The sequence below is a fragment of the Coffea eugenioides genome, chromosome 11, assembly GCF_003713205.1.
Source record: "Coffea eugenioides isolate CCC68of chromosome 11, Ceug_1.0, whole genome shotgun sequence".
Taxonomy (NCBI): domain Eukaryota; kingdom Viridiplantae; phylum Streptophyta; class Magnoliopsida; order Gentianales; family Rubiaceae; genus Coffea; species Coffea eugenioides.
Window position 1 is genome coordinate 36549157 of NC_040045.1, and position 70199 is coordinate 36619355.

At 34.0% G+C, this 70199-nt stretch overlaps 10 protein-coding genes and 1 pseudogene across 10 annotated transcripts; 6 read left to right on the forward strand and 5 right to left on the reverse strand.

Moving 5' to 3' along the window:
• Positions 1-2709: 2709 nt before the first annotated feature.
• On the reverse strand, positions 2710-4194 carry LOC113752454 (lignin-forming anionic peroxidase-like). The gene is made up of 4 exons (XM_027296564.1): positions 3979-4194; positions 3557-3748; positions 3243-3408; positions 2710-3104 (listed from the first exon to the last, which is right to left on the reverse strand). Exons 1-4 carry the CDS (start codon positions 4192-4194, stop codon positions 2710-2712), a joined length of 969 nt encoding a protein of 322 aa, XP_027152365.1.
• Positions 4195-7487: 3293 nt separating this feature from the next.
• LOC113751164 lies at positions 7488-8365 on the forward strand (annotated as a pseudogene).
• A 5182-nt stretch (positions 8366-13547) lies between these two features.
• Positions 13548-15158, forward strand: LOC113754248 (lignin-forming anionic peroxidase-like). The gene is made up of 4 exons (XM_027298618.1): positions 13548-13763; positions 13989-14180; positions 14329-14494; positions 14642-15158. The coding sequence occupies exons 1-4, from the start codon at positions 13548-13550 to the stop codon at positions 15034-15036; spliced, it is 969 nt and encodes a 322-aa protein (XP_027154419.1). The 3' UTR covers positions 15037-15158.
• A 3198-nt stretch (positions 15159-18356) lies between these two features.
• Positions 18357-19957, forward strand: LOC113754239 (lignin-forming anionic peroxidase-like). Its single transcript, XM_027298612.1, has 4 exons — positions 18357-18572; positions 18803-18994; positions 19143-19308; positions 19456-19957. Exons 1-4 carry the CDS (start codon positions 18357-18359, stop codon positions 19848-19850), a joined length of 969 nt encoding a protein of 322 aa, XP_027154413.1. The 3' UTR covers positions 19851-19957.
• A 723-nt stretch (positions 19958-20680) lies between these two features.
• On the reverse strand, positions 20681-24258 carry LOC113754065 (pentatricopeptide repeat-containing protein At4g14850). The gene is made up of 2 exons (XM_027298387.1): positions 22637-24258; positions 20681-22215 (listed from the first exon to the last, which is right to left on the reverse strand). The coding sequence occupies exons 1-2, from the start codon at positions 24256-24258 to the stop codon at positions 21750-21752; spliced, it is 2088 nt and encodes a 695-aa protein (XP_027154188.1). The 3' UTR covers positions 20681-21749.
• A 1000-nt stretch (positions 24259-25258) lies between these two features.
• On the forward strand, positions 25259-26522 carry LOC113754381 (protein WHAT'S THIS FACTOR 9, mitochondrial). Its single transcript, XM_027298783.1, has one exon. It carries the CDS (start codon positions 25275-25277, stop codon positions 26445-26447), a length of 1173 nt encoding a protein of 390 aa, XP_027154584.1. The 5' UTR covers positions 25259-25274; the 3' UTR covers positions 26448-26522.
• Positions 26523-27343: 821 nt separating this feature from the next.
• Positions 27344-29956, reverse strand: LOC113753813 (protein OSB1, mitochondrial). Its single transcript, XM_027298061.1, has 4 exons — positions 29387-29956; positions 29095-29233; positions 28274-28355; positions 27344-27960 (listed from the first exon to the last, which is right to left on the reverse strand). The coding sequence occupies exons 1-4, from the start codon at positions 29818-29820 to the stop codon at positions 27674-27676; spliced, it is 942 nt and encodes a 313-aa protein (XP_027153862.1). The 5' UTR covers positions 29821-29956; the 3' UTR covers positions 27344-27673.
• Positions 29957-34135: 4179 nt separating this feature from the next.
• LOC113753533 lies at positions 34136-34934 on the reverse strand. Its single transcript, XM_027297713.1, has one exon. The coding sequence runs from the start codon at positions 34675-34677 to the stop codon at positions 34387-34389; it is 291 nt and encodes a 96-aa protein (XP_027153514.1). The 5' UTR covers positions 34678-34934; the 3' UTR covers positions 34136-34386.
• Positions 34935-43615: 8681 nt separating this feature from the next.
• LOC113752455 (methylesterase 10-like) lies at positions 43616-45481 on the reverse strand. Its single transcript, XM_027296566.1, has 4 exons — positions 45422-45481; positions 45131-45304; positions 44897-45031; positions 43616-43789 (listed from the first exon to the last, which is right to left on the reverse strand). Exons 1-4 carry the CDS (start codon positions 45479-45481, stop codon positions 43616-43618), a joined length of 543 nt encoding a protein of 180 aa, XP_027152367.1.
• Positions 45482-55387: 9906 nt separating this feature from the next.
• LOC113754207 (nudix hydrolase 17, mitochondrial-like) lies at positions 55388-57117 on the forward strand. Its single transcript, XM_027298563.1, has 5 exons — positions 55388-55584; positions 55859-55964; positions 56116-56199; positions 56356-56484; positions 56832-57117. Exons 1-5 carry the CDS (start codon positions 55511-55513, stop codon positions 56964-56966), a joined length of 528 nt encoding a protein of 175 aa, XP_027154364.1. The 5' UTR covers positions 55388-55510; the 3' UTR covers positions 56967-57117.
• Positions 57118-63197: 6080 nt separating this feature from the next.
• On the forward strand, positions 63198-65048 carry LOC113753815 (nudix hydrolase 17, mitochondrial-like). Its single transcript, XM_027298064.1, has 5 exons — positions 63198-63403; positions 63642-63747; positions 63834-63917; positions 64090-64218; positions 64671-65048. Exons 1-5 carry the CDS (start codon positions 63330-63332, stop codon positions 64890-64892), a joined length of 615 nt encoding a protein of 204 aa, XP_027153865.1. The 5' UTR covers positions 63198-63329; the 3' UTR covers positions 64893-65048.
• The last annotated feature ends 5151 nt before the right edge of the window (positions 65049-70199 follow it).

Below are 70199 nucleotides of genomic sequence, written 5' to 3' on the forward strand. Positions count from 1 at the left end.
TTTATTGAATTGTATTTGTCCTCTAAAAGAAGAATATGCTGCTTTTAAAATTTTAACAAAATAGTCACTTTAAGATTTGCATATTGTATTATTTTTCTTGATTAGATGATAATCTCCTTGACGTAGCTACCTGCACCATAAGTTATAACTTTTAAGAAATCTAACTAGCAATTTTTGGTGATCTACAGGATGCTTGGTTGCTTGATATTTGGAAAGTTTTCATTAGGATATGGAGCTGGGATTCTGCCATCAACGGTAATTAACTACCTGGATATTTTATATTTGATTTTGCTCTTGGACTTTTAGAGGATGTTTTATTTTCTTAACCTGACTAAGGTGTATATATATAGCAGAAATAACAGCTGAAAACCTTTGAAGAGCATTTACAGCAGTCAATCAGGTAAAGCAATTTGGTTGCAAAATAAAAATTACGGTTCGAGTTGATGGTTGTTTGTGCTACTGCTTTTAGATTATAAAAAGCAGTGAAAGTTGTTGAGGCTACAATTAAGCAATACTTTCATTTTTTTCATCTCTCGTTCTTTGCATTGGTTTTATCTGTTCAGTGTATTTTTGGTTGATAAAGTTTAATTATTAGATTATTATGATTGAAAATACTATTATGAATTGAAATTTATTTTCATAAAAATTCATTAATAGTAGGTGATAGGGTATTAATTGTTAATAATTTTATCGTTAATTTTCCTCTTTATCCTTGCCAAATATTGTTTTAATTGTCAATATATATTTATATTTGGTATTTGGATATAATTTCAGAAAGTGAAGCAGAAAAGTGCTAAAAGGGGACCTTCTTGAGAAGATTTCTCCACACGTGAAAGCTTCTAAAAGCTTTCCACCATCAGCCCAAATTGTGCAAACCAACGGAATTGCTGATGAACGGAATTGCTGATGAAGAATTGAATTGATATGATGAAATCCACTAGCAATAAGAAATCAAAGCGGGGACCACGTAGAAAGTTTGTTCTTATTGTGGGAGATATACTCATTAGTCAAGGTGTTGGCTTTGATGATTGAGCTTTTCCACTTAGCTTCCTACGGAATTGCTGATGAAGAATTGAATTGATATGATGAAATCCACTAGCAATAAGAAATCAAAGCGGGGACCACGTAGAAAGTTTGTTCTTATTGTGGGAGATATACTCATTAGTCAAGGTGTTGGCTTTGATGATTGAGCTTTTCCACTTAGCTTCCTACGTCACTAGTTCTCTTAGGAAACTAGTGCTAAAATAAAATAAGGGAAAGGCACTAGACGAGTGCTATATAAGACATTAGATTAGTTTCTCTCGACGGAGAGGAAGATAGGTAGTTTTAGTCATAAAATAGGATTTTGTTCTTTCATGTTTTGTGTGGTGTGAAGATCTCTTCAGTTGGTTTGTTTTGTATTTTTCTTCCGTCTCTTCCTTTAGACTAGTTTCTTTCATGAAACTAGTTCTATTTCATTAGATTACGGAGAATCAAATTTTCATTTTCAGTTACTAGCAAGAGTTATTTATGTCTTCGAATTCAATTAAATTGCGTGGGAATTTTCTTATGAGGCGTGGCTAATCTTCTCCTCTAGTCAAGGATCAACGCGAAGACGCAGTCCCAAATATCTGTGAGATCTAATTAATTTTACGTGTTCCTTAATTTGTTAATATTTGCATGTTTTCTATTTTAATTTCCATGGGATTATTTTGTTAATTGGATATCAAGGGCCCGATGTGCAATTTGACTTATTAATCTCCTGTCAAATTAATCAATTAAATCCGTAATTGTTTAGTTGGTTAATATTAGTGACAACTAGTATTTTCACATACTAGGGGGACATGCAATCTGATTTAAATAACCCTCGTAGCGTGTTATTAATTTGGGTTAGGCTTTTCTAGTTTTTAATGCAATTAGGAAATTAATTCCTACGGTCGTACCTAGGAGTATTTCCTGGTTAGGGGTAATCAACGGTCGTACCTTGGTTATCAATAAATTAAGGAAAAGCTGGTCGTTAGAGTTTATCGGCGACTATAACTAACCTGTTAATAAAATTAAGTGAACCTTCTTTGCATTAATGATCGGATGAATGGACTGTGTTTGCGTAGTTATATCCTTGGCTAGAATTTATTTATCATTTATTTAATTGCTATTTACAATTGTATTAATTAATTATTTATTTTTAGTTAAATTGTTTAATTTTTTTTAGTTTATTTCTGATAAAAATCCCCCGTGTCCCGAACTTGAAAAGAATCGAATTTTTTCCAGTCCCTGTGGATTCGACCCTACTCACTACTATACACAGAAAATTCATTTTTCTCGAGTAGGTATTTATTATTGCACAGGCTCGGCACCTGTCAGTAGGATGCTTATTATTTATCAGAAACTAATTATCGAGCATAGCCTGATCACGAAACAAAGCATATGGTGTGGACTGGCTTGGATGTGAGATTCTCAAATCTAACCCGCTAATGAGTTTCTTGAGATAGTTTCTCATCTGTAAAGAAAAAGCTAATTCATTTGTAATGAAATATTATTACAATCTGAAAGTCACAAGAATGATTAAATGAATTATAAGTACAAGGCACAGGAAGGGAAGTAGATATACACTTGCTAAATCATTGAATCGATGAATCAAAGAATGAACTCAGGACAAACAATATGGACTCTCTTGCACTGGCAGTTTTCAATGTTTGAGTATGCGATGCATCTGCATTTGTCATACTTTCAGTTCACAGCACTGCAAACCTTCCTTATTATTCCACTTGTACCTGTGAGGGGTTCAATGTCTCCCATTTTAACCATTGCAGAAGCAAAATCCGCCAGGAAGGTTCCAGGATTTCTGCTGTATTCAGCGACAATACTGTCGGTTGATCCTCCACTGAAGAGAACCTGGTCTGATATAAGAAGGCCTTTCTTTCGCATCAGATTCTTGAAGTAATTGTTATCAAATGAGTTGGGAGTGACCAAATCAAGTGGTGCTAGGTTACTATCACCATTTCCGATGGCACTTGGGCACTGGCGCCGACGGGTGCTTGCAAAGCCGGCATCAATATCTGTCCCATTACTGTAGACCCTATTGCGGAAAACAAAGCACTGAGCTTGTCCTATTGTGTGCGATCCTGTACATTTAAATTTGAAGTGAAAAAAACGTTGGTGGGTTCTATGTTTTAATGGTAGAAACTGGTAGGAGAAAATAATATTAATCAAGTGCAAGTTAAAAAAAGAAGAAAAATCAGGATGTTGATTCATATCCTCACCTGACAATGCAACCATATCCCTTGGACTAAGACCCTTGTTTTGGAACTTGGTAATAAGATCCCCTAGATTAGCAAAAGGACTCGGCAGATTGCTATCTGCGGCAGAACGGCTTGCAGTGGTTGAATCTCTTCTTCCAAGCTTTACTTGCCATGTTGGACCGCCAACCTGATTACATTCATAAAAATGATATTAATCAGCTGCTAATTATAAATTAGATCATGGAAGCATAAGCTTGGAGGTCCATGTTTTGCGCTCAATAGTTACTTCTAAGATGTGTAAAGAAACAATGCATAATCCATGTCTTAGTACTTACAGCAACTGATGCATCTCTTGCTGCAACTGAAAGTATGTCTGCACAAGAAACAACTCCAGGACATATCTTCTCAACTTCAAGTTTCGCAGCTTCTATAACTTCAAATCCTCTTGCTGAATTATTGTTTGCCAATGCAGTCTTTTCACTTTGAATAGTAGAGGTTTGGTCAAGCAATACTGATCCATCACAACCCTGAAAAGTGCGTAGAAAAACAAAATATCCTCGTAAATATAGTCCATTAGTCCTTTAGGATACATACAAGACATAAATCAACATATTATTTATGTTTTTCATGAAACAACGGTGATGCAGTACACTCTGAACTCTTCGAACTCAAGCACCAAATATATGTAGAACCTAGTATACTTGGTAGAGATTATTTCAGTGTTTAGTTGTGAATTATAGTATCAGCAGTTGCTAACCTGAACAAAGCAATCATGAAAATGGAGGCGAATGAGAGAGGCAGCCATACGACGCTCACGAGACACTGCTCGTCGAATGGAAGTACGAATTGTATCGAGTGCTCTTGGACATGTAGCATCATAAAATGTTGGAGAGAGTTGCGCTTCAGTTTGAATACTGTTAGCAAGAAATAACACCAGAATTGAAACAACAGCAATTGTTGGAAAAGAATCCATTGGAATTCACGTGGGATTTACGCAAGTATATATGCAAGGATTTTTGAGATGTATATAGATAATATGATGCCAAGAAATGAAGAGATCTCTTTCAATCAAAATGATTGAAGATGATTGTGTTTATGAGTTTAGTGGGCAAAGGAGGACAGTATTTATAGGGCTCAAAGGTTAGAAGAATGAAAACTTCTTGAAATTTGTTTACGCGTTAGCGCTACTACTTTTCAATTTCATGCAGCCAGCTAATAATGCAGTGTGTTATTCATGAAAAGCTTGGTGACTGGTTATCTGATTTGTATATTTGGTCAAAGTTGACTTTGACAATTATTTTTTGGTTTTTCTATTTTTGGGATTAAGTGATCGATTTTGACCATTTCACTGTACATTCACCAACTTCATACTATTTTTTTATGTCATTGCGTGGGTAAAATCCTACTTCCTGCATGCTTCGAAGATGCTCGTCCTCGTCCAAACCCTCTTCTTCTTTTTTTTTTCTTCCTTATTATGGTCTTTATAAAAAAAAATTGTAAACAGATGTATATTTTTTCACAAGTCTATGCTGGCATTGTGGAATTCACGAAGCTTCGTATGTTCCTATTCTTCGAGGAACAGGTAATAGGATTGTATGTCAAAAATCTATTGTGTTAGGATAGGAGATTTTTTGAAATATTTTTTGAAATAATTACTGTAATACTTTTTATAATGTGATGTATATAAGGTAAAAAAGTGATTAAAAAAACAAAAAATGTGTGTTGAAAAATATGTTTGTAATGTAAACAAATAATTTTGTGATAAATAATTCCCATACAAACATTTCACGAATAAGAATTGATAAACCTTGTGTCTTTTCTCTTGATGATTTAGTGAATAACTAGCTTAACATTTTAGACTAAGGAAAAATAAAGAGTAGTTATCAGCTAACAAGATAGTTTATTAGACTGAGGACAAAAGATTAATTATCATTATGCTTGTTCTCATCATCTTCTCATAGTTAGTTCATATTAGTATTTCTTAAATTAAAAAAAAAAAAGTTTCCACCACTATCAAGTCAACGGTACGAAATCTAGATTGGGGATTAGGAGGGATTAATCCCTTTTTTTCCCATTAAGCTTCTACTTTTTGTACGTTTTTAAGTGCATTCTAACCAATTTTTAGATATTTATTTCAAAAAATCAGGACTAGAATTCTGTTTATCCAACTATTGATTTCTCACACCAAAATAACAAAAATTCCAGTTAAATCATATAAGTAACTATGGCTACTTGCTTTCCATCTCTTTGGTTAAAAAGAAAAAAGTTTTCTGAAGCTTTAAACATTGTCTTAACAAATTATAAGGGCACGGGCGGAGCCAAGACCCCACATTAAGTGGGGTCAAATTTTAATGCAGTAAAACTTATTTAAAAAAAAAAAAAACTACTAACATTACATACCGAATAAAATTGTACCAATTTTGTTAACTACAAACTTTTCAATGTAACTAAATGAACCTCTTGATTTTTTTAAAATAATTTGTGAATTACCATCAACGTGATCTTCTACAAGTTTATTTTAAGAAATTTATATTCACTATATTATAAATAAAAATCATAATAACTCAATTTCATATTATAAATAAAAAATTTACCATCCACTTGAAAAATTCTTGTTTTTGGAAACTTTGAAGTTTGAAGAATTGTTTTCTTACTCCACTCAAGAAAGTTTACCCCTTGTTTTTTGAAATTTTGGATGAAATTATTCTTAAACTTCTATAAATAACTTGAAATAAATTCAAACTAATTGTGATGGTAAAAATTATGAAATTTCAAATGTTTAGAGTCAATGTATATAGAAAAGAGAATTTGGTAAAATTTAATGGGGGTCAAATAAGATGTAATTTTAAAATTTTTTAAAATTTTCTAAGCCTAAAAACTAATTTTTCAAAGTTAAGTGGGGTCAATTGACCCCACTTGCTTGCATGTGGCTCCGCCACTGTATAAGGGTACATGGTCAAAATAGCAGATTTGAACTCCTTATACAGAAACGTTGAAAACAAGGTTGAGCCCCAAAAAAGTATTCCAGAAATTTACACACCAATTTCTTGGAACATTCTTATTGCATCAATTGCCTTACAGTCTACGTATGACATGGTGCGCACCAACAAAGCGCACTAGACTAGGTATTAAAGACATAAACAACAGTCTATGTCACATGGTGGATTTGGCATTATAAGACATGAATACAGATAGTTTTGCCATGTAGCTGATGGGCAAGAATTCTGTTCATTACATTTTTTTTCCATAGCGTAATAGAATTTTGTTAATTACATTAGCTGTGGTTTTGCCAATTGTCCTTTTTTTTAGTCCAAATCCTTTTTGAACTCATTAGAGAACGAACTATCGACTCATCCTCCATCATACATGAATTGAATATTGAAGTTAGACACCATTTTGCACACGGATGCTGCTAGTTCCATGTTTAAATTACCAAAGGTTATTGGGTCAAGTGGTAAAAAAATTGATATTTCTTGGGTAAGGCCTCGGATTTGAATCCTGTAGATGGAATAAAATAATTTTGGAAGAGCCAACCTCCAAAAGGATCCCACAATGCTCGACTTCAAATTAGTTAAACTATATGTGATCATTAGATATCAGGACGTTTATACCATGAAAAAAAAGTAACGAATTTCTATTTTACACAAAAATACTTGTTAGCTCCATGGTTAAATCACACTGACAAAATAGGGTATAAACCTTCCCTAACCTTTTCTAACCTCAAATTTAGAAGAAAAAAAAATGTGTAACATATGTAGCAATTTCTTTTCAATTTTAACTAAGTAATAAGTCAATTTCATGTCTTTTCAATTTTCTCTCAAATTTTCAGCTCTTTGAGAGGCTAATTCTATCAAACATTCATTCTAAGATGGTTAAATTACTACCCATCTAGAATCGGCACTTTAATCACATATACATATATGTATATATGTGAAGAAAAACAGTTTGGCACTTTAATCATCTAGAATCGGTTAGCAAGGAGATGTTGTCAACTCAAAAAATGTCGAGGTTCATCTTTTGTCGTGTATAGTTGGATTCTAATCAGCTTTCTTTGAAAGCAAAATTAATTTTTCAAAAGATTCTTTACAGACTTATGACTATATTGAAGTGAACTTTCCTGTGACATGTACATTATTTCACCATAATACTATGTAGTTAGCTGTGCGTAGCACATCATTCCTTCTAATGAGCAACCTTTATATAAACCCCACTCATCTTTTTCTACAGTTCGTATCCAAGCTATTGCATAACTTTCTCCTTCAGAAAATGTCGGGAGTGTGGGTTTTCAAAAACGGTGTTGTCCGTCTTGAAGAGAATCCTGCTGGAGAGAGCGTGAAGGCTCGAATGGCCGTCGCAGAGTACTTGTCCATGTCGAACGTAATTGAAGTCAGTGGCGGATTTACACTGGGGTGCCCCCTTAAATTTTCATGATACCTACAAAAATTTGATTTAATTTCAAGTGTCCCTTGGAGTTTTGTGTAACTATTGGTTTATATGTTTTTAAAGTTGTATTTGATTTTACATGTTGCTACAGCTACCGTAGAAAAGGTTTTTTCAATGATGAATATAGTAAAGAATCGGTTACAAAATAGAATGGAAGACACTTGGATGAATAATTATTTAGTTACTTAATTATATTGAGAAAAATATATTTCGTGAAATTCAAAATGAAAAGGTTGTAAACCGTTATCAAAATATGAAAACTCGACATGAGCAATTGTAAATGGTTTAGTTTGCTTTTGAAATAAAATTATTATTACATTAATAATTTTGAGTTTGTCTTTTGATATTTTTCATGAAATATATGCATCATTTGTACTTGTTGGCGAATATCTTTTTCCTTAAAAAAACTAAAAAAAAGTAGGTAAAAAATTTTACAGTTGGTTTTGCCTCCACTGAAAATTTTTTCTAACTCCGCCATTGAATTGAATGAAGTCATGGCATCCTATTGTGTTCTCGAGAGTAAGCTATTATCTCTGGGATGGGAGAGATTCTATGATGATCCTGACCTCCTTCGGTTCCATAGGAGATCATCATCTGTTGACCTCATCTGTCTTCCCAAGGACTTCAAACAATTCAGGAGCATGCATATGTATGATATTGTCATCAAGAATCCTAACCAATTTGAAGTTCGGGAGATATAACTAGGTTGAAGTTGAATTTCAGGTCCATGTCATTTCCCTTGATTGCTTCTGGTTGATGTTCTGCCAAAATCTGAATTCTTTAAATCACTGAATTTCTAAGTACTAAATTTGATACAACAGTAGACTAGTTTGTTTTTAGGGCTTTTCTCAGATTAGTTAAAAATCCAAATTTTAACACATTCTTTGTCTTCCAAGTAAAAATATCATTGGATAATTTCAGAAATCTCCCCTGAGGTTTCTGACCATTTCACTGAGCTCCCTTCAAGTTTGAAAAATTACACCTACCTCCCTTAATTTGATAGTTTTAGTAACAAAACCTTAAAATAATATTGACTTGGTCAAATTTTTAAATAAATACCCAAAAATGCCCTTGTGTAATGAGTTCTAATTTATTTTTCTATACAATTATAAGATTATATAATAGAATTATAAGGAAAAAGTGTCAAATTTTTCATGTCCATACATACTATTTGATAAACAACTATATTAATAATTTTATCACTATGATAAAATACTTTTGATGGTATTTTATTATGAATTAGATTTATAAGATAGAAAAGAAAATGTTGAAATAATTCATTTAGAATTTATGAATTTTTTGAGTTGTGGAATTATCATAATTTAGTAGTAGCTTAGGGCCATTTCTTTTTTATTTATTGTTAATTTTAATACCAAAAAAATAGAAAATAAAGATCAGCAAAAGCATTTGATTACATATTGATAGGGTGTAAAATTGTCATTCAATTTATGATTATTTTCCCCTTGATTGTAGCCAAATATTATTTTAATTGATGGATTCTACTTATATTTGGTTAATGGTACTAATTGTACGAAAATGAGCAAAAAATGATTAAAAGTGCCAATGAGATTCAATGGAGTCTTGGGGAATCTCTTCTAGGATGCGTAGTTAAATCTCCATTTTCTAGTCGAAAGTCAACTTGAACACTCGATTCCAAACATCTGTGAGATCGAATTATTTTTTGTTTATTTCTTTTATTCATTGGTATTCGTACGTTTTTTGGTTTAACTTCTTATGGCTGTTTTGTTGTTTGAATGTCAAGGGTTCAATATTCGAATTAACCTAATAATCTACCGCCAAATTAACCAGTTAAATCCGTAATTGTTTGATTGGTTAATATTAGTGGCGATTAGCGTGATTGGTCCCATGTTTGGGAAACGTATGATCTAATTTAAACAAACCCTCGTAGGGTGTTTGTTGGTTAGGATTGGCCTTTTCTAATTCTTAATGCAATAGATGAATTAAATCCTATGATCGTACCTAGGGTTATTTCTTGGTTAGGGAAATAGTTAATGGTCGTACCTTGACTATCGAAAAAGTAAGGAAAGATTGGTTATTTATCGCGTATATGACGACTGTAACCAATCTATTGATAAATAATTGAATTATATCTTTGCATCGATGATCAGTTGAATGGACCGTATCTGAAAAATTGCACCTTTGGCTAGAGTCGTATCTATTGTTGATTAATTCCTGTTTATTTTCTTGAGTTGCTTTTATTTAGTTAATTGGTTATTTTTATATTTTTATAAAAACCCCTCATATTCTGAACTCTAGAAGAAACGAATTATCCTCAATCCCTGTGGATTCGACCCTACTCACTGCTATATAAAAATTTTGTATTTTTTCTGAAGTAGTTATATATTATTGTACAGGCTCGACACCTGTCACATATAAGTTAACTCATAAAAAAATCACTATTTCGACATTTGATTACCATAGAAACTAAAAGTAATAGTGCTAGTTCTACAATTTTATTGGCAAAATTTTTTTTTAAAAAAAAGGAATAAGAAGGAAAAATATTAAAAGATAATTTTAAAAGTCATTTTAAGTATAAGCATACCAAACAAGGGATTTTCATTAAAATATTTAAGCGTAGTATTGTCATTTTAAATCATTAGGGAGGTATGTATAATTTTTAAAACCTTAAGGACGCTAAATGAAATTGTTAAAAACCTCAAGAGTGGTTTCTGAAATTTTCGCAAATATCACCCTTCATCTTCACATTCTTACAATATAAGCATGAATTAAGCATGCATAATGCTACATGAGGTCAAAATCACATACCATAATGACATGGCGGTGCTCCATTCAATTCTTTTGGTCTTAGTGTTATTTCTTCCTCTAAGATCCATGAACAACTCCATTATCACCAAGTTCTTCAAGATTTTTCTTCCGATTTGGTGGTTTTATGCATAGAACTTAGGGCATTAGGGTTTTCCGTTCTTGTTGCTGGAGACCAAAGTGAGAGAAGAAAGGGGTGTTTTTTACTTTTTTGCCTTTTTCTTTTGTTACACCTTTAGTAATTGTGAGTTTGCCTTTGTTAACAAAAAAAGGGGTCTAGAAAGCTGGAAATAATTTTTATGAGTTTCCACATTTAAAATTTTGAAAAAGGATCTTAAGTGCCAGCACATGCTTTCACGTGACTTGTTTCCGGCAAAAATTGAAGAAAACCCATCAATTGTCCACTTTCGAGCAAAATTGTACTGATTGGAGACCACGTTTGTTTTTCAAAATAGATTGGGGGCAAATTTTGATCATTGGTTATAAGTTGGGGACCCGAAACTCCAATTCTCTCAAAAAAAAAAGAACAAAAGTTAAGAAACACTAAATGAAAATGAATCTAATAGTTATAAAATTCTGTTCGCTATTTCAAGTGAATAGAAAAATAATGAAACCCAAATATGGATTGAGTTTCTTGGCATTGCAGATCCAAGAATAGCAAATTTAAAATTCCAGATTGGGTAGCATCTCTCGAATTATGCCACGCAATTGCCGGTTAAGAAGGAGCCACAAGGAACATGGTTTTATTTAGATAATAAGTTCAAATTATTGGAAAATATAATTATTAGAAACAATTTATGGTCCAAATTAAGCTCTGCAAGATGTAGTCTGATTTAGATTGTGTGAGTTCGAAATATTAAAAAAATGTAAAAAGAAGCTCATAATATGGCTCCATATGGACCACAAAAAAGGAAAAAAGAAAGAAAAAGAAAGTCCAATAGTACATCCAATTTGAGCCGTTCATCTTTAGAGCTGGTTTGGTAGTTTGACCCAAAAAATGTACAAGAACGATTCAATTGATTCAGGACAACAGCAAAGCTACGAAACAAGTACATTTCACCATGTCAAAAAAGGGAAACTGCCAGCAGTCAACCAATGACAAATTGCGGTTTTTTTTTTTTTTGGCGAACCGTGTCATTTAGACTGTACAACACACCATATAAGTCTTCACTCCCAGCAAGCGAATAATTTGTAGATAACAATACTTAAACCAATACACTTTCATGTATTGTGGAAAATTCTTTTTGGTTCAAAAGTACTATTATTTTCCTATAATATGTTTGGCATTGCTTATTTGACTAGCTAAATTTTAGATATGTCAACAAGACATTTTATTATAAGAACTTCTTAGCCTATTTTTAACGGTTTAAGAATTTATCTATTATTAAAAAAATAATCGGTGGGAACCATAGCTAAAGCTAATTATTCTATTGTACCATGGAAAGTAATTTAACTAAATACTCTTCCCAATTAGCCACACGTCCAAAATACTATATATATATATAGTGAACCATGTTACATAGACCGTTGTATATTCTTTTGGAAAACTTGTTTTCGACCTCATATCCAAGCCCAAAGGCCTTCGGCATTTTTTTACTAACCCTAACTCCCGTGAGAACCCCAAAAGCCGGTATCTCTTGAGGTCTCACAGGGAACTAATAAACCAACCCCTAACCCCCCAGAACCCCAGAACCCCGATGTGGGACAAAGCCACCACAAACGGAGGAAGCCTGCTACTAGGCCCAACTGGAAACCCGACCCCCCCCCCCCCCCGGCGGAAGCTTTTTTTACAGTTGTTTTCGACCTCAATCATATGTATTTGATCATATATAATTTTATAATGAGTACAACTCTGCAACTTTGACCATGTCCACTTAAACTTCTAAGAAAAATCTTTTGTTGCCTGACCAGATGAAAGCAACTGTAGTTCTTTAAATAACTTGAACTATATTTTTATGATTACGGTTTGAAAAGTCAAATTTTGGACAAACAGCAGTTCAAGTGTGATTTTTCAAAATAATGTTGTCAACAATTTGGATGAAGTTAGAAATAAACAAAAAGCAGTAACTTGAGAAAAAGAAAAGCACACAAAAAACAGTACCCTAAATAATTGGTAATACAACCAGCTAATAATGCTTAATGTCACGGTAGCATAAATGATCTCTTCAGCTTATAACTACTCTAATTTCCTTCCATTGGTCAAAAATATAGAGCTAGATATTCACTGAATTATCAAGAAGAAAGTTATCTTATTCATGAAAGGCTTTGGCTAATTTTTGCCTTCTAGCACCTGTTAAGGGAGGTTTTTGGTGTTAATTTTTTGGAAATGTATTCGAACGCAAAATTGCATTAAATGTGAGAACGTGCATTTACATTGTAAATTGAATGTAATTTAGGTGAACTAACAAGTTCTCACTTTCTTCTTCATCTGCAGAGTATCTGTTAGAAAAATCTATTGTGAAAATAAAATTTTTTGACATGCTATTCTATTTTTTGTTCCTTGAATGAACAGGAACTTATTGAGCTTCTTGAACTCCATTGGTGCGCGGCATAGACTATGAATATACTTTTCTGGCTAACTCTTCACTGCATTTTGTATGAGAACCACAAAAGAATACTGACAAGGGTGAGCATCTTCGAAGCACAAAGGAACTAGGATTTTACCCTCGAAATCATATTTGGAAAGAAAAATAAAAAAGAGTAGGAAGTGGTTGAATCTAAAATGTAATTGCCAAAATCATTCACCCATCCCAAGATAGAAAAATAAAAAACAAAAGTCAATTTTGACCAAATATACAAGTCAGGAAGTATCCAACCACTGTTCCAAGAACAAGTCACCATGCAAGCTCTTTAACAACATCGTATTAGTTGGATGCATGAAAAGTAGTAGTAGTGCTAACGCGGAGCAGCCAACAGCGACGTAAACCAACTTCATGATTTCTCATTCTTCTACGTTCCAACTTTGGAGCCCTATAAATACTTTGCTCCTTTGCCTTCCTAAGACACAACACAAATCATTCTGATCATCTTCATTGAGAGCGATCCCTTCATTTATTGGCATCATATCTATACAAATCCCAAAAATCTCTACAAATTTTAATGGATTCTTTTCCAACAATTGCTGTTATTTCAATTCTAGTACTATTTCTTGCTAACAGTATTCGAACTGAGGCACAGCTTTCTCCAACATTCTATGATGCTACATGTCCACAAGCACTTGATGCAATTCGTACTTCTATCCGAAGAGCAGTGTCTCGTGAGCGTCGCATGGCTGCCTCTCTCATTCGCCTCCATTTTCACGATTGTTTCGTTCAGGTTAGCAATTGCAAATGAACATAAACATGTATAACTAAAGTTAGAATAATCTCTACAAAGTATCCTAGGATTTAAATATATCTGGTACCTTGTGTTTTGGTCACTCACCCGACATTTTCATAGTTCCGTTTTGTTGGTACAAATACACCGATTTATGTGTTGTATATATCCTAAGGGAATAATGGGCTATGTTTTCAAGGATGTTTTATTTTTCTACACTTTCAGGGTTGTGATGGATCCATATTACTTGATGAGACACCTACTATTCAAAGCGAAAAGACTGCACGGCCAAACAATAATTCAACAAGAGGATTTGAAGTCATAGAAGCTACAAAACGCGAAGTTGAGAAGATATGCCCTGGAGTTGTTTCTTGTGCAGACATACTTTCAGTTGCAGCAAGAGATGCATCAGCTGCTGTAAGTACTAAGACTTGGATTATGCATTCTTTCTTTACCCATCTTAGAAGTAACTATTGAGCGCAAAACATGGACCTCCAAGCTTATGCTTCCATGATCTAATTCACAATTAGCAGCTGATTAATATCATTTTTATGAATGTAATCAGGTTGGCGGTCCGACATGGCAAGTAAAGCTTGGAAGAAGAGATTCAACCACTGCAAGCCGTTCTGCTGCAGAAAGCAATCTGCCAAGCCCTTTTGCTAACCTAAGAGATCTTATTTCCAATTTCAAAAACAAAGGACTTAGTGAAAGGGATATGGTTGCATTGTCGGGTGAGGATCATAAATCAAACATTTTGTTTGTTCTTCTTCTTTTACTTACAATTAATATCCTTTCTTGTTTATAATATTCGCTTACCATTTTTTACGTATAGTTCATGAATGTGATCGATAATTTGCACTTTGAATTCCAATGTACAGGATCGCATACATTAGGACAAGCTCAATGCTTTGTTTTTCGCAACAGAGTTTATAGTAACGGGACAGACATTGACGCGGGCTTTGCAAGCACCCGTAGGCGCCAGTGCCCACAAGCCGTTGGAAATGGTGACAGTAACCTAGCACCACTTGATTTGGTCACTCCGAATTCGTTTGACAACAATTACTTCAAGAATCTAATGCGAAAGAAAGGCCTCCTCATATCAGACCAGGCTCTCTTCAGTGGAGGATCAACTGACAGTATTGTCTCCGAATACAGCCGAAATCCTAGAACCTTCCTGTCGGATTTTGCTTCGGCCATGGTTAAGATGGGAGACCTTGAACCACTCACAGGTGCAAGTGGAATCATAAGGAGCGTTTGCAGTGCTGTGAACTAAAGTATTGCAAGTGCAGATTTATTGCATCGTCAACATCGAACACTTCCCGTACAAGAAAGTTTTATTTGTTAGTCCTGAGTTCACTCTTTGATTCATTTCTTCATTGATTTTGCAAGTGTATATTTACATTCCTTCCATTGCCCTGTAGTTATGACTGGTTATAATAATTTGTAAACCTCAAGATTGTAATATCTCACACAAATAAAGTGTGTTTGGATAGTAATTTTTTTTCCCAAAATGTAACATCTTCACTTTTTTCCCGATATCTTACACAAATATCTACTCCATCATTTTACGTCTGCCATCCATGGCAACTACAGCCCTAGAAAATAAAAATTAAAGGGACACTATTCATCAAGAAACTAAAAAAAAAAGAGTTTACAATTCAAGAGTCAATTATGATGAAATTTTTGGTCAACATAGAAATGTCTCCCATGTTCTTATAATGCCTTGTAAGCAATGGGGGGTGGAATACAGCAAAGAAGAAGAAGAGTTGGTAGACCACTAAAAGTGGAGTAGGGATAAGAGTGGCCTACTTGTGGAGGTGGAGTGATGGGTCTACCATGACGGATTGGAGGGGAGAGAGAAGAGAGGATATAGATGGGTGATCGCTATAAAGGATGGTATGAGAGAGAAAAGATGGAAGAGAACAGCTGATGGAGAGGGGTTGCTATGGAGGTTGGGTAGTGGAGGTTGTGCCCGGCTGAAACTGAATTCCGAGAGAGTGACGATTGAGAAGGAAGACATTTTTTCTTTCTTTTCTATATTTCTTTTAGAAGTCTACTAAGTCAAATTTAGGAATCCGCCAAAACCTTCCAATTTGCTCAGGATTGAGAACTCCCAAATTTTAATGATTTATTCCATAATTTTGAATCCAATAACTCTAACCTAAACGACTAGTATTAAAATTATTTCAATTCGTGATTCGTATCCCCTCTTACCATACGCCACTTAAGTTTAAGTGGTGAATTGGATTATCAAATAGAGTCTTAAGCCTCCTAACATATCGATATCATGTTGCTTCCGCTGTATAAATTTTTGTGCTAACCAATAATCTCCATGTTCTAGCTGTGTATCTTTCTAATATATAGCATTGGCAATTTGGCATGGTAGTACTTATTTCCGCCGATTTTGCTTCTTTTATATGTACTTTGGGTAGAGAATGTTGTTCGTTTCCATTGCTGTGGCAACACTTCCACATTATGACGACATGAATGTCGTGTAAATTGCAAATATTCTTATGCTTCCTATTTTTCTTTTTCTTTTTTACAACTGATTTTCCTGTTTAATGTGGCTTTGTGTCCCTCCTTTCCCCCCCACCAAAAAAAAAAAAAAAAAAAAAAAAGTTAAGAAACACTAAACGAAAATGAATCTAATAGTTGTAAAATTCTGTTCGCTATTTCAAGTGAATAGAAAAATAATGAAACCCAAATATGGATTGAGTCTCTTGGCATTGCAGATCCAAGAATAGTAAATTCAAAATTCCAGATTGGGTAGCATCTCTCTCAAAAAAGGGAAACTGCCAGCAATCAACCAATGACAAAATGCAGTTTTTTTTTTTTTTCGGGTTTATGGCGAACCGTGTTATTTAGACTGTAGAACACACCATATAAATCTTCACTCCTAGCAAGCAAATAATTTGTAGATACAATACTTAAACCAGTACACTTTCATGTATTTTGGAAAATTCTTTTTGGTTCAAAAGTTCTATTTTTTTTCGTATAATATGTTTGGCATTGCTTATTTGGGTAGGTTTGAGCAGGTCATAATTGGGTAATGGATATAATCTGATCAATTCATTCATACTCATTTAAATAGATGGGTATAAATAAGTACGTATAATCTGGTCAACTCATTTATACTCATTTAAATAGATGAGTATAAATGGGTATGGGTATATCTAATTACCCATTTATGAGTCACTTTAATTTTACTTTTTTCTCTATTTTTTTGCATTTTATTTGGCAAGAAATAACGGTATTTTATTGTTATTAGATTAGTAAGAAATTCAAATTTATTTGCTTAACACTCACAAAAAATTGTATTTAAATATATAATTATTTTTGAATAGGTATAAAAGGGTGAGTCAAATCAACCCACTACCCATCAATATAATGAATCTGTTGGGTACCCATTTAGATCCATTTAAAATTAATGGACGGGTTTAGGCAAGTTATTGATAGGTGAGTGTGGGCGGGTCACCATAATTGGGATACTATTAACACCTCTAATGCTAACCATGCCATATACACAAAAACAATTCGTGCAATAAATATTTTCCAAGAAACTAGTGTGTGAATCTTTTGGAAAAAACTTGTTTTCGACGCCAATCATGTTGTCAATATTTGATCATATTTAATTTTATAATGAGTACAACTCTGCAATTTGACCATGTCCACTTAAACTTTTAAGAAAAATCTTTTGTTGCTTGCCTGACCAGATGAAAGCAAATGTAGTTCTTTAAATAACTTGAACTATATTTTTATGATTACGGTTTGAAAAGTCAAATTTTGGATAAACAGGAGTTCAAGTGTGATTTTTCAAAATAATGTTGTTAACAATTTGGATGAAGTTAGAAATAAACAAAAAGCAGTAACTTGAGAAAAGGGAAAGCACACAAAAAACAGTACCTTAAATAATTGGTAATACAACCAGCCAATAATACTAGCTAATAACTGCTCTTTCCTTCCATTGGTCTAAAATATAGAGCTAGATATTCACTGAATCATCAAGAAGAAAGTTATCTTATTCGTCAAAGGATGCATATTAGCACTTGTAAAGGGAGGTTTTAGCTTTAGGGGTTAATTTTTTGGTAAAACTTTAGGTCAATTTGGAAATGTATTCGAATGCAAAATTGCATTAAATATTAGTATGTGCATTCACATATTGATTGAAGATAATTTAGATGAACTAACAAGTTCTCACTTTCTTCTTCATCTGCAGAGTATCTAATAGAAAAATCATTCACTCATCCCAAGATAAAAAAATCAAAAACAATTGTCAAAGTCAATTTTGACCAAATATGCAAGTCAGGAAGTATCCAACCACTGTTCCAAGAACAAGTCACCATGCAAGCTCTTTAACAACATCGTATTAGTTGGCTGCATGAAAAGTAGTCGTAGTGCTAACGCGGAGCAGCAAACAGCGACGTAAACCAACTTCATGGTTTCTCATTCTTCTACGTTCCAACTTTGAAGCCCTATAAATACTTTGCTCCTTTGCCTTCCTAAGACACAACACAAATCATTCTGATCATCTTCATTTAGAGCGATCCCTTCATTTCTTGGCATCATATCTATACAAATCCCACGTAAATTTTAATGGATTCTTTTCCAACAATTGCTGTTATTTCAATTCTAGTACTATTTCTTGCTAACAATATTCAAACTGAGGCACAGCTTTCTCCAACATTCTATGATGCTACGTGTCCACAAGCACTTGATGCAATTCGTACTTCCATCCGAAGAGCAGTGTCTCGGGAACGTCGCATGGCTGCCTCTCTCATTCGCCTCCATTTTCACGATTGTTTCGTCCAGGTTAGCAATTGCAAATGAACATAAACATGTATAACTAAAGTTAGAATAATCTCTACAAAGTATCCGAGGTTTTAAATATATCTGGTGCCTTGTGTTTTGGTCGCTCACGCGATACTGCCATAATTCCGTTTATTGGTACAAATACACCAATTTATGTATTGTATATATATCCTAAGGGAATAATGGGCTATATATGTTTTCAAGGATGTTATATTTTTCTACACTTTCAGGGTTGTGACGGATCAATATTGCTTGATGAGACACCTACTATTCAAAGCGAAAAGACTGCACGGCCAAACAATAATTCAGCAAGAGGATTTGAAGTCATAGAAGCTGCAAAACGCGAAGTTGAGAAGATATGCCCTGGAGTTGTTTCTTGTGCAGACATACTTTCAGTTGCAGCAAGAGATGCATCAGTTGCTGTAAGTACTAAGACATGGATTATGCGTTCTTTCTTTACACATCTTAGAAGTAACTATTGAGCGCAAAACATGGACCTCCAAGCTTATGCTTCCATGATCTAATTTACAATTAGCAGCTGATTAATATCATTTTTATGAATGTAATCAGGTTGGCGGTCCAACATGGCAAGTAAAGCTGGGAAGAAGAGATTCAACCACTGCAAGCCGTTCTGCTGCAGAAAGCAATCTGCCAAGCCCTTTTGCTAATCTAAGAGATCTGATTATCAATTTCCAAAACAAAGGACTTAGTGCAAGGGATATGGTTGCATTGTCGGGTGAGGATAATAAATCAAACATTTTGTTTGTTCTTCTTCTTTTACTTACAATTAATATCCTTTCTTGTTTATAATATTCGCTTACCATTTTTTACGTATAGTTCATGAATGTGATCGATAATTTGCACTTTGAATTCCAATGTACAGGATCCCATACATTAGGACAAGCTCAATGCTTTGTTTTTCGCAACAGAGTTTATAGTAACGGGACAGACATTGATGCGGGCTTTGCAAGCACCCGTAGGCGCCGGTGCCCACAAGCCGTTGGAAATGGTGATAGTAACCTAGCACCACTTGATTTGGTCACTCCGAATTCGTTTGACAACAATTACTTCAAGAATCTAATGCGAAAGAAAGGCCTCCTCATATCAGACCAGGTTCTCTTCAGTGGAGGATCAACTGACAGTATTGTCTCCGAATATAGCCGAAATCCTAGAACCTTCCTGTCAGATTTTGCTTCTGCCATGGTTAAGATGGGAGACCTTGAACCACTCACAGGTGCAAGTGGAATCATAAGGAAAGTTTGCAGTGCTGTGAGCTAAAGTATTGCAAGTGCAGATTTATTGCATCGTCAACATCGAACACTCCCCGTACAAGAAAGTTTTATTTGTTAGTCCTGAGTTCATTCTTTGATTCATTTATTCATTGATTTTGCAAGTGTATATCTACCTTCCTTCCATTGCCCTGTAGTTATGACTGGTTATAATAATTTGTAAACCTCAAGATTGTAATATCTCACACAAATAAACCTTTTCCCAAATATATATTATTTTGCTTGCAATACAATTACAATTTTCGATCAACATCTTGTATTTCCAACCATTTTTTTATCTTACATATATCACATCATATAAAGTGATACAGTAATTATTTCAAATAATCCCCTATTTAAACACATATTTCCTTTACTTATGTACTTCTGTTCCCCATATTACTGGAACTCTTAGAAATGTCAATCATGTTGTTTTACATGGTTTTCTACTTTTCCGAATTAAAAAGCCATGTTGGTGTTGAGCACCAGGGGTACAAGAAATTGAGAATTTCACTATTCGAGTGTTTCTGAAATTTCTTCTTTGAAGAAGCAACCCTCCAGTAATTGGTTCTCTTTAGCTTCAATTCAAAATGAATAAGTAGAAAGTAAAGAGAGAAATCAAAACTGAAGACCATTAACCAAAAGTAAGCGAAGTTAAATGTAATATTACCAGTACTAAGTACAAGACTTGAAATTAATAGCTGGCTTCCCAATTCCTTTGTTTCTTTCATGATAGATATTTTGAGATAGCTATGAAGCATAATGGACAAATAAAGAAGATTTAAATAAGTACTTTCTCATATTGAAATTTAATGGTTTATGAGTAAATGCAAATGAAACAAGAAACATCTTAGATTTGCATAACATTCTCCATCAATATTAAATTTCCATCAATTGATGCCGGCTTTGCAAGCACCCAGAGGCTCCAGTGCCCAAGAGCAGTTGGAAATGCTGATTGTAATCTAGCACCATTTCATTTGGTCACCCCCAATTCATTTGATAACAATAACTTCAAGAATCTGATGCAAATGAAAGGCCTCATATGAGACCAGGTTCTCTTCAGTGGAGGATCAACTGCAGTCTCTTCTCCGAATCTAGCAGAAACGTCAAACCTTCTCTTGTTGTTTTACATGGTCTTCTTAATAATAAATCCATGGGGGTCGTTTGCACGGGAGCTAAAATACAATTCCACCATTCAAGTGTATCTGAAAGAAGCAACAATAGAGGGAGGGAAAAATATCTCTTCTTTACCTCTCTCCGACGTACACTCCTTTGCTTATATTGCCCTTAGCTCACTGCTAGATCCCCTGCACATTATCTCTCTTTCAGCATCAACTTTGGCAGCATTTTTAAGGTTCAGTCCCTGTCTTTGCTTATTTTTTCCCATCTCACCCTTCATCTTACCCTCGGCAACATCAACTTTTGCCTGATTCACAGCCTCCCTTGAAGTTTTCTGGCCCAAGTATATGAAATATATCTGTACCTTGCAACATCAACTGGTTGCTTGAAGCATGAGTATAAAATCTGAGCTGGTTGAAGTCAAGCAGCTTGCCTCTAAAAACTTCTTCCATAATCATATGAAATGCAAGAACATGAGTATCTCCCTCAACGCCAATAGCACCTTCAACATGCTCCTAGATGTAAATAGTAGAGGCTGGAATTCTTTGTAGCAATTTCCATCTCTCATACAATAAATATTCCTGTAGGCTCAAAGCTGTTGCCAAGAAATCCATCTGATGGTATAAACCCCATTAATCAGGTTCAACTCCGAAATTCTGCAAATCAAATCCTTTATAGCTCAAAGAAGCAAAATCTCTTTGATCACCAACCTCAATACTTCATAGTCAGCAAGCATGTTTTTGGTGGGAACGTCCTTCAAATAGAAATTACTGAAAAATAGTCCAAAAGGTCACCAATAATCACTGCAGGAGCATTGATTGTCCTTGAAACAATGAAACCGGCTGTTGTCCCTCACAATGATTTCCCTGCCAAGTATCCCAGAGAAGAATTTCATCGCACTGTGGCAATCAACACAGACCCTTAGGTTCTTCGTTATCCTTATTGGGACACCAGGCGGGAGAGCAATAAGGGCAAATGCAAGTGCAATTTTTTCACTGTGAGACCATACTTCCGATTCTTTCTCTTCCTCTTCTAAATCATAAAGCGAAACCTCCGTATCAGGAACATAACCAGCAGCTTTCATATCTTTTTTTAATTTATCTAACATTGCCTGAATCTCAAAATTTCTCTCATGAGATGTATCCTTTGCTTGGAATACATGGAGAGAATTCTTAATGGACATCCAGCTATATCCAACACCCTTCTTGATCCCCACATCCTTCATCTCTTCCCTTACATGGTTGGCCTCTTCCCACCTGCATTTATTGTCAACAACAATTAGGTTTAAATGAGACTAACAGATAGATGAAAAACCACCACACTAGCAACAAATAAGTATAAATATAACTTTGATATCTCAAAAAGTTTCAGTTATTTTCTGACAACTCCAGAACAGGAATAATAATGCCAATCTCCTATGAAAGGGCATCAATAATAAATTTAAAGCACAGATGTAATAGAACGACCATGTCATGGAGACAAACACAGATGTCCATAAAAGACTTTATTTTTTACTTTCCAAAAAGCGATTCTTCAATTTACTCTGCCTATAACCAAGTTTAGACCCAAAAAGAAACCATTTATACTCTGCCATTTTCAGGCAACATCCTGTATGAACAACTATGGGGCTTTCCTAAACACATATTAATCTTAGGTTGAACAAGGTACATCAACTACCTGCCAGCAGCTGCAAACATATTTGAAAGGATTACGTGATTGCCAGAGTCCATAGGATCAAGTTCAAATAAATTTTCAGCCGCAATTTTCCCCAGTTCTGGCTTTTTGTACACTTTGCAAGCCCCTAAAAGAGCACCCCAGACTGAAATTGTCGGACGAATAGGCATGCTCTTTATATACTCATACGCACGCTCAACAAACCCAGCACGTCCCAACATGTCCACAACGCAAGCATAGTGCTCAGCCCCTGGTTCGATGCCATATTTCCATCTCATTGATTCAAAGATATCCATCCCTTTGTTCACCATTCCACCCCTACTACATGCTGTCAACACACACACGAACGTCACATAATTAGGCATCACCACAGAACTTCCACTAGTCATCTCCTCAAACAATTCCAATGCCATATCAGCACGTCCTTGATGAGCATACCCACCAATCAACGCATTCCAGGTGATCAAATTCCTGTCTGGCATCTCATAAAATGCTTGCTCGCAATCATCTACACTTCCACACTTCCCATACATGTCTACTAAAGCACTCCCAACAAAAACGTCCCTTTCAATACATGCCTTCACTGCAATCCCATGTACAGCCCTGCCAAATTCAAGGTCTGCCAGCCCCGCACAAGCACTAAGCACACTTGATAACAAGAAATCTGTTGGTTCAAAATTCCCTCTCCTCGCTTCCACAAATGTTTCACAAGCCTTCTCCCCCATATAATTCTGCTCATACACAGCCACCATGCTACACCAAGACACAACATTCCTATCCATCATCCCATCAAAAACCATCTCGGAAAACTTCACTTCCTTACATTTCCCATAAAAATCTATCAACCCATTTGATACCGCCACATCCCCTTCACAACCATATCGAATAACATAACCATGTAATTGTTGTCCTAGCTTTAAATTCAAAGAGTCTGCGCAAGCATTTAACACAGCACAAAAAGTAATCGAATTTGGACCATCCTCTCTCAGACCCTCCACTCCTACATATAATAGCTCAACAAATTTAATGACAGCATCTTTAGGCTTGCCATTAACCACTGCATTGCAAATATAAGCATTCCACATTGCGATATTTCTGTGAGGCATTTTATCAAACATTTTACATGCATCGTCGTTTAAGCCAGCTTTGTAATACATGTCAAAAGCGCTGCATCCGACATAAACGTCGGAGGTCAATTTTAGTTTCACTGCTAAAGCATGAAACTGTTGTCCGAGGAAAGGGGAGTTGAGGGCAGTAGAGGCTTTGAAGAGGCAGGGGAAAGTGAAGTCATTAGGGAGGATATTGTCAACGCAGCGCATTGAAGAGAACTGTGACAGGGCAGATGTGAAATGACCATTTTGGACGGAGCCGGAGATTAGGGATGTCCAGGTGACGACGGAGCGAAAGGCCGGGGGAGTGAGCGAGAGGACGTGTTGGGCTGAGTCGAGCCGGTCGAGTTTGGAGTACATGTTGATGAGGTGGTTAACAAGAAATGAAGGAAGCTGGTTTTGGTATAAGGTTCTAAAGATTTTGGCGTGGATAGCTCGGCCGAGTCGGATTGAGGAGTGAGCTGACACGGCGGAGGTGAGTAAATCGCCGAGGGCATTGGCGGAGAGGAAGGGCATCGCATGTGGTGGCTTCCGCCAGGCGCCAACCCATATTTCTGTTTTGAGACGTTAACAAACAGCAAGTGTTTAAATTTGGGCACGAAACCGCCAAGCTCTTCAAGGCATGGTCAAATAATGCATATAGTATCACGCCTTAGAACGCCAAAATAATTGCTCCATATCCCTTGTCAGTACGGCTTATCATACAGCTACAGCCCAAAATCAAATCTTCTTTACGAACCAATTTACATATAAATCCTAGAAATAAAAGATATTCAGAATTGAAATACTATTTTTTTTTTTTTTTTTTCAACACAGGGGTGTCCGAGTCAAGACCCGAAGGTGGCCCGACTAATCCCCTGCAGCCCGGAGTACAGCACCACCCAGGACTTTTTTAGGGAAGACTTTTTTAAACACTTACGGCTCTGTTTGGATTCAGACTTTTTTGAAAAATAATTTTTTCATCTGCAATGCTACAGTAATATACAAATAAAAACAGTCTCAAAAACACCATATGCAAAATGTTTTACTACCATCAATGCTCTGATAACAAACTCTAGAATATTACCATTCCAAATATTAAGTTCTAAGATATCGTATTTGTGAAAGCGTGCACAATTTTAAACTGCGTTATAGTGTGAAATCCCTTATTAATAATAACTTATTACGTGTAATTCTAGTGTACTCACAAGACCATACTTGTTATGAAAAATAAAATCATAAGACCCATTAGGAATATTCTGTGGGGTGAAATGGACCAAGTATAAGACATCCTATGGGGACATGATTTTGCTTGGAGCATAGGGTGCATTTCATTGGTGCAATTGTACGTATTCCTTTGCAAAAACTAAAATGCCCAAATTTTGAAGGCGCCCACTTCTATGAGCAGTTAAACTCACGCTTACGGCTGTGCTTCTAAACCTTGAAAAGTCTAAAATCGCGAGTCATAAAAGTGTATGTTATCAGCTCCATATGTGCTAAAGTCCAGCATTTTTTAGGGTAACAAGAATCACGCCTTCGAGGTGTTTGAGAAAATGTTCAAGAGAACCGCGTTTATCTATTGTCAAAGGCGTACACTGGTAAATGTGAAGCTGAAATGGGTAAAAGACCGCGTCTTGGACAAGGCAGTAGCTGGAGGGAGAGAGCTCAAAGCTGCGGGTGTGCTCATCTCCCTCATTGCCTCGGATCCAGACGGTTGTATTCCCATTTACCGCCTGTCGCGTAATCGCGGCCAACTTGGCCTCCCAGATGGCCTAAAAGTGTCAACATTAATGAGAAGATACCCGAACGTGTTTGAGGAGTTGCATGTTCCTGATAGTGGAGGGACTCGGGTGCCTTGGTTCAAGTTATCAGCTGAAGCCTTAGATGTTTACCAAGATGAGGTGGTCGCGTTTCAGAAATGTGAGGTGGATATTCTTGATCGGTTTAAGAAATTTATGATGTTGTGTAGAAATAGAACGCTTCCACTGCAAACGATTGATCAGTTGAAATGGGATTTGGGTTTGCCGTATGATTATGAGAAATCATGGATTAGGAGGCATTCAGAAGTTTTCAAAATGGTTCAGCTGGATGATGGGCGTGAGGCCCTGAAGCTCGAAAAGTGCGATCAGAGCTTGGCGTCGTCCCACTTGGAAAGGAATTCGGGTTCTTCTAGGGTGTTGGCGTTTCCAATTGGATTCAGTAGGGGTTTTGGTTTAAACAGGAAATGTATGAAATGGTTGGAAGAGTGGCAGAAGCTGCCATATACTTCCCCGTATGTTGACGCCTCCCATTTGGATCCTCGTACAGATGTATCTGAGAAGAGGATTGTCGGAGTGTTCCATGAGCTTCTGCACCTGACCCTGCAGAAGAAAACTGAGAGAAGGAATGTTAGTAATTTGCGAAAGCCGCTGGGATTGCCTCAGAAGTTTACTAAGGTGTTTGAGCGGCATCCAGGGATATTCTACATTTCAAGAAAGGGTGATACACAGACTGTTGTTCTTAGGGAGTCTTACGATCGCGATAAGCTAACTGAGAAACATCCTCTTGTTGATACAAGGGGTAGATATCTTCGCATGTTGAAGGAAGGATTTTTGGAGCGGAGCAGGGGATCATACAAGAAGGATAAGATGGACGATGAATTGATGAGCTCTTTGGATTGTCAAAAGAATTTAGTCAGATTTCAATCAGAAGAAGAATCGGACTGTATTTTGTCAGAATATGAATGAGATTAAACTACTTGATGAGGTTTTTTAAACTTGTCAAGGCAGTTAGCAACAGGGCAAGTTTGTACCGTGTGATATATGCAGGGCACAAAGAGAACTGGTTGCCTCACTCAATATAGGCATTAAAATTTAAACAATAGTAACGAAGAAAACTTGAGAAATATTGAGCCACACTTAAACGCGTTGGTCAAAGATCTGAAGGGTTACAATTGATAAAGTTCTCATTTTATGTCAAGTTGGAAGAGGGAATAAAGTTCATGGTCAATTACGAGCTTGTTTTCTGAAATCAAACAAATGAAGAAGTGAAAAAGCACTTGCTTTTGCAGTATTTCCTGTGGCCTCAAAAAAAAAAAATTTTTTTTTTAAAAAAAAATGCAATATAGTTTATGCAGAAACTCCAAGCAAGATCTGCTTTTCGAAGTGAACCAGCACTTGACATACAAGATCATTTAGTTCTCATCTCCTTCAAGCATGTCTTTGCTTTCATGTTAGAAAAATCCAGTCAAAAGCAGGCGGACATTGCTCCTAGACAGTAAGCTTTTTCACCTTACAAACTTGAGGATTAACAATACAGAGGACCTACATGAAGAAACATACTCCCAGAAAACATACTACTGCCAAATCTACCTGCGCCTCACTTCAATAATCAGAATATTAGATCAGCAACATTAGTTTTCCAAGACCCAAAACGATATAATTGTGAAAAAAAAATATTTACCACCCCATTCAAGCATAAAAATAACATAGCCAGCGGGGTTTATTTATCACAAAAATAACAGCAATTAACAAAATGAAGTAAATAAAATGTCAATATACGTACACATATAGAGAGATTTTGAAGGAATTTCCTGAAAGAAGTGTCTGTAATATACTGATTGTATATTACCAAGCAAAGAAGATGACCAAAACTGGCACAGCCTAACAAAACAATGTAAGCTATTGAACCTCATGTCTATACAATTTAATACACAAGAAGCAGGCTCAAAGAAATTGCCAATAAATCTTTTTAGCTCAACGCTGCAAGACCTTATTAGGTCCAGATTCAGCACAGAAATACATATGCTTATGCTTCCAACATCCATGAACCCTTTCCTCTATATTAAAAAAATCTAATAGTCATGTCAGAAAGCAGAATGATTGCAAATTGTTTCTAGGTAACTTTCATCTACCAGCTTCTTTTCCACATAAGCGACATACTTGATTTTTTCTCCTCTACTAGCTTCTATAAGTTACTCAGTGACATCATTAGTAAGAAGGGGCCTGAAAGATGTGGAACTTGAGTCCCCTGGACTGCATCCTGCAGATACAGAATCAACAAACTGGAGTTGTTTTCTTATCCATGGTGGATCGTCGGGATTAAGCCAAAGAGCTTCACCAGTACTAACATGTTTGAAATCTGGATGTTTATGGTTTGGCTTGCTCTTCCGGAAATCCATCCACTCACAAGGATTAGCAAAGAACACTTGCCATAAATGTAACCGGTTTCTTTGTCTCTCTGAATAATCTTCACCTGAAGCTGTGTACAAATATATTTTACAGGAAAAACATAATTAGCATTCAGAGATACTGGAAAAAGTTTTGTCTACAAGAATTATCAACAGAAGAGGTTGTCTCTTTGATATGCACAAAAAAGTATTAAAGGTCATATAACTCGGTCAAAATTCTGGGAAGATTGGAACAATGTCAATGGCAACTAAAGAAGGATTAGTTCGGTCAATCCTAACAACATAGATATTAAAGAAAATCAAACTCCATACTACTTTTCTCAAAATAAGCTAAGAATCTAACATGCATCACGGGATGTGGAAGAATAAAACTAGAGACCATACCTTGTAAATCTAACTTCTGACCTTGTTGAATTATTGGCTTTTCTCCATGCTGTGCAACATAATTTAATTCCCTAACAATAACCTATTCAGAAACAGTTCACTAGATAAATCAATAAATAAGGTTACATCAAAAAAATTAATATAAGCCCATTAAAAAAGGGGACACACAGATACACAATAAGAAAAACATAGTGATGCTCCATTTGACTCCAGACCAATTAAAATCTTAACAGATGCTCTACCATAGTGATGGACACGACAAGAATTGAAAAGCATGAAATCAAACTTCAAAAGTTGACACAGATTCTAGTCGAGAAGCAGATATCAACATGGCAAATCAAAATTGAAAGTTGATGCAAATTCTAGCTGAGAAGCAGATATCGTGCTACGTGCAGACACATACCTGAAATATTGTCCAAAAAGCATAGAAAGGGAAATACAAGTTGAACATAACATAAACTATGAAGAATAAATAAAACTTTAGGCCATCCAGAAAAAATCTGAGAGACAGTCCATTAGCAAAAGATATCTACCAATGACTTATCATGGCTGGCAAATAACTTCAGTTCCAGTTAACCTATTTGGCCAAGTGCTCAACCACAAACTTACACTGCAAAAAACTTATATCAAATTAGCCGGTTCTGATATACCATTAATGATTTACCATGGCAATTCTGATTTTCTCCATAAAGTTGTAAAGTAAACAACTATTACACAAAAATTGATATTCACTTTAAGCCAACGCAATCGGCTATATACAAACACCCAAACTCTACTGCAGAGAATGAAAAATAGGAATCATAAAAAGTACCATTCTCTACCTCGTACCAAATCCTGGGATCACCATTTCGGTCAGCCTTAACATACGATCTTAAATTGCCCGAAACATACACAAAATCATTTGGTTTCAGATGATGCATGGCCATCTCCGCCATTTCTTCCCACATCTTCAACAAAATCCTGTTCATCATCCAAACTGAATACTTAACAACACATACCGAGGAGAAAAAAAAAAAGAAAAAACTACTCAGCAGGGAAAAAATTCCAAAAGACAAGAAGCGATTATTCACTAAAATCACTTAGTAAAATCATCCAAAGTTGAGGAAAACCTACCTAAAAGTGTTAGTAGATTGAGGAGAGGTCTTGACTTTGAGCAATGTGCAAACCCCAAATCGATCATGAGTCTTCATTCTCTTTGCTTGATACAAAATTGTTCCAATCAAGCTAACGGAATTAGTGGGTTGCTTTTTGTATACGCTGGGGACTGGCCGTTGCAGGTTCAGGGGACGATTGTTGACAGAATGCTCGCCGTAAATAATGGTGGATGGGCGTTGGAACTTGAGGGCATGGTTGTACACTAGACTCGTTTCAGTCTCAGAATCGTCTTCTGAGAAATAGCTCCATCTTTTTTGACTTGCACTCGACGAAGGTAGGGAGGAGAAGGATCGAATTCCAACTCCAAGACGGTTCTTGATTGGAAGTTTCCAAGGGCTTGAAGGAAGAAGAATCCTCTTGAGCAGAGCAGTGAGTTGTGAAGAAGAGGGCATACCCAACTGATTGGATTTCAGACAAAGATTTGAGAAGTTTCCGTTAGATTCTAACAGTGGAAGCGAAGGAGGGGACGGGAGGATCGGGCCGGTTGTGTGAGGCGGCGGAAACAGAGGAAAGCCGGCTAAGGGTTTAAGCGTGAATTTTGTCACGTGCGTTTTTATGGTAACAGAATGGTTTTCGAGTTTTAGAACTGGCAATTATGAGACTTTTAATTTTTACAGTACCGAATTAGGAAAAACTTACCATTCACTAATGGGAGCACCATAGCATTAGCAAATATCGATTTTCGTCTTTTGGACAGGCAAATTTTGGAGTGTTCAAAAGAAATGAAATTTTTCAATAGACTGCATGGTTGAAAAATAAAAATGACATTTAATAAATAAATGCTTAAAAGGGCATGACTAGGGGTGCAAACGAGTCGAGCTCGAGTCGAGTTTTGGCTAATCGAGCCGAGCTCGAGTTAATTTTGTGAAGCTCGAACTCGAGCTCGAGCTCGACGAGCTCAAAATATCAAGCTCGAGCTTGACTCGAGCTCGAGCTTAAAAAATAAAAAATTATTATTATTATTATTTTATTTTTAAAAAATAAAAAAAAATTTAAAAAAAATGAATAAAACAATAATTTTTTTAACAAATAATAAAATATTAGGGATATATATGTAATTTTACTATTAAAATAAAAAATAAAAAATAAAAAAATATATATAATTGAGCTCGCGAGCCAACGAGTTTAATGTTTTTGAGCTCGAGCTCGAGATCGACTTAATTAGCTCGAGCTCAAGTCGAGCTCGTATTTGAGCCGCTCACGATCAGCTCGCGAGCGGCTCGATTCGCGAAACACCCTTAGGCATGACTAAGATTTCATAACGGAGCACGTATTTCAGTGCAGATTAATTATCTACAGTGTTGAATTCGGTATTACTGTAATTTTCAATAGAATAACCTAAAAAGACAATAACTTGTTTGGCATATTTATTTTGATAAATTAATCAACTCTTTTTTTTTTTTTTTTTGGCCTTTTGTAAAGAGAATTACTATAAAAATGTTCATACATTCCCACGTAGGGTGTTTATGGGTTGGAAATCCGACCTGTGAACTAAAATGCTGACTTAACTCTTAAATATTGGATGAGTCATTTTGTGACCTATCTCTGGATCCACTTCTAGATGTCCGAGCTATGTGGATTGGATCAACTAAATATCCGATTCGTATCTGACTTTTAAAATTTTTTAAAAAATATATAAATTTCAAAGATAAAATGTATTATAGTTTTGAAGATATCATATACGTGATATGTTGTACTTATATATACATTTTTAGTCATAAAAAAATAGTTTTAGTCAAAATTAATCCTTTTTTTTTTGTTACAATATAAAGTAACTTCCATTTTTTTTTCTTATTTTGATTCAAACAAATAAGATTTAATGTTTCATCTACAATTTTTCTATCCCCAAATTATATGACAATATGTTTAAAAACTTAACACCATATACAAAGAAAGCCTATTTTGAAAAAAGACATAAAAATAAAATAAGAAACAAGAGATGGAACTATTGTTAAATTAGTAAATTTATTGTATATTATTGTAAATTAGTGAATTTATTGTATCAAAAATTCTAAAAAAAAATCGGATATCTACATATCACAAAAAATAATAATATCTGAATCCGATCCGTATTATTCTTTGATTCAATATGACCCGATCCGCATATAATCCTCCAGATCGGATATCCGCTAATTTGGATCGAATCCAGATCACATCAGCAGGGCTTTTTGGATCATCGAGAGTCAAGTCGTACACCCCTAGACTCCCACGTTTGAATTTCATCTTCGAGTCCAATTGAAACTTGTTCTTGCGGATGACAAAGGCAAGAGGCAGCTATCCTAATAAGGGATAATTTCAGAAACCTCCCTTGAGGTTTCATGAAATATCATCTAGTTCTTCTAAACTTTTCAAAATCTCACTTAGTACCATTAAAGTGATAGTAGGGCCATATACTAATATCAAAAGTGATCAATTGTCAATAATACCCTCATATTTAAATTTTCTAAACTTGTTTTTCTTTCTCTAAATTTCCTACTTTTCTTTAACAAATAAATATTATTAATGTCTATACAAACATACATACATACATACATACATATATGTATAATTGAATTGCAAATATAGGATTTAATCAATGAAATATTCAATGCATTTGGAGAAGAATAACTACATGTTCTTTTTATTTTTTCCCTTTTTTGGTGTTTCACAACTTTATTTATTTATTTATTTATTTATTTATTCCTATTCATGTAGAGCGCAAGAGAAATAAGGTAATTGAAACTCCGACAGTTTTTCAAATTCTGACTTTTTATATAATAAAATTTTCATATTTCACACCTATAAAAAAAGTCTGTCTATTTTGAGTAAATTTTTTGTATGATATTGAAGTTGAATTTCATCTATTACTAAGTCTTTTTACTCAAATGTATGATTTTACATGCTAATTACCTTCAACACTATGAAGGGTTCTATTTGTAGAAATAATTTAAAAAATAGTATTTGCTTTTATTATCTCTTCCTACTGTAAAAGTGACTATTGATTGTAACATGAAATCTTATCAATTTTCATCTCCTCACTTTTAAAATAGTTCCAATTTAGTACTTTTTTTTCTTGGTTTGTAAAATGTTCATTTTTTTTATAGCCTAAGGGTACTAAAGTCACTAAAATAATCTCTCTCCTCAAACATGAATTTTTTAATATTAATTTTAGTTAGAAGGGCTTCCAATATTACTAAAATGTCAACTCAAGAGGTGCTAAGTGAGATTTTAAAAATCTCAAGGGAGCTAGGTGATATTTCATAAAACCTCGGGAAAGGTTTATGAAATTATCCCTCTTAATAATGATCTTTTGGTTACACGTTACAATCGAAATGAGAAGCACGGTAACTAACTTCACTTGCCCAAGAAACTAAGTCCGTCCCGTCATCACAATCTCCTACCAATATGCTGTTGAAAGACTCTCCCCCACAAACGCATCCAATACACGCAATTATGCCTCGAATGAATTAAAACATGCAATTGTTTTTAAAAAGAAAAAAACTAAACTAAACCAAACCAAACCAAACTCTATTAGGTGAGCCTTAGCCAATTAGGCTACCAAATTCGTGGTAATAAAGTTGTTCTCACCTAGCAAAAGTGCATCTAGGCAATATAACATTAACTAAAAAACATCTCCATTAGGTGAGCCTTAACCAATTAGGCTACCAAATTCGTGGTAATGAAGTTGTTCTCACTTTGTAAAAGTGTATCTAGGCAAATATTAACTAACTTCACTTTTCATGAATGCAATACATATCATAAATTTTCTACTATTTTTTATGAGCCGTGTGACTTATTGTCAGTCCATTTTTGTGTTTGAAAACGATGAAACTCCCTAAATATGTGAAAACAAACCAAGATTTTATCCCTTTTGTATTTGAATAAATCTAATATATATTAACAGTGTATACACTATCACCGTTATATTTATGACGTGTGTATAAAAATTGAATTTTAAATTCAAATTCTGCATAATTGTCATTCATCTAACGCTGATAATTTACACACTCTCGGTGTAGGAAAGATTAATTCTTTGTATTTTACAGTTTTAAAGCCTTGAGATTGGATTAAAATATTTAAATTGAGAGGAAAACTTGAAATAAGTACAGAATTCATTCATCAAAGATGTTAACGGATACTTATGCATATTTTAATAGAAAATAATTGCAGTAATTTTTATACATATCGAAAATTAATAGAAAGGGAAAATCAAAGTCTGATTTATGACTTCTAATTTTTAAAATTTAAGCACCAGCCAACCAGAGACAATATGATAACTAACAATAAATGTGTTTCATTTTTCAAGTGGGAATAAAAAATGAAAGATCAAAAAATATCCATAGAAAAAGGACAAAACCGTTTTCCAGAAAATGGATAGTCATTGTCCACAAGTCGTTTCTACTGATTTTCATTTCTTAGTTTTGAATTGCACCGGCCAAACCGACCCTTGAGGGGGCCTTAACTTCCACGTTTTGCAAAACAGCCACAACAATAAAGGACAAAAAAAATAAAAAAACAAAGAAAACAGCGAGGACCTCTGTTTTGTGGTTGGAGGAAGAAACAGAAGGCAGCAAAATCACAACCTTAGATTCAAGAACTTAAAAGCTTCGAAAAGAAATTGGAACACCAGAAATTCAAGGGCAAAAAAAACAAGCAGAATCAAGAGAAAAAGGATAGGAAAACGTCCCTTTATGCAAAATTGAAGGAGGTATATTAATATCTTATCCCTCTCTGCAAAATTTCAAGTTATATTATAAGAAACTGATGAAGCTGCACTCATCCCATCACCACAAAGAAGACTGGAAAGAGGGTATTAGTGCTTCTCATCTAAATATGTACATCTGATTAACCCCAAAAAGAAAAAAAAAAAAAGAAAAGCTAGAAAAACCCATAAGACAAAAGGGGGGAAAAACAGAAGAAGAAGAAGAGGAAGAAAGCAGGTACAAGGAAGATGAAATCACTGTCTCTAATATGATTATTTAGTTTCCAACAGAAATAGGTCTATTTTCAGCCAATCCCAAGGGTGATCTTGAGCGCTGTTGCCGACTCATGAGGGTGATTTCTTTAAGAACTGGTCTCATCTCTGGCTGCTGAAGAGCAGGATGCTTGAATTTCTCCATTTCTTGCTTGATTTTCTTGACTTGGCTATGAACTGCCATCCCAAGATATCTATCTTTATCTTCTTTACTGTTGCTGTTGTTGTTGCTGCTGAAGTTGTTGGACATGGTAGTCTTTCTTGGCTGCTGCTCCATCTCTGCTTGCTTAACCATGGTTATATAAGATAGATAAGAAGAAAAGAAAGGAACAAAGGAAGGAAGGGAAGAAGATGGATGGAGAAAAATAACAGAACCACAAACTTCTTGCTCCAAAACTAGAACAAAACTAACTCTTGTTTCTCTTGAGGGAGATGTGAAATGTTAGAGGGATTGCTGTATTTATATTATGGGGAATGGACATTCTGAAAAGGACACACGAGTAGTTCATGAATTGGTAGAATAGGAGGAGCTGAGAAGGTAGCAAATAATGACTTCAACAGGGGAAAGGTGTCCTGGTTGGGAGGATTTGAAAAATTGGATTTTTCTTTAGCTTTAGGAAGAGTTTATGGATTTGTGATTTGCCAAGTGTAACCTTTGGGGGCGTCTAGAACTTCTAGATTGACATTTGTTTGCGTGGCCAAGTTTGATTAAGTAAAGGATATTTCATATTTTGATCAAGAACAGGATTTTTGTGAAGGCAGGTTGACCAAAGTTTGGTGAGTTGGGATGGCTTTTTGAATCTGTGCTTGTTGGCTATTGGGTTCTTGAATGGTATAGAAAATGACCCTTCTCTGTCTGGGGTTTGCACTTTGCAAGACAAGAGGAGGCTGAGTAGATGGCCAGCCATTTGTAAACTTGGTGGCGGAGTCCTAGCAATTCCTTCGCTTGACTGATTAGCGTTAATAGCCAATTGGCAGAGGAAACCTCAATACTTGAAAAAAAAAGGGAAACAAAAAAAAAAACTCTTTGGCTCTTTTGGCTAGGATTTGGTTAAGTCATGATCAAGGTATGATCTCAGCATTAAAACTTGTTAGCATACATTTTCATACAAGTAATTAGGGAGTGTTTGATAATGAGGATAAGGCCTTGACCAAGGATGACTAGCGAGTTGTATAATATGAAAGTGTTTAAATTCTATTATAGTATTGAGGGTTGTTTCAGTAAATAGAAAATTTCTTTTCTTTTTATGTCTTATAGACAACAAGTAGAGAGTTGGTTTCAATTGAGGTCATGCTCTATTAATAGAAACAAGAAAAGTTGGGATTTTTTGAATGATATTGAAGAGGATTATAGTTGGGACTCTTGAATTGTGCCATTCTTTACAATTAAAAGTAGAGAATCCAATGACCAAACATCATTTGCTACTAGCCTCCTACCTAATTAGAAGAAGCTTCTTATTAATAGACTGAACAACTGAATTAACCGTTTGGACTAAGAATACCACTATTTCGATTTATGGAATACCAGAAAGCCAAATCGAACACTTCTTTTGAGTCCCATTTCCATTTACTTTTTGGTGATCACAAATCCATAAGAATTCTCCAATACATTCTTTTAAAGAATCATCTGATAATTGACAAAATAACAGTGAGTGTGTTTGGATAGTAAATTATTTGAGATAATTTTGTGAAAAAAATACTGTAACACTTTTTTGATGTATGTGAGATAAAAAAGTAATTAAAAAATGTGTTGATGATGCAAGCAAGTCAGTTTGCATAAATAAGGTGTAAATAATGTGCATTCCAAGTCAGTATATATACATACATATATATACATAAATACATATACATACTTATATATTCAAAAGCTAACCAAATTGAATTATGCTCCTGAAATTAATAGCTTATAGGTTGGTGATTCATAAGCTAGTTGTGACTACTCGTTCACTGCAAACTTCCAGTTAGTGTTATTTTGTTTCAGACTTTTTAGTAAATTCTCCATGATTCTGTAGATATATATATCGCATGTATTACCATGCGGATGGTCAGTTTTCCACTCTGACCATTCATGAAACCAAATTCAAAAGTCAAAATTCCCTCCCTCCCTACCTCAAGAAGGAATATTATTGTTGAACATAATTAATCTTTGTTGAATTCAAAGTGGGGGATCTAATTTTGTTCAACATAACTTTTTAGTACAAGAAACTTGAATAATCTTTTTATTTTTGATTTGTCAAACATGGGTTTGATTTATTTTATTTGTATAATCAAAATCCAAGTAGTAATTTGATATCATGTAGAATCCAAATACCAAGATATTTATTCTGCAGTAGTCTACTTGACCCCATTTGTATATCCACTGATCCCTATCTTTTAAACCATATGATTCATGGAGAAACTTCCCCACAACTAAGCCAAAAACCTCAGCCAAAAAACAAGAGAAAACCTCAGACCATGTGTAAAATGACACCCCACATGTGTTAATCCGGATGAGATGCCAAGTTTTCGTGTAAAACACAGGCCATACCAGAGTCGTGTTTTCGCACTTCTTTGACCTTGGATTTATGTGTTATGTGTCAGTTCTATAAATGGGCACGATGTCAAAGTTCTTGCAATCTTAATAAACTAATGCGTATTCAGCATTAATCTATCGCTATTCCCACCCATGAATCTTCTTCTGATTGTTCTAGATAAGGTTCGTGTATATTTCTGCTGCACTACATGAATTGATTCTGACTGTCGAGTCCGCAATCCACATGCCACACCTTCCAAAATGAAGAAAAATGTATAGTGAAAGATGTAGGTAGGTAGATAACTAAAAATAAACTCGGTAAAGAACATGAAATCTACTTGTTATTATCTCTCTTTAATTAGAAAATGAATAAATGTACACCCTTCAATTCTTTGTAGATTTGTAAAATACCACAATAATTTATGAGGTACAGATTTTTTTTTACTGATTTTTTTTTCTAGCAGGGACGGGTGGGATTCAAAAAACACGGAGGGGAAAAAGATAGGATTTGAACTCGGGATCACTATTTCTTAAACGTCTCAACCTTAATCACTAGATTTATGATAGAGTAGTTTGAATTTAACCTATAATTTTAGCACGGTTGTTATTTTAATTTTGAGAGTAATAATTTTTAGATGCCCTTTCTCTCCATCACTACCATATCTTGTCTTGAAGGGACACAGCATCAAGGCATCACGATTACACGGTAAGTACACAATGGATTCTACAATCACATTAAGTAGTGTTAGAAAGGCAGGTGAAGGTCTTCAAAATGCACACTATTTGATGTTAACGTTGGGAAAGTAATTTGCATGATCATTTTTAATACAAAAAAGGTGTCAAATGAAGATTTTTTTCAGAAGTAACAGATTTTATTTCTCACAAAGGTTTGCCCAACCATGCAGCCTAACTGTCCATTTCATTGTACAAAGTCAATGACTCTTTGTTTCTGGATCAGTGTGAAATGTAAACACGAGTTTTTGGGCAAATTGGTTTAGCCGGGAATTTGAAGTTCAATTTTCAGAGCCGTGTGGAAGGATCAAACAAGATCAAGTTTTAATAAATTTACCGAAGAGTCAACTCCTAAAAAGTGTTGAAAAATGATGATATTTTTAAGTGATGAACACAAATATAAAATTTCTAAAATAAAGAAAGTGGACTATTTTTTAATTTATTTTTATCACTGTTGTTAAATCGTATTCTCATTTAGTATAAGGGTTCCTTTATTCGAATTAATCAAAAAGCTTTTTGGCCGGTGTCTCGTGTATCCAATTGACCATTCTTCAAAGTGCTAGATTCTTGACTCATGTCTATGTACATGAAAATAAATACAAGAAGGATTCTACACCATTTTTTTTTTTGAAAGAGGAAGGATTCTTCACCTAATACTTAGCAGACATGAGACAAGTTTTTTGCCAAGTTTGTCTGTTACAAGTTTTTTAAAAACTTTAACTACAGTAATCTCAAAAAACTTTTCAAAATTTTTAAATTATACACTTCAAAATATTCAAAAAAACACACTTCAAAAAATTTTTAAAAAACTTCTACAGTAAGTTACAATAAAGTTTTAGACAAACACCCAAAAAACTCACTTGTCAAACGGGGCCATGGTCTCTAGTGTGACTTCTCTTGTATATGAATAAAATTTTTTTCCTTACCATTAGTGTAAATTTTTTATATTAACACTAAAATTTACATTTACACTAAACGAATTTAAATATTAAAATTTTTCTCATTGTAGATGTAGCATGCATTCAATTTAGGATTAATTTTTCTTAAACTGACAGTGTATATACACTAATAGTATTTGATGAATGATAAATGTGCAAAATTTAAATTTAAAATTCAACTTTTACACATATGTCATGGATCTAACAGTAATAGTGTATATACTGTATATAAGATTTACTCTTAAATTTATGAATTAATCTTTTATACACTGACAGTATATACATTATCACTATTGGACACATGACAACTCATCTGAATTTAAATTTAAAATTCAAATTTTATTAATGTGTTATATATTCGACCATGAAAGTATATACACGTCAGCATATATAAGATTTATTCAAAATCTATTACGGACTGTTTGCACTGATACCCTACGAAACATCAATCCTATATCAAATTGGATTCTTTCTAAAAAAAATTAAAGCCATAATCCAGTTTAAATTTTTTTTTAACTAAGAACATATTTCTTAGATAATCATCAGAAGTAGTACGTGATCTGTGGTAATATTACAAAAATCTGGTGTTCATGTTCGCCTCCTCACTGCTTGTGTTGGTCAAATGTGGTAGGCCAAGATGGCCAAAGAATGAAAAAACTAGCCAATATTATCCAATTTGATCCTTTTTCACTTCTCAAAAACTAGAAGGTAACAAGAAATTTCTCTAATTCAAAAAAGATTTCTAGAACAGTCGTCTTTAATTTCATTAATTTCGATTACAAAAGAGAAAACACAAAAAATCGAGAATCTTATCTTAAGAGGTCAACATTTGATTTTTTTTTTTTTTTAATTCATTCTAATAATGGAGAATTCAGGTTGACCAGACCAGAAATCCCCCAAATACCGACACGCGCAACGCGTTTGGCAACATTATATGATAAATGGCATTTTGGATAATCTGACCATTACTTGGGGTGACAATTTAATTGTGTCTAAGATGGAAAATTATACGATTGCGATGAAGGATCATGACGTGGCCAAACGGCAGAGGTTACAAACCTTTTAGTTCAGGCGGTTACGGTTGTTGACGGTCGGCTGACGGCAGCTTATGCGTGAAGAATCAGATTGCTTGCCACGTGGCCATGATTTTATTTCTCCTCCGACCAACTTGTGCTCTTTCCATTGGGTAGTCGACCTAAGCATATTCACGTTTAGATTTTATCCACACGCTTGATCATTTGTTGGGAGTTTTATCTTTTTTTTTGGTTACAAGTACTTGAATTTCACAAAAATTCATTTCAAGGTACATGGGTTTTAGGGTTAATACCTAGTTCAAAATTAATGTATAACTTGATCAAATTTTGCTAGCTCAACAATTGATCAGTCAAAGGTAAGAAAACATAAGATTAACGAGTTACTTAAATTTTTCTTTGTGACCATCTGCTCGAGTTACTGAAATGCTTAACTATGGGTTCTAGAACACTATAAATCGTCTAATATTGAAATCAAACATGAACAACATAGCGTTTATTAGTCTAGGTTGATTTCTCTTGGTTTTTTTTTTCTTTTTTCTCTTTTGGGTAGCATAGAGATCTAGTTTTGATTATTCTCTTATATATTTCGTTACACTTCTTTGTTTCTTTTTATGACGGTGTTGATGATCAAAATAGCACTACATCACATATAATAAGGGTAGCATATGTTAGACTTTAGAAAAAGTTTGCATCAGTCATCTATCCCTCGAAAAAGCCTATCAACTGTCATAATTTAACTCAAGAAAATTTTGTATGTTGTCTAGTAAAACAATTGTGTCACTTGAGAAAAAGGGCTATTGTGGAAATAATGAAAAAAAGAAGCCTGTAAGCTAGAAATTGGGCAGTTTACTTTGGAAAAGCATCTTGCTAGCAAATAATAATGGAACAAGATCAATGCCAAAAATTTCAACCAAACATACTATAAATTTGTGCTGAGACCCATGTGACACATCACATACACAAGATTCACAAGTTCAGTTGCATTGAAAGGCATTATTCTTGGTTCTTGATTGTTTCATAATTTTTTTGGATAAGCAATCATGATTATTTTGACATGTGTCACCTAAGATTTGCTAAAACATCACTTTCCGCTAGATTTGCCCTTTTGCTTGTGAGTCCAAGGGAGATTCATAATGATGCCTTCCAGCTGAATCCAATCTTACTACTTGGTTATGGAGATTTGAGAATTCTTTATACATACGTTTAGGGTAATTTTCATTACCATGTAGTCTTACAATTGTATATTGCTTGTAAACCCAGCAAATTGGGAATCATAACTTATGCAATATGCTTGGGAATTACTACAACTAAGCTAGAGCTTCCTTAAAAGCCTTCCTACAACAACGCCTTTCTTCTATTATGTGGGTTTTGAATAATGTTTTCTCCTTGAAATACCCATAAAATATTCATCACAAGGTGTAAAACATATAGAAATTAGAAAGTTGTAGATCAATTCCCCTCAAGAACTTCTTAAAAGAAGAATTTGTAAATTTTGTACGATCAGTCGTTCATATACCTTCATATTTTTTTTCGAGAATTTATATAATATTTGATGATCGATAAATTCATGCGAAATCATTTCAATTTTGGAGTACTTTTAGGTTGAATTCTATAGATATATAATTTTTGTCAGGTCTTTTACTACAGTTAACCCTAGACAATAATTGAGCATTATTTTCTGTGATAGATTCTACCTTGCTTTTCTAAAGTGTGTGAACTTTGAAAATGAACAATTGGCATAATAGTTGGCCGTTTCTCGAATACATCTTTTAGATGCTTATGCACTAAGTTTATTGAAAATCATTTCGTTTCTTCAGTTGTAAGTATAAACGTGAAAAGGGACAATTTACGTATTACTCTATAACTTTGCAAATTTGAGTCCTTGAAAAAAAAAGTTCTCTGTCTTTTCCAATAATTACTTCAATGATTGGAGCGAAGTACGGCAAAAAAAAAAAGAAAAACGATTAAAAGCAGAGTCTAAAGGCTACAAAGCTATTGGTGTCCTTAAAAATATCAAGGACCAAAAAGTAGTGCCGTATTGAAGTAATGTTTACCTAAGAAATCAGAGGTTGCAACTACTTAAGTAATGCTTAAAATAACATAATTAACTTTAACTTCTTACAGTTTTCTATTTGGCATGCAATCTAATCCCTACTTTGTTCTGTGACAGAAAATGCAAGCAATGAAATCCTAATCCATATCAAGATGTTTGGCAACTTAATTCCATTCTTGCTCTTATCTTTTGCACCTGGTAGATTATCTAACAATAAGTGACTGTGTCAAATCTCAAAAGATTTCTTCTCCACTTTGACTCATTAATTTGACTGTAATTATCCCTAATAACGTTGCTAATGAATTGTCTTAATTGTTCAACCAAACAGGGAATGAGACTCAGATTTGTGAGAAAAACAGATAAACTTCAATTAACGCAATGTCAAATTCTGTACCATCAATGCATTTATTTAGTATAATTGCTATTACTATTCTATCATATTCACTATTAAATAATCCATTATCTAACACCACTGGATCGCCCTGGTGATCAGGGAGGGCTCTTAGAATCTTTTCCACCGTCAAGTTCAAAATTCAAATCTTATGTCTAACAGTTGGGTTGGGGATAGAAAGAATGTGAGGAGAAATGAAAAGGTAAACAAAAAAAAAATCCATTATCTAGTGAATGCTAGAGGGGAAGCCATCTTAAAAAATTGATGCTCTTTCATCTGGATGTGGAGCTAGGAGCGGAGCTTCAATCACATTATTCTTATTTTCTGAGTACATTCAATGAAGGGACTTACCATTTCGGAAATCATGTGAATAAATGAATCCAATTGATAATTCAAAATCTGTAAGGAATACTTTTAATTTCAAAATATTTTTATTCAACACATACCATCTGATTGAATCGACAGATTTTACAGAATTAATAATCCAGAAGAAATATGACAGCTACTAGCAAAATATTCAAGGCCTTATGGATATTTTTGAAGATTAAAATCCATTGTATATCAACTTCTATGATCTATCCATGAGAAATTTTTTTATTAGGTGATGACAAGAAATTATGCCAGAACCTTACGCATCATAAATTCCTGCAAATAAAATGAATTATTTTCCCTTTCCCCTGAATAGTCTCTAACTGTTGGATAATCTAGCAAGAAGAAGAAAGATATTCGACAAGAGAGCCCAGTTTCAACTTTCAAGCCCGGCTGCAGATTGATGCCCAATGATAATTAGACTACACATGCCTAATGGCGGACTGACCCATATCCCTTTTTTTTCAGATGCCCAATGATAATGAGACTACACATGCTTAATGACGATTCAATCCGGGACTGACAGGCTTTTTAAATTTTTAGAAGGGTGGGACTTAAAAACGGGGAAGGGGCAGGGAATTTGAATCCAGAATTTTTCCTTGAAATCGTCTATCTCGAATTTCATTTCTGTCCTATTTGTTTTGTCCCAACTTAATTGTCACGTGTATTGATTAATAGCTCTAAGAATTTTATTCTGATAAGTCCAACAATCAATAACTCTTAGAATTCTATTGGAAATAAATCCAGCGGTACAATACACGTGACAGTTAAATAAAGACAGAACAGAGACAAAATTCTAGACAGATGATTTGAAGCGCAGAATCTCTAATTTGTGAGGGTCCAATCCATTTAATTAGCTGGCTCGATAGATACTATCCCTTCTTTTTGGGCGGGGCAATGGTTATTTTTGAAAGGGTCACACATATCGAAGTTAATTTTCTGCTTTTTACCATTTCTTGAAGTTTGCTCTAACATGACAACACAGTCCAATATTGATCACTAGTTCATCCTGACCAGTAGTGTGGTTGTATGGTAGTACAAAAAATTGGTTTTCCACTAGATTCATTAGCATCATTTTTTGTTTGACTGACAAGTTCAATCATATTTCTAAGCAACTTCTTGTAGATACTGATAAAGTTCCTGAGCTCTGGATAGCTTGATCATACGACCGGATCCAGCTATGGACTTCACCTCTTCAAGAGGGCTATGTTCGATCATAAACCTCTGAAATTCTTCCCCCAACAACTTGGTCATCTTCGCAGAGCACAAAGTCCCTTTTAATTGAACCATACTTTTCTTCTGTTGGCAAAGATTCCTTTGCCATGTCCTCTATAAAGAAAGGATGTGGTCTGACCAACATCTTTGCTAATTCTATGTCCTGCATGCAATAGTAAATTAATCAGTGAAACGCGACCAATAAAATCAAAGTTCAGTCTAACGTGCAAAATGTATACACAAGCATATTAGTCTGATGTGACCAAAGGCATGTTAAGATAGATAAAATCATGAACATCTGTGTTGTTTCAGCATTCATCATATCAATATCTGTATTTATTGTATTTTATGTCTACATTTGTTGTATTAATTTTACATTCTGGATTAAAGATTGACATCTTTGAATGTTACAATTTCTTTAGACGGGATCTTCTATTTTTACATACATTGTACGCCGATATAGGTGACCATTCTATCAAATTGCAGTGTCTTTTTCTATCTGTAACTACAATTCTAAATGGAATTAATCATGACTTAGTTGACCAGTGTTTAAATGGTTTCTATTACTTTTCTTGATCCTTAGTTGATTGGATTGGCGGATGAGAGTCAAATTTCTAACCTTATGGCAGTAGCACTATGTGGGTTGGACATCCACCTATTAGTCGACCAGCTTAATAGCCAGAATTTTAGTACTTTGTATACTTTTCAACAGCTAGTGTGCAAAAAATTATTTGGTTTGGTAGTTAAGTTTAATTGGTCGTGCCATTTGTCTGAGCAACTGATCACTTTCAATCAATTAGTAGGGACTTTACAAAAAGTAAATTATAATTTGACCATAGTGCAAGGAGAAATATTTTCTTCGATTCACCATAACATGCAAATATTTTGATTGAGCCCTTCAACTTAAATTATAAATCCTTTATGCTTCACAATACACATTCTGTAAACTGACCCTAAAATCTCCAATTGAGAAATGATCATTTTCACATCTACACCACAAATTTGCAAGACCATCCTCTTAACAAAGTTTGTAAGAGGCATAAAAATAAAGTTGATTCAAATAAATCGATGACGGATTAATTAATGTTTAAGGTGATTGGAAGATAAAATATGGATGGAGAAATTAAAAGAAAATGAATTTTTGGAAGCGTTGATTCTTGCATTTCACATGATTTAGAGGGCTTTTATTGGAATTAATTCGGACGACAGTTAAAATTAATGATAAATTAATTAGAGATGGCACAAGGTGTGGGACAAAAGGGATTAATACCTCTAATGCACAGTGTCGATACATTTTTGCATTGTAATTTGAACCAAGGACAACTGAGTTTGGCAGATTTCCATCACCTTGATCAAATGTGAACTTGCCGTCCATAACAGCCTCCATTGGTATTCTCTTGAAATACTGCAATCCAAATTATTCAAACGTCAAAACTACCAAAAAAAAGAAAAACTCTTGCTCAGTAGATGACAGTAACACAAAAGAAAATGCAAATTTTGTTACGTTCTCATTGACCACCTCTTGAATAAAAACTACTGGCGGTTCTTTGAAATGGGGCAAATATGCTGAAACAAAAACAGCCACTGAAATCTTTTGAGGAAAACTCTGCATGGCAAGAGAAATGCATAGGCCACCATAACTGTGGCCAACCAACACAACCTTTTCTTCATCAGGTAGCTAGGTAGGCCATGAAATCTATCAATGGCTTCACATAATCAGACATTGAAGCAATCTCTTCAATCCTTTTGGGATGAACTCCACATGCACCAAGGTCCAATGCAGTGACTTGATGACCTGCCAATTTTTACAATGTAACAAGTTTGTACCACCTCCAACCACCATGGCAAATCCCATGAACAAGAACAAAATGGTTTTTTCGTGTCCTTTCCATTTGATATTTTGATCTTTGTGAAAATTGGATTTCCTCTGATGAAGGGTTGGGTGATTGCTTTGTAGAATTTGAGACAGTGGGAAAACAAAAACAAAAAATTTTGATTGGAGAATATTAACTATGATCGGATTTTTTTTTATAATAAAAAATTTGGATAAATTTGGCTCCAATTAGCCATAGTTGCATATGATAAGTACAAAATGACAATTGACAAGTCATGTATGGAGCAAAGAATAGTCCATTTTATGTTTCTTTTTTAGACAAAAGGAGGTAATTAATTGGCCAAGTTGTAAAGCGCTATTATACTTTTACATAATCCAATCACCATTTTTTTGAGTTTTATGTTTGAAATTTTGAAGCTTCGTCTAGAATTTCTTCATTTGACTTTGTAACAAAATAAAATCATGTATTTCTCCATTTTTTTTAAATACGTTAGATGGCCAAAGGCTCATTACAAGATATCCCCATTACATCAAAATTCCAAACCTCCCTAACAGATTCAGGTGGTTCAATTAGAATTCACAATCCAGCATCCTGCTTGTAAGAAGGTAAACAAAAAAAAAAAAAAAATCATGTATTCGTTCAATTTCTTGGTCCGGAGATGCCAACTTCCACCTTTATCTTTATAAGAAGGTAACAAGGTTCAATTTCTGTAAGGAAGCAGTATTCCTTATATATCTTTTAATGATGCATCATTCTTGTATCGAAGGCTTGGTATATATCCCTTATTCTTTATTATTTTATTTGATAAAATTTAAAATTTACATCTCTCCCTCCGATTATGCGATTTGCCATCAAAAAGAGGAAAGAAAAAAAAATGACAAGGCAATGAGGTTCAAGCACCAATAACAAATAAATTCACTATATTTCAAACACAATAAGACTCAAAATGTGTGACAAATTGTGAACTTTTCCAGGTAACCAACTCTAAGCACGCTAATCTTATTTGCCTTTTAATATTTTATATACAAATCCACCTATGCCTACGTTGATTAGTTGACTAAATTAATTTTATCTGCATTAATTATTTTGGTTTTCACATATAAACATATAAATGTGAACATTATAAAGCGTGTCATTTTTTTTTATTACAGTGCAAATGAGAGGACTCGAATACGGGGTCTCTCATTTACACTCTTTCTCGCCGAACAGCTCAACTCATTCCTCCCCAGTAAAGTGTGTCGTTAAGTAATGGTCTGGCTTTGAAACAGTCATTGTTTGACGGTAGCAAGTGTAAAATACATTTTTTTTTTTTGAAAAAGTTTTAAATTGTAGACATTTATTTGACATTTTAAATTGAATCAAAAAGTAATGACATTATCAAAACAAAATGAAAAAACATCAATCAAAATAAGATACGATACATACTACTTGCAAAGTAGCTAAAATTATTTAGTATAATGGAACGAACTCGTCTTTGTGAGGGAAAAAAATGAAATAAAAAAGAGAAATTAAACGAACAAAGGAGTTTGCCATCTGCCACAAAACATCCAGAGGGAAGCAAGAAGTGGGTGGGATTCATGCCCAATAAACACATAGTTGGCCGAGTTCTCTTGTGTTGGGTTTGAGCACTTCTTTTAGACTTCTCGCAATGGGTCTTAGTCATTGGGTTTCATCAACTTAGACGAGGTGTTTTGGCCCGTCCTTAGAGGCCTTTGTTTCATGTAATTAAACAAAATAAAAAAGGAAAAATTAAATAAATCTCTCCTCTGTTTTCTGCAACATTTGGGGATCTCCTCTCTTGATTACAAAATTATATGGAAAAAAAGAGTTTTTATTCTTTCCTAAAAGGAAGAAAAGGAGAGTTATATTCACAAAAATTGAAAACTTCCTGCAAATGTGATTTTTATTTCAGGCTTTTAATTTTCATCTATCAAAATAAAACTTCCAATGGTACATTTATCAAATCTTTTAAAACTGCAAAATTGCTACTAATATCTATGTGAATATTAGATAATAGATTTAGACATCAACTTGGAAAGCTAAGATAGAAAAAAGCATTTTGATTTTAATTTATAAAAAAAGATAAACTAGCTCTATCCCTTTTTATAATTGTTTTGAAATATTTAATATTTATTTACGTCATTGTAAGGGCATTTTGGGGACATTCACTTGAATTTATGACAAAACGAATTCATTTACTTCCCTTAAAAAAGTGCTAGAAAAGTTTTTTCCTTGTTACCTAACAAATAAGTGGAGGTCTGAATCAAGAGAGGAGGTTCTTGACTTTGCTAAAACTAGAAGAGAGGTTAGTAAAATTCACCCTAACAATAATTATCCACCTAGTGAGCAAATCCACTCCAAAACTTCTAAACATGCTTACGTTTGCCTCTCAGTTCCGGAAACGGAGGCACACAAGTTGAATTCTATTCAGTTCAAATTTATTCGTGTAGTTCTTACAATTTTTGATATAAATTTGTATACCTTAGATGTAAATTTAAATTTGTTGACTCATATGACTAAGTTGACGATTAAATTAAAACTGTACCAATTTACACCAAATGTAGTAAGAATTACACAAGTCGGTTTGAACTGGATAGAATTCAGCTCGTGAGGCTTTGAATCCCTCAATTCTTATATCATGAATGCAACGTACTAAATGACTAGAAGAGAATATGTTGAATCCAAAGCCTTTTGATTTTCATATGTGAAAGAGAACGTTCTTTCTCCGTCTGAATTATGTGTAAAATACTAGTGATATGTTACTATTTTCAATTTTGAGATGCTTAAGAGATCCCCACGGAACTTCCAAATCTGATTGCATTCTGAATCATGATCAGCCACACATTCTTCATAATTTTCAAGCAGTCATATGCAATGTATTCTTCGAGGAGGGAAACCAACAAACCCACAGACCAGTAAAGAATACTAGAAAAGCTTAATCTTCAACTGCTCTATTATTGTTTGCATAGAACAGTCTTCTGGATTTGGATTTATTGGAAGATAGACAATGTATGGACAAATTAGTGACTCAAAATTTCTCAGGTTGTGGGCGGAGCTGGACAACTTTTCTGCCACACGTGGGTTTGACCATCTTCAAGGTCGGGAGTGAAAGACAATTCCTAATCACTTATTTTGCAGTGGAGAAATATTTCTTCGTACATTGAACTGTGTGCTCGTGCAAACTTAACATGTTCAAGTAAAGGATTAGAATTTGAAAAGAAAGGAAGGAATTATTGGTCATAATTCAAAATTTGTTCTTTTGAAGAAATCTTACATAATCATAGAAGGAATTTTATTTGGGATAATTTCAGAAGCCTCCCCTATGGTTTGTGACATTATCATTTAATACTCTTGAACTTTGAGAACTCTCACTTACATCCCTTATTTTCAACTTATTGTAACATTATCAACTCAATTCTTAAAAATATATTGAGAAAATTGTCCTTGTATTGTCCTATTATTGTTCCAAAAGTGAACTTATATTACTAAAAGGCTGAAAATAAAGACATATAGTGTGAAAATATATATAGTTCTAAGAGAAAAAATTATATCAATAGGTATTTTTAAGGTACAAAATATTACAATCTAAGAGTATTTTTAAGGTGCTTCAAGCCAAAAATATTATTTCGTTCAATGTAAGGTGTTTTCATTAATTTCAAGAATTTTGAACTTTCTAAATTTATTTGTATAGGCCAAAGACTTGAATATCAGAAACAGACACAATATCTAAACATATGTTTACAAACTCATTTGAGGTGTTTTCAAAAACGTAAAAGTAACTTTCTTTATAACAAAATATTTTCGGATAAATTTAGAGTTTTATAAATTGTTTAGAACTTTTCTAATGTGATAACTTTGTGTCTAAATCAATGGCTTGAAAACAAGAGAAAGAATATATTTAGAAACTTATTTGAGGCATTTTCAAGACTCAAAATGTTATTGGTCATAATTCAAACTTTGTTATTTTAAAGAAATCTTACATAATCGTAAAAGAATTTTACCTTGAGAGGGTGAAGTTTAGTATATCTAAACTTAATCATATGATTTAAAATATTTTTTGCTTCTCAGAGGCAAAAGTTTAAACTTATAAACAATATATTTGAAATTTTTTAACTTTCTAAAACTTGGAGATGGGGGGAGGGGCAGCTATTCTTGCTTGCAGTACTTTTCCTTTCCTTTGGGTATTATGTGGCTGATATCAAGTCTATGGTCCAATAGCTGCTCTATTTTCTTTCTTCTTTTTTTGGGTTAATCCAACGTAGTATTTGGCTTGCAATTCGTTGGAGTTAATGATTAATGTTTCATTTTGGTGGTTGTTATCAAGTTGCAAGTTGGAATTTCCTCAAAAAAAAAAAAAAAAGGTTGCCAGTCAGAAGAAGTCACCGTCCAGCACCATGTCCTGGATATAAAAGTATGAGGGCTGGATTCTTCTTTGTTTTGGGCTACTGAATTCTAGTCTATATAAAACAACATATACTGCTTGCTTTTTCTGTGGGCATCATTGATGTTTACTTTTAAATTACAAAGCTATAATTTTACTTTTAAGGGTGCTGTGACATCTTTTCCTCTACACACACGGGGGGGAAAATAAGTTTGAATTCCAAAACCACGCTGTAACTTTTTAGTATTCTTCATTCCAATGTCAATATCATACCTTATCTTTTTAGATGTCTTAAAATAAGATTAATTTTTTGAAAGCAATCTTAACAGGTCAAACTTAATTTGCACATTTAAAATTACATTTTTCTACGAAAGAAATTATACACTTTTTGTGAGTAGAATTTTAACTCTAGGATTTAATTTGGTTGGCACTTATCCAAAATTACATCATCTTGACATAAGGATCACATTTGCATAAAACATTAAACTACTCCAACTTCTGTAGGCGTGAGTAACAATTTTCTTACGTATTTTTTGAATTAGAAAGAAAAATAAAGATGGGTATCTGAAGAATTTTTTTTAATTAGAAATCCGGAGTTTTTAAGAAAAATTAGGATGAGTACGTGTTGTGTGTGTGTGTGTAAAACTAAGAAAGGGTCTATGTAACAAACAATATTGAGTTCTCTAAGTTAGGGCATCCCAAGTGGACTATTTTAGACGAACTAGAAGATAATCGTGCTGAATATTGTAGTACAAAATGTTTTCAACATGTGGAATTGGAATTTAATCTAGATTTCACTTGAAAGTATAATCTTGCAGGTGTGAATTAAGAAAAAGGAAAGAAAATACAGAAGCCTGTACAAATGAGTGTCTCCTTCTGGCACGTGGTTGAATTAACATCCGTTGTGATTTTTTTCTAGAAATATTTTGTTTATACGGCCAGTTTTTACTAGAAATTATTGGTTCTATGACTTGCCAAATTTTCTAATTGGTAGACAGGTGGAGATGGATAATGTCTAGACGAATTGGAAAGAGATGTGTTTACTATATTCAAAGCGCATGGCGAAGTCCCTTTTCCCTCGATTTGATGCCATCAGAAGAAGCCTTAATGAATCTTCTCTTTCATTTAAGGTTGAAAAGAATGACTTGTGAGAAAAGTTTAGGTCTTGATTCCAATCGTCACTGTCTTAGAGCAGCTCTAATTTTGTCATAGATGGAATTTTTCCTTCCTTTCTTCCTACCGGCCGTCCTGTGGAAATTGGAATGTGCATTTAAGTTGCTGTCTAAATGTAGTATTCGTGTTTGGTAAGTGAGTTTCATACCAAGGAATGACTTTTAAAGTTAATCATAGTGATTCTTATAGTTTGGTTAAGAATAATCGGATAAAATACAAAAAAGCCTCTTGTGATTAAGCTAATTTATGGAAAAACCCATTATGGTTTCAAATAATACATTTTGACCCCTCATGGTTTGAAATAATTTGAAACAGTAATGAAAATCGTCAAAACTAACGAAGGCGGACGAAATGACACGAGTACCCTAATATATATAAGCAATAAATGACCTTCTAACAACGATCCTATTAAGCAAACGTACGAAAAAATTCCCTGTGATTAAGCCAACCTACGGAAAAGCACCCTATGATTACATGTTACTTTTATTTATTTATTTTGTGCATAGGAATAGGGTAAGTTGAATTTGGAAGTTTTTATTTATTTATTTTGCAAATAGAAATAAGGTGAGTTTTATTTGAAAATTTATTTTTATTTATTTATTTTATGTATAGAAATAAGGAGAGTTTTATTTGGGAGTTTTGGGTAGTTTTTGAAAATTGTATGAGTTATAAGGGGTTTAATAGGTATATTAGCTAAAAATTTGATTTAAAAAATTATTTTCCATGTCAAGCAACCTCAAACTCGTTAATTTAAATGATTTTTGTCAAATTTTCACATTCGTTCAAACCACAAGATATTGAATTGTATGATTTGAAATCATAAGAGACTTTTCTATAGGTTTGCTTAACCACATGGGGCTTTTCTGTAAATAACTCCAAGGGTATAATATGTATATCAATTAAAAATTTGTTTGTTTCCAATATAAATACTCTCAAAAGAAAGGCGTGTATTTCAAACCCATTAATTTAGACGAGTTCAAACCACGAAGTATCGGAGTATATGTTTTAAAATTATAGGGGGCTTTTTGTTTGTTCGCTTAATTTCAAGGGGTTTTTCTATATTTTACTCAGAATAATCGGATGAGATAATAGGTATAGTAAGCCCATTTTATAGGTTTTGTGTATAATTAGTTTTTAGTTCAGAATTAATGTTTACTTATCATAAATATCATACTTTAGGTTAAAAATAAAGAAGTCAAAAAAAAAATTACTAGAAGAAACAGAGAGAGTATTGAAAAAAAAATAGAAGAAAAAGTGGGAGGAAAAAGGAAAAAATGCAAAATCCATGCTTGAATATTAGTTACCCTAACACTCTATGGGTTTTAACAAAAATTGATTATCGTTAATGTGTTAATCATAATCATACTAATTATGATTCATGAATTTTTAATAAACAGCTATTTATCGCCTTCCTTTGATTCAACCACTTTCAGTGCAATTTAACTTCACATTCTTAAAAATTTAATAAGTACTAAGCATGCTCATTTTTCCACAGCTTTCATATATTAATTAGATTATCTTTATATCTAACCAGTAACAATTAATGTCTGCTTGACTTGCCACTGAAAGGAAAAGGTAAATGGAGATTTTACAGGAAATTAGTTTTTGCCAACTTTTATATTTGAGAAATAGTCTCCGAAACATTTTCTTTATGATCTGTATTTCTTGTACCAATTCATTGTGTTTACAAGTAAAAACTGAAACGAAGATGCTAAAATATTTTCAGTGAATAATAAAATATTTCAAAAATACCCCCCAAAAATAGCTAAACCAAACAGAGCCCTTGTTATTTGAGCCCAATGGGTACCCAAGTATTTCCCAAGTATTCCCATCAAAATGGGTACTGATACCCATCCCGCCCAAAGTCCCCATGGGCATGGGTAACCCATTGGGACTTGGGACAAATTGCCACCTCTAATTTTCACTTAAATCTTCAGAATCCTTCCTACTTTTAATAGGATGAGATCTTTCTTCTAGTAAATGTCCTTTTCTTTTTCTTTTCTTTGTTTTTTAATTACGTGTTTGAAACAACCCTTGGTGTGTATTCAAGACTGAAGACTCAAGACTCGATTTTGCCGTGAACAATCTGCTTATAAAAATTTTTTTGTACTTTTGTTCTGTGAAAATTCCAATCATGATAGGAAAAAAAAATAGACTTTTCAGTCTATTTTTCTATTTTGAGGAAATTCAAATTCTTCTGCAGAGTGAAAGAGTCCAAAAAATGCTCACGGTTGGAAAAATAACCGAGATACAAGTAATAAATGTACTAGGACTTATTTTTCTACTTTCAAAGTCATGATATTCTTCTACACTGAAGTCTTCCTAATTTTAGTGTTAAACAATAATATCCTTTGATCACAATACAAACCATTTTAGCCTGAATTAACTCATTACCTCTAAAAAATGAGCAAAAATGAATTTCAGCTTAAAATAACGAAATTCATAGGAAATTGCATTATTAATTTATTTAAGCATATTTAACAGTTATTATTCCAGTGCATTATTCTTCGTGGATAATTATTCTTGGCTAGCTGCTTATCCACGAATAATTGGAAACTGAAATATCAAAAGTTTTCTTGAAAAAATTAGCTGTTAATCAAAAATAATTTGCAATAATGAGTTTTATTCATCATGGGCTTCAACCGTCTCAAAAAAAAATTCTTTTTTTTTTATTAATTGCAGGTGCCAATACAAAAAAAAAAACATACAAGAGGTTAGTAAGAGATTATACGTTGTTCGTGTTATATTCTGTTTTCATATTCGTACACGCAGCATCCTGTATGAACTACATACTGTCTAATCAAGATCTATGCATTTTTTGCTGTTGGATAATAAATACTTAGTTAAGTACCACACGTTATTCTTAAATTGACCATATGGGAATAAGAACAATTTAATTGAAACCAGAACACTATTTAATGCGATTACAATAATAACACGATATTGACCCAATGAATAAACAATACAACAGCTGCCATCGTAAAAGGACAACCGCGGAAGCAAGAGTGTCGGAGGTATCCATTGAATCTATCACATTGTTCCAAAAACATTACCTTCATGACATTGAATCCAAGGGTTTACGAATGTGAACTAATAAAATTTGATCAATTTTGTTTTTAATTTTGGAGCAGACCAATTAAAATATTATGGCTATATAGTAACACCTGCATGTATGTTCAAAATAACAGGCATCCATATCATACTTTATACATGCATTTGGCTTCATGTAAACTTTTTTGAAATTATGCTTGTTGGCATTTTGGGATGAGAAATAACTAGGGAATTAAAGAACCAAAATAGAGAATTCACAAAGTGTATGAAACAAAAGGACAAAATTAGATGCATAATTAAGTTGGAGCGTATGTAGTCCACAATCCAAAATAGGGTTCCATATTGTTCGTTGGTATAAGTTGTTAGGTGAATATTGCAGATCAATACTATCGATGGCAAATAAATTCATTTAACTAAATTTATCTATACCCATCCATGAATAGACGGGTATAGATATCTTAAGTTTTTATATATAGATATAAATGAGTTATTCAATAATATCTATTTAATAAATATTGTGGATCAATAGTATTGATTCAATACTAACAAAAATTATAATTGTATCAAAAAAAATGGTATACTAACACGATTGTAGGTCTAGCTGTTATGATGATTAGTTGGGTGATTGTCTTTTCGATCTTCCTTTTTACTTTTTACCGTAGACTTATTACAAAGATTAGTTGGGTGATTATCTTTTCGATATTCCTTTTTACCTTTTGCTGTTCTCTCTTGTAAGAGCTTGGAGTCTGCATTCAAGAAGAGAAAAAGAACGCGAAACTACTGCAAAACCTTCTGTTGTCGGTTGAGGCAAGCTAAAAAACAACTAATAAATAGTTGTTAGGAGAAACAACAAAGAAGCATAGAGAATGCGACTTGAACGGATCGGATCATGTTTGGGGATGGAGACGCGAGTCATGACGCGGTCTGTGTTTATAAATGGAAGGGTTCCGCTTGGGTTCCTTTATGTCCACGCTTCCACCGTGTATCTTAGACCATACCAATAACCAAAACAGACGCTTTCTTTCCTCTTCTTAATAATCCTAGGCACAGCTGAAACGCCCACCATTTTGATCCATTCTTTCTTCAACCAAAACAAAACACTTTCTTTCCTCTTCTTAGTAATCATCCTAGGCACAGCTGAAACGCCCACCATTTTGATCCAGTCTTTCTTCTTCTTGAACATTTCTTAGCATCGAAGGGAATAAATACCCAACTTGGTCTTCTTTCTTATCCAATTTCCATCCCTTTTTATCTCCCCATTTATATGTACATACAGATGATTTTGCTGGTGGCTTTCTTGCGTATTGTCAATAATATTTTTTAACGTGCATTTTTTCAGAATCTCTTTAGCCCACATTTCTCGAGCAATTGGGTAGCATATTTTCCTTAGTTCTTTGCTCATATTTGATTGCAAGATTTGCGGTAACTCGGAAATATTAATCAGATGGTTTGTTTGGTTTCTCGAACGGGAAGGCATTTGCAGAGGTACAACGACAAAGGTCGTCGTCTCGTTGTTGGGTATGATCATTTGGCCTTTCTTATTTCTCGATGTTTTTCAATGGTTGTAACTTTTCACGTTCTAAAGGGCCCGTAAATGGGAAAACAGACGTAAATAATATCGAAGAAAACAATGGATTCTTCGAAATTTCTCTCGAGTGTCAGTTTTGAACCATATTTGTATGGATAAAGAATCTTCTACCTGTGTTTATGTGCAGGTTCTTTTCTCTAAAAAAAAATGATTATTTGTTAGAAATTGCTGTAACTAGTTTGTTGACATGATTTCTATTTGCAGGTGTATCCCATATAGATTTAAGGGGCAAGAAAAAGATAAGGTGAACAATCAAGTAGAGGTCCTTGTTATCAGTTCACAAAATGGTCAAGGGATGATGTTTCCCAAGGTAATAACAAGAAATAAATGCAAGACCTTGTTGATTTCATTAATTTAAGTTGGTATATCGAAGAACTATAATCTGATCATAAAATCTTGTAGATGAGTATTTTTGACATGATGATTATTGAACTAACGTATTTGACAATGTGAAAAACCAGGGAGGTTGGGAACTTGATGAATCCCTAATTGAAGCTGCCTGTCGGGAATCACTCGAAGAAGCTGGTGTTCTTGGAAATGTTGAGGTTAGTATTATAAACTTCATTCCATAAGTCATTTTGGCCTGGTTTAGTATTAATTAAGTACATCTTAATTAATCTGCGGAAAAACGAAAATAAAAGATTATCTTGACTGGATTATTTCTTGAATAGATATTAAATCGATGATATTCATTATTGCAGGATGAATTAGGTATATGGGGATTCAAGAGCAAAAGCCAAGGAACCTACCATGAAGGTTACATGTTTCCTTTGCTGGTCACAGAACAACTTGATCTATGGCCTGAACAAAATGTCCGGAAAAGAGTATGGGTAAGCAGCACCTCATTGACCACTCTTTAGACTTCTTCTTTTGGCTATTACAAAATCTTGAAAAGCAACTGCTCAGAAACATCTCCCTCATTCATGCCATTTTCCAGCATGATATATAGATAAAATAGTTGAAAAAATAATTAAAATCTGTCTTGCTATGACATTTTTTTATATATATAATTCTCGTAATTGTTCAAGTATATACAAGATTTTGGCCACTTATAATTACTATAATCGAACTACAAAACACTACTCATATACACCTGCATATATTTCTTGAAATAGTCATGTAAATACTAAGTGCTAAACAGTTTCAGTACTTACAGAGTTTGTTCTGATGAATGCAGATGACAGTGGCTGAAGCTAGAGAAGTTTGTAAGCATTGGTGGATGAAAGAAGCGTTAGATAAATTTGTTAATAGGCTTCTGTTGGAGGAGCTTGAAGATGAGCAGCAAGACCTTCCAGCTAAATCCCTACTCTAGAAATTAGTTTTTATTTGGTTAATTAATTAGCTTTTTTTGTATATAGGATCCTTGAGGAACATGATCAGTTAGCCCATGGAATCCCCAAAGGAGGATGACCAATGCACTCAATTTCTAATTTTTGAAGTTTCTTCTTCGTCTTTTCTGTTTTTGGTCAACGATGTACCTAATTAGAAATGATGATGAATTGGTTCGAAATTTACTAAAATTGTGCCTGCATGTCTCTGCTCCATTCATTGCAATTGCTGTATTTGGACTCCCTGTATTCGTTTTGAATTCAATTGATGAAAACATAGCAGGCAGAATGGACAGGATGGAGATTTAGATTATTCCTTTTCAGAACCTTCTTCGAAATTGACATGATCAATCAACCAATTCTTAATTTCAGAGTCTCTCTAATATCTATCAGACTACAGAGTTCAGAGCTAAAATGCAAAACTGTTTTCGATTAAGGTGAAATTTAATTTGTTCATCACTACCCCACTCCTACTCCTGCTCCTCATTGATCCCACTCGAGTGCAGAGAGTTCAACATTTCAGCAAAATAAAAGGTTGTTTCTTGAACTTGAAGCCAAAATCATAGACGGAATTATGCAGGACGGGGAGGGTCCACCGCCCCCAAGTTTCAAAAAAAAAAAAGTTTTTCTCCCTTAAAAAATTGTAAATCTAAAAATCATAGTGCACCCATTGGTCACTTTAGACTGTTGGCCACCATAAAAAACTTTAAATCTTGGTAGAGTGGAAGGTCAAGAATTCAAACCTTACTTTCCATTAGAGGTGTCAAAATGGGTGACTTGGGCGGGTTTGGGTTGGGTAAAATGGGTAATGGGTATAAGTGAGTCAACCCATTTATACCTATTTAATTAGATGGGTATAAATGGGTAAGTCAAAAAATGAATTGGGTAACCCAATTACCCATTTATAACCCATTTATTTTAATTTTTTGTAAATTCATTTAAATTCATTTTTGCAAACTAAGTTATCAATTTATACTGCTCTTTGTACCCATCATTAGTTTTAAATATTTACTTATAATGTTCAATAAGCCTAATTACCAATTTTTTTTCATTTATACTCTATTTCACAAAATTACATATTATTTAATAATTGAATAATAAGAATATAAAAATTTGAACTAAGTACTATAAAAGTTAATATAAAAATTTAATCCAAACATTTTGACATTTTTTTCATATATAAATTTAAAATTTCATTTTAGAAAGTAAGAAAAGAGGCTCAAATTTATCATAAATTGGTAATGCCGAAAAATGAGCAAGTTAACAAACTAAGAGAAAATAAAATAATAAAATAAAACCAACAAATAATAATAATAATGAAACAAAAGTAGTTAACATCATGACAAAATGAAAAATTTGAAAAAAAAAATGGGTGGGGAAAAAGTAGAGATTTAGGGGAAGAGAATTCTAAATGGATTAATTGGGTTTGATGGGTTACCCAATAATACCCATTTAATTGGGTAACCCATTTATACTCATATACAAAAATTTAAGATACCCATACCCATCTATTCATGGGCGGGTATGGGTAAATTTAATTAAGTGGGTTGATTTGTCACTTCTACTTTCCATCAATATGTCACGAATGGCTTCTTCTAAATCCATTCTCGTCAGTTTCTCCAGATCCCGTTGGACCTCTCCTCCTCTAGTGTAGGTTAGAGTAAGAGTAGGTTTAAGTTAGACTAACTGTTGCCGTCTGTTAAAAAAAAAATCCATGCTGTATAAATTTAAATTTTCATGCTTATTAAATCTTTAATATTTTACGTTAAAAATTAAATTTTAATTTGTTAAAGTTCACTTTCTGATCCGGTTTATGAGCTAAATCCTTTACAGCATTCTGGGATATCCCACATTGATTATGAGAAGGGAACCTAGAAAACACATCTTACATTGGTTGACCTATAACGTTCTATTGTTTGTGGCCAGGTCTTGGCTTTCTATTAGTAGTATTTTGGTAAACCATGAATCTTACCTTTGTCGGTCCTCGGCAGCCGCTATCAAGTTTGATAGGCTCTCTAGTCCTTGCTGGTGCCAATTGCCGACAAGAGCAATTACAAGTCTGGGTCATTTATGATAGGCGGTGGAGCAAAAATTCCGACATGGAGTAATTATGCTTACGTATCATAGATCCTCTACAATCCCGAGTGATAGGTATAGAATCTCCAATTTTTTTTTTTTAACAAAAATCAATTTCGATAAGTTGAAATGGCCAAGTTTTTTAAAAACTTAGTTACTTGAAACAAGATAATCCGGGGTGGAGGGCATAGAAATTAAGCCCAAATTTCTCGTTAATCTTCCTTTTGGCAAAATGCATTGTCCCAATTTGCTTAGAGCCCCTTTGGAGATGCGATGGCTTATGGGAAGCACTTTAATTAGTATTATTGTTTTTGTCAAAATACTTTATTTATTTGATAATATATAATTTTGAAATTATAAAGCATATTTATCTCCTCATTTAGTTCAAAATTTATAATAAATTTGCTAAAGTTAATTTTATTTTTATTTTTTGAAACACATAAGTTGCTCTAAGAGCAGTAATTTTGAATTAATGCCAAAAGCGCTTCAATGGCCAAAAACTCTACTCCAAAATTTTAGAAATGATACTCACCAAACATGTTTTTTCTCTTTTAAATGTAAGTAAGAGAGATCGACCTCGTGATCAAACACGTTAAAAGTGATTTTATCTTTCCAAAATACTTTTTTATCAAACGCACTGCAATTTCGAAGAGGGCCTTAACAATTTGCCAAGAGCATCTTAGGCAAAGTATTAAAAAGTCAAGAGGGCACTAGTTCATTTTGGAATAAAGGGGAAATGGAAGCCAGCCACCCTAGTGCGTGTGTGCGTGTTTCTGCATAGGCAAGAACTTCCAAGAACATGCAAGTGGTTGTTTCTTGTTTATGCTAGCTGCTGGCAAAATTCCATGCAAGACAACAGCAACTTGTATACTGATCTATACAAAAGGATAAGATTTTGATCTATTTGAATGCTTGGTAAAAATGATCAGATAAAATTCAAGTCTCGTGTGTACTTATTAGACTAACTATCCATCTTGGAAAAGTCCAACACCTCAAATTAAATAAGAAATCGTCGTTGATTGTGAGCTGTTGAGGCCCACAATTAAATCAGTAATTTAGGATAGAGGGCCCCGCATCCAGTACAGTCTGGTTCTGGATGAAGACTACATGGTCAACTTTTGACAAGTCCAAAGTGTACAATAGGTTATCAAGTATTCAAGTATCAACAATTGTTTTGATAGGTACCTTTTTTTTTTTTTGAAAAATGTTATTTGCATTTCATTTTTTATTATTTGCATTTTCATAATTTATTTTACTATATAATCTAATAAATAAAAATTATATAATTAGAATGATAGTGAGAGTGCAAATAACAAAAATGGAATGTAAATAAACATTTCCCTTCTTTTAATATCAGACTTTAAATGTATAGCTAATATTTTTTCCCTTTTTCATATATAGGGCTTGTTTTCATTTGATAATTTCTACTGATTATACATTATGATTTTGAATAATTAATTTTTTTGATATTCTCATTTGCTTTGTGTCTGGAATTTAATTTTATTATTAACAAAAAGAAGTTAAAATCTAAATGTACCAAAGAATAGTTTTAATTGATTCTTATAGCCTCAACCATTTTGTCCTACTACAATCTGCTCTGAGAACGTCATTATACATTTGGGGGTTGGATTGGACAATAAAATAGAAAAGATTGTAAATGGGAAGTAAAAGATCTTGAATTCAAAAACTCCCATTTACATGTAAAAAAAATAAATAAACAGTTAAAAACATTTGGTAGTATAATTCTTGAATAACAAACGACATAGAATTTAGATGTATAGCTGTGGAACGTCCTTGTAGTAGATGTGGCCCGAGGCCATTAATTAATACTGTACGCGTTTTACATTTATGGAACATGAAAATCAAATATATATATTTTAATAGGTTTGTCTGGAACGATGGACCCTTGTCAGTCAAGCCCATATGTGTTATTTCTTTGAACATACTGAGTTAAACAGGGAGCCACTGGGCCTTTAGTCCGGTGGTCATCACCCAAGACTATTTTCGTCATGTGTGAGATTAAGGATTTAATCTTTATCTCACATCAATTTGTCACTGTATGTGACGGTCTTAATTGGTCTTATTCGATAGAGTCTCTATTCACATTGAGTCCCCCTCCTTCTAGAATAGGTTAAATTAAATTATAGGAATCCTATTTTTGCGACAAAAAAAAAGTTAAACAGGGAAAATCAACAACGGATAATTTTAGAAGCTTCTCCTGCGATTTCTAAATATACATAGAGTATTTTGAGATTTCAACAATCTCACTTATCTCTCTTGAAAGCACGTTTTCATAGCATTGCCAATCCCTTTTAAAAGAGAGTTAATCTTATACACATTGATAGCATATACACTATCACAGTTACATGCACGACTCATATGCAAAATTTTGAAATTCAAATTCAAATTTAGATTGCTTGTCATCAATTCAATAGTGATAGTGTATAAGCTATCATTGTATAGAAGATTAATTCTTTAAAAATAGTAACATTAATAAAAAAAAATGTAATTGAGACGAGAGATGAAGGCTTATTTTGCATAATTGCACTTATGTTGTCCAATTCATAAATTTTCAACATCAATTATATTGAAAAAAACGACTGGAAGCTAAAGGAAAATATTTGAGAGGGTGTAAGTGCAATAAAATGTAAATGTGCAACATTGGACCAATTAGAAGATCATTATCGCAATGGCTTCTTTTGCAACATGACACTAAGAAAGGTAGCAATAGAAGGCCAAAAAGTTGTAGCAAACGAAGCAAAGTAAGAGCAAACTAAGGTAAAGTAACGTAGCTGAATATGGCAAGTTCAAGCATTCGAGGCCATCTTATGAATCAAAACAACGTCATTCAGCATGAACAATTGATATTTTGGATGCAAAATGCAAAGTGATAGAAAGAACTTTCGAAAGAGAAATGAAGCCATATAAGCTGTATTTTAGTTGTGTTAGATGCTATTTCTTCCAAGAGCATGAAGGCGATGAGGCAAATGGCAAACGACAAGAAGGCAATTGTACAACACAAAGGGGAAAAAAGTATCAAAATAATTGAAATCGCCCTTCACCATACAAAAATGACCGGACTCTGCAGTGTTCACAAAATTTTTGAGGCATTGCTGGTGCAAATTCTAACTTCTACTGTTGATGGCGCCAAATATGGTACAATCTTGTGATAGTAAATTGGTGATTTTCAATTCAGTTTTTTCCTTTTTCTTTTTTCTTTCTGCAAAAATAATTCTTTTTATCTTCATTTTTTGTTTTTTCTTTGCATAAACCAATTATTTTGATTGCGACGGTCATGTTGTCGATTTGCTACTTTTGATGGGGACTACCGGTCCCATCACACTGCAGTGGAGGTATGCGAGACTTTCAAACCTCAAGGGTGCAAAGTAAGTAACATTTCTAGAAATTTTAGCGGAGCTGTTTGAAGTTATCTTAATCGACAAAGCATGTGGGGCAAGTATTATAAATACTAGTGGGAAAATAGGGTGTGCAAATTAAGAAGAAAAAAATTAAGTTATTTTTTTTAAAATCAATAGAAGTTAATTTGTTTGGATAGTGGGTTATTTTCTCAAATATATTTGCTTACATCACCATTACAATTTCCAATACAGCTTTTTATCTTTTCCAATTACCTTTTTATCTCACATACATCACATCACAAAAAGTGCTACAGTAAAAAATATCTCAAATAATTTACAATCCAAACAAACCCATTTAACAAAAAAAAAAAAGCGAGTTATGAGTTTATTTTATAAACAAATAAAAAAAGAATTAATTATTTATGTACTGCCAGTGTAGTTATTTTTTTACACTAATAGCAAAATATGTATACCACATGTGTATGATTTGAATTTCAAATTTAAATTCATGTTAGGTGGCATAATTGAAACCTGCTGGTGTAAAAAAAGTTGTGCACTTAAAGTGTATAAAAAAAATTACTCAAAAAATAAATAGAAGTTATAGGTAAGGAAGTTATTAGAAGTTATTAAATTAAGCATTTATTTTTAATAAATCTTTACTTTTTATGGGATAAAATTGAAAAATAAAAAAATGACACAAAATTTGAACACCAAACACCCTCATCATGCTTTTATGTTCAGCTCATTTCACTGCAAACTACAATAGCATATATACAGAACTACAAAATACAGCTGCTCACATTTTTTGTTTTTTTGGGAGTTCCGTGGCTATATAATCCATGTGATCAGGACAAAGTCGTTCGGCCCCATCTTCAAATTCCATCCAAGGTTTCGTGGTAGCCATAGAGGCAGATGGTTTTTCCGATTCCTGGAAAGGGAAGGCACTTACAGAGATACAATGATCAAGGTTGTCGTCTTGTTGTAGGGTATGGTTTTGCAACATCTTTCTGATCCTTGAGAATTTTTTAACTTTTGGAATACCAAACTAAACAAAATGGAACAATACATACTAAAAATTATCTAGACAATTGTTTCTCTTTTGTTAACTTAATTTGGTTCTGGGATCATGTCCTAGAATCCAACTACTTGGTTTTGTTTTGGATCATCAATAGGTTTTTAATTTTCATGTTTTAAACTTGGCTCATTGGCTTCTGTATTATTCAGGTGTATCCCGTATAGATTTAAGTCGGAAGGAAGTGAGAGGACCAATAACGAAGTGGAAGTCCTTGTTGTCAGTTCACCAAAAAGTCAAGAGGTTATGTTCCCGAAGGTAATTAGTTGCAGAACAACATTTCTTGATCGAGTACTAATTGATGCATTGATAAATGAATGATGCTTAACAATTTTGAAAACCAGGGGGGTTGGGAATTTGGTGAATCTATTAAAGAAGCTGCTCGTCGTGAAACACTTGAAGAAGCTGGAGTTCTTGGCAATGTTGAGGTGAGCAAGATTTTGGATGAGGATTTCATACAGCTTGTCCATGTTTAGTTATCTTTGAACTAGCAAAAAAATGTTAAGAATTTTGTACTAACAAAAAGTTCTAAGATAAAAATTGTCAGTACAGGTTTTCTTGAATAAGATGTTTGATCTGATCGGATGGTGTAAATTGCAGGATGAACTAGGTATATGGAGATTCAAGAGCAAAAGCCAAGAAATCTACCATGAAGGTTACATGTTCCCTTTGCTTGTAACAGAAGAACTTGATCCATGGCCTGAAAAAAATGTCAGGAAAAGAGCATGGGTATGTTGCACATCCATATATCTAACGATCATTAAATTTTCATTTTACATAATTTAACAGATTGATTTCTTAAATTTTTTGAAAGAATTAAATCCTAAGCATAGCCGTGTACGGCATATTTCACAATTGTTAACTGTGGGAAAATTTTGTAAAGACTAGACGAATTTCAAAAGTAAAGCAACTGCTACAGCCTGATTTTGTTTTGCTTATGATATGTGCATCTCAACTGCGGTAATCCATGGTGCAACTAGAGTTAGGTCTGTAAACGTTGCAAAAATATTTTTAGATTTGACTTTAAAGCTAAATGTTAACTCTTAACACTCAACTCCTGATCTTCTCTTATGTATGCTAGCTAGAACATGCTTATGTGACAGATATGACCAGAAGAAGTTCATTTCTGCTGAATTTTCTCTTGAACTTTGAAAATTCTTAGATGCTAACTCTTTATGCAGATGACTGTGGTAGAAGCACGAGATGCATGCAAGCAATGGTGGATGAAGGAAGCTTTAGATAGATTAATAAATAGGCTTCCATCACCACATGAGCTTTCTCCAGCTCGCCCTGCAGATGAGCAAGAAATAGCCTTAGCTACTCCCGTGGAGCAAAGATTTGTCCCTGCTATACAAGCAAATATTGAAGAGGAACAAGACGTTCTACTCAGTTCTCTAAGCTAGAATTCAGGGGTTTTTTTTTTTTGTAATTTTGGGGTCTCCCACTTATTTTCTGTTAACCTGTAAAGTTTTTGCTTATCAAACTTCGTCTTTTCCTTGCAAATGGAAAGTTATGCTTTATGTAATTGGTTCTGAAGTTGAATCCAATGAAAACCTGAATTCTGCCTAATTCAAAATCTCTTACTTCGGTAGCCAGCACATTTCTTGAATGTCATCTGGTCAAGTGAAAACTGAAAAGGGGTAGCAATGGTTGTGGTCAAGCATATGTTCGTGCAACAGCTGTACACATAACTGGAAAAAAGGACTAACAACATGAAAATTTAGCAAATCTTTTGCCCGGTCCCCCCACCCCATGTGAGAGATCGTGCACATCCGCAACTTAATTTGCAGCATTTTGATCTTCCAATATGGATATGGACCATCAGTCTCCTCAATTTATACGAAGACCTGTTCGTTCTTGCCCATCTTCCATGTACAGAAAAATGTTAGTAGTTGTCTTCAATAACCCCTCCAAATTAGTACAAAGCCATTCAAAATCTGTTTTCACTCCAAATACACTAATTAATGCCTTCCCTTTTTCTTCATTTTTCATATCTGATCAAGGTTTTCTTCTAGATATTAGGTATCAGCTTACTAAGGTTAAAATTCAGCATTACAGTTACGGTATTCTTCTAACACGCTCCACCTCCAAGAGAGGAAAATATTCTGATGATCATGTGCTCCTCTGATGTCATGCATCAACCACATTACAAGCAATTTCCAAGAAAGATTGCCATAATGGCAACTGATTCCAAGTATGGGAAATCGACTGAACTTGGAATAAAGGAACAACCAAAGCTAGCCAGTCCTTGTGTGTACGTATCTGCATAATATACAAGCACTTGTAATCCACATGCAAATAATTGGTTCTTGTACATCCAAAATTCTACGCAAGACTGAGACATGAAAGTTGATCTCTGCAACGAGATAAGATTCATGCCTTAAACATGAAACCTTTGGTGAAAGCGCATTTATAAAGGTTAGGTCATACAGAGAAAGGTTGTTAAAATAGACAAAGGATCCTTCTGGGAAATTCACTGGCCTCATCTGAAGAAAAGTAAGGGTATATATAAAGCTTGAAAAGCATACAGCTTTGTGTTGTGGTCTAACATAATTTTGTAGTAATTAATGACTTAGCATCGACCTCTTTTACACGGTAACGTTCAAGAAACTTCATTTTTGTTAGTTGTGACAACAAGGATAGAAAAATGGATTAATTTTCTATGCACTAACAGAATATACACATTTATTATTGGATGCATGACACGTAATCCAAATTTGAATTTGAAACCCAAATTTTGCATATGTGTCGTGCATCTAACTGTGATAGCGTATATACTGTCAATATATATATGATTTACTCTAGAAAAATTCACATTTAAATAGGGATTAGGTATTAATGTTAATGATGAGTACTCTTGTTAAATTAAAGAGTAGATTACCACTCATCATTGCTAATCTAATATTTTAGTTGAGATTTCCCTATAACACAGGTAGTAATGTATCAGACGTGCGGATGAGAAGCATCTATTGCTTTTCTTCGAGGTGAACCAATACTTAAGGCTGATATTAGATCAAAGAGGAGCAGAGCATGAGAATCTTAGACCTATTTGCTAAAAGCAAGGAGATTATATCAATAGGTAGAGAAAGACTGAAGGAGGGAGAAAAGATACTTTTTGACTTGTTCTGTTGAACCAAGTTAATGTGACACAACATATATAAAGGGATAATTTCATAAACCTCCCCTAAAGTTTCTGCCAATTTCACTGAGCCCCTGTAAGCTTTGAAAAATTACACTTACTCCCTTGATTTGATAGTTTTAGGAACAAAACCTTAAAATAATATTGACTTATACAATTTTTTAAATGAATACCCAAAAATGCCCTTATGGAATGAGTTTTAATTTATTTTCCTATACAATTATAAGATTATTTAGTATAATTATGAGGAAAAGGTGCCAAATTTTTCATGTCCATATCTATTTGATAAACAACTATAATAATAATTTTTTTGCTATGATATGATATTTTTTATGGTAGTTTATTATGGATTTAGATTTATAAGATAGAAAAGAAAATGTTGAAATAATTCATTTAGAGTTTATAAATTTTTGGACTAATGGGATTATCATAATTTAGTAGTGCTTTTGGGCCATTTTTTTGATTTATTGTTAATTTTAATACCAAAAAATAGAAAAAAAAAAAGATCAGCAAAAACATTTGATTATATATAAAATTAACTCGTCAAAAAAATCACTAGTTCGCTATTTAGTTATAATAGAAACCTAGAGGCAATAGTGGTAGTTCTACAGTTTTATTAGTGAAAAATTTTTAAAAAAGGAATAAGAAGGAAAAAAATGAAAAAATAATTTTAAAACGCATTCTAAGTATAAGCGTACCAAATAAGAGAATTTCATTAAAATATTTAAGGGTAAAATTATCATTTTAAATGATAAGGGAGGTATGTATAATTTTTTATACCTCATGGGAGTTCAGTGAAATTGTCAGAAATCTCAGGGGAGGTTTCTGAAACTATCCCATATATAAATACTGGTATAGGAAAATGCAAATATAACTGTAAGGAATGACTATTGGTAGTATTATAGTAGCTAGAAGTTGAAAGGACAACTTAAAACAAAGTTTGGCTGCAGTCCTGTGTGGGATCTCTTTTTCCTTCAATAAAGACGAAGACTTGGCCATGATAGTGCCTGGCAGAGTTGCTAGAAAAAAATCTACTAAACCATTCTCTCAGTTCTTTGTTTACTAGTAAACCAGTCTTACAATTAGGGTTCAAACATGAAAAAAGTTTCTTGAGAATGGAATTGAACGTGGTTGGATATGAGGCATATGAAATTGATTTGTTACAAATGATGTCAATCAGAATTGAACAAGAATTTAATTTTTTTAATAGGTCATAATAGATGAAGTATGAGCATAGCAAATTAAACTTTTTTTTTTTTAAATCGAACTTGACTCCATAAAAACTTGATATATTGAGACAATATCAACCAAGATATAGTATGTAACCAGACCGATACACCCAACAAATATTTAGATTCTAGTCTCTAGTCTAGAATATAAGAAGTAGTGAGCATAGATAAATTTTTTGAGCTTAATATAATGCCACAAGATGCTCAATAAGAGCTCCTATAAGATTAGTTTATCAACTACGACAATCAACTTAAGGCAATAGGGTTTATCACTTTTCGTATTTAGCTCGATATTATCGTGTTAAGTTTTAACGAAAAGAAAAATATATAGCACGAATTATTTAAGTTTGACTTGTACTTTTGACTTGACAAATGCTTATTCTTATCACGAAAAGAATTTAATATAGCAGAAATTAAATCAAATTTGAGCATTTGAGGGCTCCATCCTTCAGTCTCCAAACTCTCATTTGCATCCATATCTAAAACTATCACTCAAGCTGAAATGTATATTGAAAATTTCACTTTTAGGGAACATAAACAAAAAAGAAAGAAAAAGGAGGTGACACGAAAACCCTTTTATCTTGACTTGACTTTGGGGACACAAAATAGGGCCCCTCGAATATTTATTGCAAATCTTACATTATTCCAATGGGCCTGTTTGGAAGGTGAGTTTTTTGGGTGTTTGTATAAAACTTTACTGTAGATCACGGTAGAAGTTGTAGAAAAACTTTTGTAATATAAAAAGTTTTTTTCCTTTTCATTTTCTTTCTTTCTTTTTCTTTTTCCTTTTTTTTCTCTCTTTCTTTTTTCTTTTCCTTCCTCCCTTCCCGCTTCTTCTCCTTCCCCCTTCCCTCCCCTGTTCCCTCTCCTGGAGACTTCCATGGCAACAACTTTGTTTATGTCCTTTTTTTTTTTTTTGCTTTTTTTCTCTTCCATGGCAGCCACTCCTCCCTCTCCCCTTCCCCTTCCCCTTCCTTCCCCACCACCTCTCTTTTTTTTTTTGCTTTTTTTCTCTTCCCCTCTCCCTTCCCCACCACCCCTCCCTCTCCCTTCCCTGCCATCCCTCTTCTCCCTCTCCCTCTCCCCTTTCCCTTCCTTCCCCCGTCGCCCCCCTCCCCCTCTCTTGCCACCCTCCCTCTCCCCCTTCGCGACGCGATCTGGTCGGGCCCCTCCCCTTCCCCTCTCCTCCTTTGCGATCTGGTCGCGCGACCAGATCAGTCAAAGGGGGAGAGGGAGGGTGGCGGGGGAGGCATAGGCGAAGAGGGGAGGGGGGAGGGAGAAAAAAAAAAGGAAAAAATTTTCAGAAGGGCACCAACAGATCGGTCAAATGGGGAGGAGAGAGGAGGAGAAGAGGTGAGGGAGAGAGAGAGAAAAAAAAGAGGAAGGCCGGAACTGGCGGCTGGAATAGTGACCGGCACCGGAAGCGGTGGTGGAGGTGGTGGCCGGCGGCGGAGGATGTCGTGGGTTGGGTAGGGGAGGAAAAAGAAGAAAAGTTGAAGGGAAAGTTTTTTATGTATTTTTGAAGTGTGTAGGTTAAAAACTTTGAATAAGTTTTTTGGGATTCTTGTAGCAAAAGTTGTTAAAAAACTAGTAGGTAAAAAACTTACTTAAAAACCTGGCTTCCAAACAGGCGGGAGGGTCTCCGATGCTGAGAGCTGGGCTTGCATGGTTTCTAATGTCTGGCCCATTTATTAGTGTTTCGACCCACAGACAGGCCCATTATTTGAATCCTGTAGTATCTTTTTGTTTGAAAATGTTTTGTCAATTAAGTCCACATATTTAGTTTCAACTTATATGACTCTAATAATTCAACATATATCACATATACATACTTTGAAGCACATCTTTAGAGTCTCAAACTTTGTTTTTTATTTTTTTTGGGAAAATGTCCCATGCTTGATAGGAATTCTCTAACTTGATTAACCAAAACAACACAAAGATAAATTTTCTTTCTTTTTTTTTTTTTTTGAACGGAAGAAGAGTTTAACGTAGTAGTGATTTAAAAGGGAGAGGGATGGGTTGGTAAGTACCGGGAGAGAATGTAAGTAAGAGGTTTAGGGTTTGATATATATATATATATATATATATATATATCAAAAAATGGTAGTAGTAGTGGTTTAAAGGGATAAGAAATGAATTATTTGTTAATTACAAGCAGGCTTTCGTTTCTCACTACTAGCATTAATAATTTCAAGTGCGGCCACACCATATTGATATAACCATTCTTTAAATATGTTCATACATTGATATACATGGCATGTTTTGGTTTTTCCAAGAAGAAGCAATTAAATTGGGATTGATATTTCATAGAATAAGAAATAATAACCAAGATTAATTGATAT

Coding starts and splice junctions, on each gene's coding strand:
- LOC113754207 (XM_027298563.1), top strand. CDS start 55,511: ATGGTTTGTTTGGTTTCTCGAACGGGAAGGCATTTGCAGAGGTACAAC. Junction 56,200..56,355: donor GTGTTCTTGGAAATGTTGAG/GTTAGTATTATA, acceptor TCATTATTGCAG/GATGAATTAGGTATATGGGG. Junction 56,485..56,831: donor ATGTCCGGAAAAGAGTATGG/GTAAGCAGCACC, acceptor TGATGAATGCAG/ATGACAGTGGCTGAAGCTAG.
- LOC113753533 (XM_027297713.1), bottom strand. CDS start 34,677: ATGGTTAAGCAAGCAGAGATGGAGCAGCAGCCAAGAAAGACTACCATG.
- LOC113752454 (XM_027296564.1), bottom strand. CDS start 4,194: ATGGATTCTTTTCCAACAATTGCTGTTGTTTCAATTCTGGTGTTATTT. Junction 3,409..3,556: donor CAAGAGATGCATCAGTTGCT/GTAAGTACTAAG, acceptor GAATGTAATCAG/GTTGGCGGTCCAACATGGCA. Junction 3,105..3,242: donor GGATATGGTTGCATTGTCAG/GTGAGGATATGA, acceptor TTAAATGTACAG/GATCGCACACAATAGGACAA.
- LOC113753813 (XM_027298061.1), bottom strand. CDS start 29,820: ATGCCCTCTTCTTCACAACTCACTGCTCTGCTCAAGAGGATTCTTCTT. Junction 28,356..29,094: donor ATCCCAGGATTTGGTACGAG/GTAGAGAATGGT, acceptor GTTTCTGAATAG/GTTATTGTTAGGGAATTAAA. Junction 27,961..28,273: donor TCAGAAGTTAGATTTACAAG/GTATGGTCTCTA, acceptor ATTTGTACACAG/CTTCAGGTGAAGATTATTCA.
- LOC113754065 (XM_027298387.1), bottom strand. CDS start 24,258: ATGCCCTTCCTCTCCGCCAATGCCCTCGGCGATTTACTCACCTCCGCC. Junction 22,216..22,636: donor ATGTTTGCAGCTGCTGGCAG/GTAGTTGATGTA, acceptor CAATAAATGCAG/GTGGGAAGAGGCCAACCATG.
- LOC113754248 (XM_027298618.1), top strand. CDS start 13,548: ATGGATTCTTTTCCAACAATTGCTGTTATTTCAATTCTAGTACTATTT. Junction 13,764..13,988: donor TTCACGATTGTTTCGTTCAG/GTTAGCAATTGC, acceptor CTACACTTTCAG/GGTTGTGATGGATCCATATT. Junction 14,495..14,641: donor GGATATGGTTGCATTGTCGG/GTGAGGATCATA, acceptor TCCAATGTACAG/GATCGCATACATTAGGACAA.
- LOC113754381 (XM_027298783.1), top strand. CDS start 25,275: ATGTTCAAGAGAACCGCGTTTATCTATTGTCAAAGGCGTACACTGGTA.
- LOC113753815 (XM_027298064.1), top strand. CDS start 63,330: ATGGTTTTTCCGATTCCTGGAAAGGGAAGGCACTTACAGAGATACAAT. Junction 63,404..63,641: donor GGTTGTCGTCTTGTTGTAGG/GTATGGTTTTGC, acceptor TGTATTATTCAG/GTGTATCCCGTATAGATTTA. Junction 64,219..64,670: donor ATGTCAGGAAAAGAGCATGG/GTATGTTGCACA, acceptor CTCTTTATGCAG/ATGACTGTGGTAGAAGCACG.
- LOC113754239 (XM_027298612.1), top strand. CDS start 18,357: ATGGATTCTTTTCCAACAATTGCTGTTATTTCAATTCTAGTACTATTT. Junction 18,573..18,802: donor TTCACGATTGTTTCGTCCAG/GTTAGCAATTGC, acceptor CTACACTTTCAG/GGTTGTGACGGATCAATATT. Junction 18,995..19,142: donor CAAGAGATGCATCAGTTGCT/GTAAGTACTAAG, acceptor GAATGTAATCAG/GTTGGCGGTCCAACATGGCA.
- LOC113752455 (XM_027296566.1), bottom strand. CDS start 45,481: ATGGGATTTGCCATGGTGGTTGGAGGTGGTACAAACTTGTTACATTGT. Junction 45,032..45,130: donor AAGAGGTGGTCAATGAGAAC/GTAACAAAATTT, acceptor TTTGGATTGCAG/TATTTCAAGAGAATACCAAT. Junction 43,790..44,896: donor ATCGACACTGTGCATTAGAG/GTATTAATCCCT, acceptor TATTGCATGCAG/GACATAGAATTAGCAAAGAT.